This window comes from Ambystoma mexicanum, chromosome 3p (genome assembly GCF_040938575.1).
Source record: "Ambystoma mexicanum isolate Mex_15411 chromosome 3p, UKY_AmexF1_1, whole genome shotgun sequence".
NCBI lineage: Eukaryota > Metazoa > Chordata > Amphibia > Caudata > Ambystomatidae > Ambystoma > Ambystoma mexicanum.
This window is the reverse complement of record NC_090925.1, coordinates 87,539,531-87,611,619: the sequence shown is the minus strand read 5'-3', so window position 1 is coordinate 87,611,619 and position 72,089 is coordinate 87,539,531.

The following is a 72,089-nucleotide window of genomic DNA, read 5'->3' as shown; positions in this document are numbered from 1 at the left end:
GTCCACCCAAGCACCTTTACCCAAAGTATGAGCCCGGCACCTCTGGCGCCGGGACCAGTGATTCTTATGAGCCTGGCGCCAACGGCGCCAGGACATGGTCCAGAGGGCCCCGATAGGGGTCGGTTGGGACCAGGGGCGGGGGTTGTGAGCCTGCTTCCGGGGATGTTGGGCTTGTCCTGACTCCTTGGAAACAGTGCTCATGACACCAACTCTCTACAGCCTCTTCACCAGGCCACTGTTCCAACTTCTCAACACCATGGGCATCTCATATACTAACTATGCAGATGACACCCAGGTGCTCATCCCACTGACAGGTGACTACCCTACATATATGAATACTCATCTACTCCACAATTCAGTCCTGGATGGCTGAAAACTGGCTGTGTCTATACAGTGAGAAAACAGAAATCCTGCAAATTGGATCCACAGCTACACTGGGTAAACTGGGCATGCAATACAGCTCATTTACAATAGACAACATTCCCATTACTGTGTCCCAAGCTATCAAGACACTGGGTGTGTACCTTGAACCTAGCATGACTATGGACAGGCAGGTTAATGCCATCGCATCCTCAGCTGCCTATCAATCCAAACTGATCAATGCAGTTAGGCCATTCCTGTCACAAGAAAACTGCATCACCATTGCGAGGGCCATTATCGGGTCTAGGCTGGACTACTGCAACACCCTCTTTGCCGGTACGTCCCAAAAGAACTTGGCTAAAATTCAAGTAGCTCAGAATAATGCCTTGAGGGCCATGACTGGTATAGCTCGTAGGGATCACATCTCTGGTGTTAGAAGGCAGGTTCATTGGCTGCCCATCAAAGAAAGGATCCTTTTCAAAACACTGGCCATTGCACACAAATGCATACATGGATTAGCGCCCACCTACTTAGCTCAGAGGATCATCAAAAAAACACCCTCTAGACCCTCCAGATCTGCATACGCCAATCGCCTCATTTTTCCTCATACACGAAGAGTGTGAGCCCATGGCTCCAGTTTCCCTACCTTGGCTGCAACCTACTGGAACACCCTCCCTGCCCAACTCAGAATGAACGAATCCCACACAACCTTCCGTAAAGCCTTAAAGACAAGGCTTTTTGTTTGATTCGCCTCCCACCTATCGCCATCATCTGAATATTGTACTTTTACTGTACCTTGACAAGCAACCTATTGTAAACTATGTAACTGTATAAATCCACTGTACTGGGATGCTATCCTGTAACCATAAAACAAGCCTGCATACATATTCTTTTCAGCGCCTCTATGCCCGTGGGCTGTAGCGCGCTATATAAATACTAAAATAAAAAAAATTAAAAAAACATATGCAGTCACCCACTAGTCTTCCAATGTGCTGTGTTTAAGGTTCACAGAATGGTTTTGGCCTGCTTTCCCCCCCATTAAGAGAGTGTGATGGAAAGTCTGGGTGGCCTTCTGTAGAAAGTGTTTGTTGTTGTTTCACATAAGCTGGGGTTAATGGGTATGATATGTACAACATGTTTGTGGTCACCAACAAGTCAATAGAGCACTATGAATTTGAGTGCAACACTTTGTACACCTTAGAAGGTTGTTTACATGTAACGTAAAAATTATGCCTCCGTTCAAGTCTGGATGCATCAACTTGTCCAAGTTGACCCACCTTTCCATTGGTAATGTGGCAGGTCAGAAGAAGGACAGATACTGATATCTTTCATTATCAAGTATTTTATTGATAAAATGAAAAGGTGTAAAAGCTTAACTTCCAAAACTATGGGTTTTCCATGCCTTGCACTAAACTAACTAAGATGCTTCATCAGTCGTCTGTCATTCCAAAAGGAAGGTCTGTCCTGCATCCAAAACAAATCTATTCACTCCCTACCGCTATCATTGAGCTTGCATTCAGGGTGGGAAGCTTTGCTCGCATCGTTGGTTGGCTTTGGGCTTCTCTGCTTCTCTTTCTCTCACTTTGTGTCAGCTCAATAATGCGAGCAGGTCTGAGGTCTCAGCGTCATTTCTGGACTTAACAGTCACTGATATTCGGTCACACCACCACCTAAGGTTTGGTATCTTCACTGGAGATCCCTTCCCCCAGCTTCTCTTGCTTCCAGATTCACTTGTGTCACATTCACACGCCAGCTTTCTTCAAGGTTTGAATGCTGCACATCCCTTCTCTGTCGGCTCTCGATGCAGAGCTGACTCGAAAACTCCCAGGCTTCTTTCTCCAATGGGACTCCTTCTTCTGTTTTTTATGACCTTTTGGATGGTCTTCCCCAGCTGAGCCTTGTAGTCTTTTGTCTCTGTTTCCTGAGTGTTTTCAATTACTCTGGCACTCTACTTCTTATCGTTATCACATGAATACATCTCCTTATGTTGAAACAATGGTTTTTTACCACAGTAACAAACAGTAGGTAGTTCTTCTTGTATTCTTTGGATTGTAGATGTTAATGGTGGGTCATAGAGGGGAGTCTGTCTCAGTGAGGTCCTGCTTGCCTTTACCCCAGGAGAAAAGTTATTTTAAGGGGTGTGCCTAAAACCACACAATTTCACGCAATGGCGTATACATGCCTTCTAGCTTCAGTCTCCAGTTATTTTTAATAGACCCGATTCCTTGTGTTTACGTATATGTTTTAATTAGGAGGCAGATGTTAAATGGCTACTCATGAATTTTGATGGCTCTCCTAGTTTCATGAAATAGTCACTGGCATATACAAGAGGTTGAAGTGAAAGCATTCTCCCAGCCTGAAGGCTGCTTCCCCACCCCACCATCTCACACCCACGCTCCCAGTTTAGCAAGACATGGTGTATTTCCTGTTTCGGATTCATATGCCTGTCAGTTAAGTTTGTTCCAGTATTGAGGGAATCGTATTCCAGGGGTCTAGGGGTAGGCGTTTGTGGTGTGAGAAAGTGTGTGCTCTTTCGAGGTGGTGTTCTTAAATTGTAGGGGTTGGTGCTCTAGTTGTCGTTGTTCCCAGTGTGGTCATTACGGTTCTAGTATTGAGGGAATCATACCCTAGCGGTTAGGTGTAGGTGTTGTAGTGTGAGCAAGGTTGTGATCTTTCAAGTTGGTGTTCTCGAATTGTTGGGGTTGGTCACCTAGTAGTTGTTGTTCCCAGTGTGGGTAATTTTGTTCCCTTGTGTTTTCCCTGTGCTGGGCTTTCTGTACATTGTCGGACGGTGTGGGTAGAAGGTCTGGTGCATGTATGCGTGTGCAACAGAGTGTGAGTTGTTCTCTTTCTGTTCTTAGTGATGTGTTATTCCAGGGGAGGGAGAAGTGTAGTAATGGGTTTAGTGTGGAGTGTGGTGACGTCATGGCTCTCAGGTGGAATGTGGTGCTCTGTGTGTTCTGTGAGTGACCATTGGGGCTTTTCATTGGGTGTTGCTGGTGGATGGGTGTGGGAAGCCCATTGCTGCTCTTCTAATGAAGTGTCTTTGTGTCCCCTACCATCCTATGTGTATTCCCTGAAGGCGTGCAGACCAGGGAAATTAAAAGAACCATTAACTTACTTGAGGTGGACGTTCCTGCTTTCCTACACTGTTGTTTCAATTCTGGGTGCATTTTTCCACTCCTCTGCATTTAAAATCTGAGTGCATGTTTCCACTGCTATGTGTTTCTAATCTAGGTGAATTCTCCCACTGCTGTGTTTTCAAATGTAGGTGCATTTCCACTTCTGTGTTTTCCAAATCGTAGTGCTCTTCCCACTGCTGTGTATCTATGGTTATTTTTATTTTGCCCGACTAGCGAGTTGGCCTAATATTGCATTTCGACAGATTGTGCTAGTTAGCCTATTATTGCGTTTCACCTGATCGTGGTAGGGGGCCTAGAACTGAATTTCACCTGATTGAATAGGGTAGCCTAATATTTAATTTCACCTGACTGTGGACGTTAGCCTAAAACTGCATGTCACCTGAGTGAGTGGGTTGCAGATAGAGCTGAGATCATACTGGACTTAGAGGTTCCTGACGCACCAGGCGCCTATAAAGGGGAGCATAGTTAATTTGGCAGGCACAGGAAGGCAATCAGGGAGAGGTAGGCCTCCTCCAACCCCACAAATCCTGGCACCTACCTCCCACTACCCTGACTCTCCGCCTAGCACCTACAACACTAGAATGCAACTACACCCCACAATCAATTCGGTCTAGCTACACACATAAGTATATATCACCTTGCACACTGCAGCAAGCTTTAGAATGCAGCTATCCCCCACAGTAGATCCAGCCCAGCTGCATACATAATATCACATATGAGCACCACCTCCACTAGAATGCAGCTATCCCCCACATTCAATACGGTCTAGCTGCACACATACTACCTGTCTCACATGCACTGCACACTACTTCTGGCATTAGAATGCAGCTAACCACCACAAAAGATTTGGTTCAGCTGCCCACATACAGAGTGCACACAAAGACTACTGCCCTGACTTTCTCCACTGACCTGGACTCCAGTCCAGACCCCAAGGTCTCTCAACCTACTGCGTGCTTGGAGACATTACCAATGGCACTAAACAATTACCATTACCATAACACTGGACTATCCTCTGCTACCCCAAACTGATATCATTCTAAGAAACTGCTTGCATGTACGGTTGTGATCTGCAAGCTTTTCTTATTATCAGGGATGATGTCTTAAATAGTCTGCCATCCTCACTGATACTTGTGCCCCAATGTTACTTTCTGTTTTGCTCTTACCAACTGTCGTATTTATACCCACCACCTCACCAATTCATTCGAGCATGTAGCCTGCCAGAGCTTGAGAAATGTAGCTTAGTAGTTCTGAATTGGGCCTCACTGGGGCAACAAATAGCCTAGCAGATCCACAGACACTAACCATTTTGGTTATCACATCACTCTTTTTGTATCTCTCATTCATCTATATCTCCTTTAGTTTTAACGTTTGGAAGTTTATAGACCAGTTAATCAATACATCATACAAGGAAATGCATATAACTCTTATTATGCATATAAGAGGGTGGATGGAGAAATATCTTGAGACGCAAAAGCACTCTTTCATCTGTAGCAATTTCCTTCTACTAACGGTGGAGAACATTCATAACAACAGCACCTGTGTCTTTTGCTTCAACTTCCAAAACTTTCTACTGGAGGTAGAACTTTCACAACTTTTAATGACCAACTAACTTTCAGATGCCAAACTCCGGCAGGTGTGCGGATGCAACTGCCATGCCCATCTTTGGGGATCATGTCCCGGGAGAACCCGGCTGATGAAGGACTGGCTATATGAAGGTGCCCTGACAGAAGTTTCTTGAATGGGCTGTTGTAAAGGCTGCTCCAGAGCTGATTCCTTGATTGTTCTCCCCTTTCACTATCTCTAGGCTACCATGTTGATTTCACAGACTTCTTCCTGTCCAGAGCTGTATGGCATTGTGTTCGTAGAGGACAGTCAACAAAGCCTGCTCACAGCACCTGTTCTAGAAGGTTCTGCTGCCAGCGATTGTTTGCTGGGACTGGCTTCAATATTAACTCATGGTTTTCTTTATTCAAAGGTGAGTTTAAACTCTATTAAAATCTATAAGGGGCATTGCAACGATCAGGCGATGAGACAGCATTGGCAATGAGTAGTGAAGAGACTATGGGGATCTGTTACTTTTCCTCAAAATGTGTGTATAAGGCAGGGAGTTAATGGTGCAAAGGAGTGATCTAAGTGTCCTCCTTGACGTCCGAGGCAGCAGGGAGTATCAGAAAGAAGTGGGCATACATTATCACAACTAAAAGGTACCAGTATAACCCTTAGGATATAACACCTAAGATCTCAGTTTAAGATATGACTGAAACTGCATTGACTAACCAAGCAAACTGTTTAATTAAAGCAATTGCGAAGCCCAAGGACGTTGCTAGGGTGTACCTGAGGGGGGTATAGCCCCGGTTCTTTTGGTTGTAGCCGCGGATAGAAGCTCAGGTGCCACAACCAAAATGCTAGCTAGCCCCATGTCCCGCCAGTCCCAACATTAGCTTAACTCCTGATCTTTTCAAGACCTAGCAACGACCCTGGCTAAGCTATATATATGCTTCATTGTATATATATTTGAGAGCTAGCAGGCATAATGTATATTGCTGAGGAATATGCAATACACCAATATTGTTTCTCAGCAGACCTGTGATATGCCAAGTAATATGCCCTGACCACAATCTGACTTGGAATGTCATCTGTGCTTCTCCTTGGGGGGGGGTTATGTTATTGGGAGAGTTACGTTAATGTCCTGGGCTGACATCTGGACTCCGCAGCGGGCCTACTATACATTCCATGGACCTGTCCAATCACTTCTCCGGGCAGCTATGATACTAAAGGCACGGCACCAGTACTTCTCAGTAGCCAGGTTTTACTTGTAACAGCACCCAGTAACAGCACTTCCTAGCAAGGCTATTAGCTGTTACATTTACAATGAGGAATTTCTCAGTAAGTAAGGATAATGTGTATGTTTGATGGCACATTAATAGTAAAGCAGTGTAGCTACACTCGTAACAGGGAAATAGAGAGCTTCTCTGAAATTGTGGTATACTTTTTCAGACAAGAGTAAGAAAAACATATGAAACTAAAAAAGAAAAAAAAGTTTGGTAACCTTTCCCTGCATTACATTACATAAAACATTCCCCGCACTTGGTAGTTGTACTGATATGATCATCACACTGATTTGTTAAAGCACCCAATCCTTCTAGGTCATACGTATAGCACAGTAGTCTTAATGAAGGTGCAAAAGAACAGGATAGAGTAGGGTTTGTATTGCAATGATACAGCCGCTCTCAAATTAATCACAATACACCAAATTGGACATGTGAGGGTCTTCTTTTAAAAATAAATATTTATTTGCATTTCTTACAAGAATACACATGTCAATAGTAAAATCTCAGTGAAGAACACACAATGAATCGACCTATCATCGTGCACAAAGCCATATACAAGCAGAGTAGAATATATATACATTACCAAAAGTGACCCTCCTCCCCAAAACATTCAAACAAAATGAATCATAATGAAACTAGTACAGATCTAAAAATCTCTCCCAAATGTTATCAAACAGATTCAGTTTCCTTTCCCTCCCGTAGATTGTCCTTTCCATTCCACAGGTTTATTCATTTCGTCAACCCAGTCGTCTGTAGATGGGGCAACCCTGGATTTCCACCCACGCAGGATCATTTTCTTACCATTTATAGCCCCTCTAAAAAGGCATTTCTTTTGAGAGATAGTCAAGTCATCCAAAAAATCATCCCCGCATTGGATCATCGTTTCGAAATCAAAGTCAATACTCTCACCTAGCACCTTCCCACAAATTGTACAAACTTCCAATCAAAAATCATGCACACGTATACAGTTCCACAGCAAATGCTCCAAAGTACTAATTTGATGTACACAGGCCCAACAATCATCAGACTCAGAAAGACCTCTCTTTTTCAAACGGTCCGTTCTCCAGTAAAACTTGTATTTGCCTGGATCTTTCACACAAGTTTATCGAGCACTTGTGTGAAACGTTTATCGACGTTTTTGCACATACTCTGCCAAGTTTCTGAAGTAATATCACATCCCATTCTTCTCGTAGTTTGTCATTCTCCTTGTATTTTGTGACAATAAGTTTGTAAACCTTGCTGGCCAAACCACCTGCTCCCTGGTTGGATTCGGTTCTTGCCTCGAAGTCTTCTCTTAAAGGGGCAGTATGGGTACTTCCCGACAGGCCTTCGCCACTCCTGGTGATACATTGGGCCTCTTTATGAGTTGCCTGGTAAAACCGGGTTCATTACCGGCATGCCGGGATGAGCGTGTCCATGCACGTATGAACCCGCTAATTGCGGGTCATCACGAGTGCGCGAGCACGCGCGTTCCCCCATGCCAGTAGTGGCAATACCGCCATGCCGGTGAAGGGCCTCCAAGCCCCCTATACCGGCATCGCGGGGCACGCCCATTGGGCTACCGCCTCACACTAACCCGTAAATACCGGCACGGTAATACCATCATGTTATTACCGTGTTCGCAAAAAACGGACCCGGAAATTACGTAATCGCGCAGGAACGGGAAATGGGCCGGCGGCCATCTTTAAAATCACAATCCATTGCCATCCTCCATTAATACCACTACACCCGTGTTGTTGAGTGCCAAAACACAAACAGGATGTCAAAGGCCACTGGAAAAAGCTCACAAAGGAAGAGGAAGCATCGCTTTTCAGATGCAGAATTGACAATGCTAGCGGACACCCTACAACAGCATGCTGACATAATCCGAAGCACGGACCTGAAGCATGCGGCCCAAATGCGTAAAAAACAGGTGTGGCAGGAGGTTGCGCAGAGGGTAACAACAGTGGGGTGCACCCCAAGGAGCGTCTGGGATTGCAGAAAGCGCAGGGACGACCTCCGCCTCCGTTTCTGGAAGATCCCTGCGGAGAACCGGAGGGCTGCAATGGCGACAGGCGGTGGCACACACTCCCCTGTTAAGCTCACCACATGGGAGGAGATTGCAAGTGGATTCATCGATCCATAGAGGGGATCGGAGAGCAGGAGTTCGGGGCAGCTACCACGACAGAGGAAGGTGAGTGAACCATCACATCCACCAATAACAAAACATGATGTGACACAAGTGAGGTGGGAGTCTGATTAGGCAAGGCAATTCCTTTACCCAAGGCAACATCAACTTACCAACAGAATACTGATTGCCACCCCCTGCACCACATGCATGCTGCGTGAAATTGGTAAACCCAACAGAGGTGCAACATGACCCATCCATGCCCATGTCCCCCCCCACCTAGACAATCCATTGCCACCAGCCATGCAATCATTGCCAACATGTCCCCTCAGTACACCAAATGCCACACAACAGAAATGAAATCATGCCTGAATATATCAAGATATTACACTGCAACAAATCACAGCTGCCATTTGGCAATCTCACTGATGACCTGCATCTCTTCTATCCCCCAGGCACCGATGAGGAAGGTGGAACCCAGGACAGGGGGGCAAGCACATCCAGTGCACGCAAGGGGACCAGGGCCACCGAAACCCCCTCCTCTGAAAAATTGCCTGCGACCACTCCCAGTGTGCCACACAAGGCATAATCTCTGCAGGGTGCACCTGCTGCGATAGTGCCAGCTGTAACACCGACCACCACGGACGTCGTGTCCACAAAGGTGGTCAAAGAGGCCGAAGAATCTTTGGGATTGCCCAGCCCAACACCCATTGGCACCCCCTCACCCCCTGTGGAGACAGAGAGCCTGGATGACCCATGTCTCCATGACTCCGACCTAGGATATTCGGACATCAGCATTTTCGCCGACGACAGTGCCCAGGACGAGGGCCCCACGCAGGTGCCTACCACCACCCAGCCTTCCACCACCCTGCCTTACACCACCGTGCCTTCCACCACCCTGCCTTCCACCACCCTGCCGTCATCCACCCTGCCTTCCACCACCTCTCCAGCCACTGGTACACCTGCGACAGAAACCACCTTTGAGGTCCGTCTTGCAAGGGTGGAGGCCCGCCAAGACGAGATGCTGCAGATTATGCGGCAACAGGTCGTTGCCGGTAATGAGGCGATGAAGGCCATAGCCACGGCCATTGCTGCAAATACAGCTGCCGTGGAGGCGTCCACGTCTGCATTCAGGCAGTGCATGGGGTCACTGACCGAGGCCCTACTAGCCAACATCAGGCAAGTGCAGCAGCCACACTATGGGTCTGCAAGGGGATTGACAACTGACACATCCACCACGTCAACACCATCCACCTCTGTTCAATCTAGCCCTGTGCGCTTAACGCGCAGGAGCACACGGCGCATGGCCATGGAACCCCCAGACCCTAAAGTCGCCAAAAAGTGGCTTTCCAAAAATTGGGAAAAATGTGAGGAGTAACATTGGTGAAGGCAACACTGTTTTTTGTGCACATGGGGACATTTGGGATCTGTGGGGTGGGTGAGGGAGTTTGTTTTGGGATTGTGGGAGGGGGAAGTGGGCACAGTTTTGCACTTTCATATAATACACAAGTTTTCTGGAGAACAATCCCTGGCTGGACATTGTAATTTTTGGTGTGCATCCATTTAATGTGTTGCAGTGTTCAGTGTCCAAATGACACCATTCCCTTTGTGCATGTTCACATTGGCCCAGTGTCTGACTGACAAAAGTCATTCATGGTCCCTGTGTCTTAAATGTATTCGTCAATTAGTGCTTGGCGTACAGCATGGCCGTCCCGTGCATCACGTACTGGCAGGGGGGCTCCTTTGCCTCCATCTCCATCCCCTTCATCCTCACCTGGGCCATGCATGTCAATGTCAGGTGTTGTGCAGAAGGACACAGGCCATGGTGATCTTTGCCACCTTCTCAGGCTTATACAGGAGTGCCCCACCAGACCTGCTTAGGCAGCGGAACCGCGCCTTCAACAGGCCAAAGGTCTGCTCAATCACAACACGGGTTCGAGTGTGCACACGATTGTACTCCTCTTCATGGCTGTTCTGCGGGTTCCGCACAGGGGTAAGTAGCCACGGCCTCAAGGGATATCCTCCATCACCTGCAAGCAGATACAAATAGGTGTGTGTCACTCTGAACTGACACCTTCAGGGAGCACGGTCATGGCAGCAGCTATTAGGTGTGAGCATGCACATGTCCCTGTATGTGTACCAAATAGTCACCTATATGGAATGTATACTGTAAAGAGGTGTGGAGCACTGGATGGGGTTGAATAGATGGTGCAGGGTGTAAGCATGCATGCTGAGGCAGATGTGCTGTGGCAGTGCAACAATGTTTAACCTCCAATTCATGCAGTATACTCTTTGCTATGCATGGTCACACTGGCCGCATTGGCACAGTTGCCATCCTATTCAGTCATGCATTGATTGCCATCACCATGGTGGCCTGGTTGTGCCTCTTACTTGTTGTCATCCATTTGCATCATGTGTTATATGTGGCTCAGTGATGTGTCATTTTCAGTTTGACTGTGTCAGGTGAGGAGTGTTTAGCTCTGCATTCATTATACACTCACTGGCTATTGCCACCCAGGTGTACTATCCCCCCTTTCCCATCCAGGTGTACTATCCCCCCCTTTACCATCCAGGTGTACTATCCCCCCTTTCCCATCCAGGTGTACTATCCCCCCCTTTCCCATCCAGATGTACTATCCCCCCTCCTTTCCCATCCAGGTGTACTATCCCCCCCTTTCCCACCCAGGTGTACTATCCCTCCCTTTCCCACCCAGGTGTACTATCCCCCCCTTTCCCATCCAGGTGTACTATCCCCCCCTTTCCCTCCCAGGTGTACTACCCCCCCCTTCCCACCCAGGTGTACTATCCCCCCCTTTCCCTCCCAGGTGTACTACCCCCCCCTTCCCACCCAGGTGTACTATCCCCCCTTCTGTATCCGCACACATGAGTACCCCACAGCATGGCCATGGGCCTGTTGTGCAACTCACTGAGCAGCCAGGCACGTGGTCCAGCATGTCGCTCCATGTGACGGGGTAGCATGGAGTTGCGCAGTACCATGGCATCATGTGTGGATCCAGGAAATCGGGCGCAGCAATGAGTGATGATCTTGCTGGAGTCACATACCATTTGCAAATTGATGGAGTGGTATTTCTTGCGATTGCGGTACATCGCCTCTGTGGCATGCGGGACTACCAATTCCACATGGGTGCAGTCGATGGCACCCACTCAATTGGGCATGCCTGCCAGTGCATGGAAGTCTACTTTTGTTTCGGCTATCTCCTGGGCAGTCCGTGGTAGGGACATCTGGGTGCTTGCGTGCTTCAGGAGGGAATCCAGCACTTGGTTCAGCATGTGTGAGAATAGTGGTTGTGAAATGCCATGCAGCTGGCCCACTGTGTGTTGGTAGGTGTCTGTGGCCAGGAAGTGTAGCACAGACACCACCTTCAGTAGTGGGGGGATGCCAGTGCGTATTTGTATGTGGCTGGCAATGTCATTCTGTATCATGTCCACTATGGTGGTGATGGTGTCACGGTCCAACCGGTACAGGGTGTGGATCTGCTCAGGGGTCAGGTTGAATGGGCTGGGTCTGGTGCGAGGGATTGGTGGCTGCCTACGAGGTGCTGGTGGTAATTGCTGGGCCTGTCTCACCCTCCTTCTCCTCCTGCGTCTCCTCTGTGCTGCCTGTTCTTGCTGCTGTTGTTGTTGTTGTTGTTGTTGTTGTTGTTGTTGTTGTTGCTGTAGTTGTAGCAGTATAGGCATGTCCTCCTGCGCCATGATTGCAAATGCTAGTGGTAGCATTTTGGTGTAGGAAGGGGTGTGGTGTGTGGGTGTGCTCCTTTTGTACTGGCCCACTCTGCATTGCCTACACCTGGGGGGGGGTTGTGGTGTGTGGGTGTGCTCCTTTTGTACTGGCCCACTCTGCATTGCCTACACCTGTGGTGGGGTTGTGGTGTGTGGGTGTGCTCAGTTCATACTGGCACAGCCTCCTTTGACTCCACCTGTGGGGATTGTGTGCACCTGTGGCAGCTGCCTTGTATCTTGGTTGCTGTTTGCGGGTGGTCCGCGATGTCTGTTTTTCCGGCATCATGCAGCCCGTTGTTACTGTGTTCGCGATGCTGGTATTTGCATGTTTGCGTGGGTTGTGATTACCCCCTATTACCGGCATGCCGGTATTTACTACCTGAAGAGGCGCGTGTACGCGCCTATGTCGCTATTAGCGGCACCGTAAATAACGGTGCCGTTCATACAGGGTTTGCGGGTCAGAATGCTACGGAACGTTAAATGATGCCGGTATTTACATACCGGCATAATTTTTCCCTTACCGGCATGACTCGTAATGAGGCCCATTGTGTTTACGTCCCGACAGGCCTTAATGGGGAAGTATGCTACTTCCCCAAAGGCATTTGCGAATCGTGATGGGACAGTGTGTTTACTTCCTGACCGGCCTTTTCCTCCAGTAATGCGACAGGCCTTTTCCTCCCGTAATGTGACAGTGTGGGTACTTCCCGACAGGCCTTCTTTTTCCTTAATGGGACAGTATAGGTACTTCCTTACAAGCCTTCTCGACTTGTGATGGGACAATGTGTTTACTTCACGACCGGCCTTCTCCTCCCTTAAGGGGACAGTATGGGTACTTCCCGACAGACCTTCCCGACTAGTGATGGGACAGTATGGGTACTTCCCGGCAGGCCTTCTCTGCCCTTAATGAGACAGCATGGGTTTTTCCTGACAGACCGTCTCTTCCCTTAATGAGACAGTATGGGTACTTCCCGACAGGCCTTCACGACTCGTAACGGGACAGTGTGGGTATGTCTCTGCAGGTCTGCTTTTATTTAAATAGGCAAACTCCAAAACATCTCCACAAAGCTGTTACACTTTAATGTTCTTTTCGGTTAAAGCTGTGTTCCGCGTTTGTCTTTTCCATCAGCGTGACATTTGGCCATTATTCCAGTGTCTAAAGGATGGATGGAGGCAGATTGATTTGGGAACAGATGTGTTGAGATGCATGTGGAATTTATAGCTCTAACTGTGCAAAACGTTTCTAATAGGGACAGATATGATTCTGGATGGAAACTTAACTGTGATATATCCAGCAAACAGTCAATGGGCATAACCTTATTGTAGCATGTTCTGTATGGCCAATGAGTCTTCATCCTTCAGCCTATGGGTGTAATGTACGCCCTCTGGCTCTTCCCATAGACTGTCCCAACCAATTACCTATAGTGTTTGGAGAATATGTCTGGCCAAGGCCCAAGATGACCCTTTGACAGCATTTGATAGCCCTAGCATGGTGCCTTTATACACAGATATCTCAGGTGAAGTCCATATGCGAAGCCAATGAAGCACATGCTTTAACACAGCAGTGTATACTCAGTCCCAATGTAGCCTAATTACACATAAATTAGGGGCACTAATAGCTGGTGCGCTCAACGTTTTCCCAAACATGTTTCTCCAGTAACAAGCAGTTTGATGTTAGTAAAGGCTCACATCTCTGCACCATATAGTATTGCTGTAGTTACCTATATAGGTCCTATAGAGGCCCAAGTTTGGGGCAGCAATGTGTCCCCATATCATTTTTAAAAGTACGGTGTGACCCCTGCCCTTATTTTCAGGATGACTGAGCTTTTATCAATTTGGCAAACCACATAACCCTACAACTTAACCGTACCCCCAGGTTCTCCAAGTATTCCACACGCTCTATTACGTTCCCCTTATCCTTGATGAGGATATTCCTTCGGTCCCCCTCATCTTTGATGATGCTTTTCCTTCGGTTGGTCCTGTTCCATGACATTGCTCTGGTTTTATTACAGGTGATGATAAGTCCTCACCACTTTTTGAGATTAAAAAAGTTTTCTTTAGGTAACATTCTCCAGATAGCGCCTGCATCATCTGCAAAGAGTAAAAAAGGGGGCTTCTCACCGTCAATGTTTGGGGCATTGAACGATGAGATGTTAGATTTTATCTCCAAGTCATTTTTTAAAAAAAAAACGATAATCACAAAGGGGCAAGTCCCCATCCTTGAAACACCCCTTGATTTACCTGAAAGGGTTTGGTGCATTCACCATTTGGGCCCCCTCAAACAGCTTCTGTGTTCCCTTCATAGAGTGAGATTTCTCTTAGTATTTTTATTTTATTTATTTAATGTGTTATAGTTTAACATAAACTTTACACATATAAAATTATATAATACAGAAATGATTATATTAAAATGCATTTCATTATGCTTATACTTCTCATAATAGTACATGCAGAATACTACATTCAATTGTACAACAATACGCAGTTGTACATGCAATGCCTCACATCCTGCAGTTATTTATGGTCTTGAGAGTTTGGTTAATGTTGACTTACAATTATGTAAAATTATGTATCGAAAGCTGATTTAAGATAAACGAAAAGGTTGCATATGGTTTCTCTATTCATAGTAACATAATACATGGTCAGTGATGACATCAATGATATTTGTGATGTCATTGTTGACGTCCTGGGTGTTAGTCTTAGCAGTGCACAGTGGTGTTGCGAGTTATGGTTGCTTAGCTTACCATAACTGGCGAAGTTCAGATGTTTTTCGATTAATGTAATGTAATAATATCCTTTTAACAATGTTTTTTTACTGAATTTCATAGGATTTTAGTAGTGCAACCCAACCATAACGTCCCTTTAACAAAGTTTTTTCATTGAATATATTTATATATACCTTCTGAGCACTGATGACATCAGGCAGGGTGAGTAGCACTCTTCACATCACCAAAAGTAGCGAAGTCCGGACACCAACGTTGAAGTCTTTATTAATGCCTTGCAAAGTGGCACAAAAGTTAAAAAGCCATCAAAGTTTGCCTCTCCCAAAGTGCAAAATATCTGTGCGCATTGGGAATGTTAACGCGTTTCACGGTTTGCCTCGCCGCTTGATCACAACAATGCGTCCCCATCTAACCTCAGAGTTTTAAAACATGGTGCAGAGCAAACAGCGACCATTTTTGCCGAAATAAAGGAGGGACTCCATTAGAAAACGCAACAACCCATTTGTAGCAAACCCATGGTGGACATTTTTGCCTATTAGTGCCGCAGTAGTGGCAAGGGTGCATATGTCAGTTATCCTTATTTGGGATGTGATACAGAGTTACCATGTGTGTTTATTGCACTATTTGTCCGCCACGCCCTGCCACAAATAATGAGCGCATGTCGATGGAGCCCCTTGGTGCTGAATACATGCTTAAATGCATTCCATACATTTTGGACATCCTGTTTTACTTAGATGACAGACACATTGAACATGCAATGAACATTGGCATAGTTCACAGATCGTAAAAATGAAGTTAATCACTTTTCCCAGTCCCAGATGTGATAGCATGAATGCTTAATCAGCCCTTTTTATGATACTAATGAATCAGAGTTCAACAATAGTTCGATGGAGAGGAGGTCCTCCATAAGCATAATGATTACATCACAGGTCACATTGTGAGGTACGTCAATCAACCTGGGGTGCATTCTATATACTAGCATCAACAGTAAACTTTGTATAATGCTTCTGGCATGAATGTTAACACAAGACCTATTTGTTGCTGATTAGCAAGGAGCTCCTAAATGTTAGCAAAATGCCAATATGATGGCTGCGCAACTGAAAACACACACCTTGTGTACCATCTCGGCGTACCTTTCATTGTCATGCCTCAAACCCAGCACACAATATACTGCTGGGTATAGGATCAGTCAATAAAGTGCAATGGTCATTTTAAAGTGCATGGTGCAGAAAGCATGATAAAGTGCAGCAATCTCTTTAAGGTGCATCAGTCACTGTAAAGTGCATAGTGCAGGGGAATTGTAATAAGGTGCATCGATTATTATAAAGTGCAAAGTGCACAGTTCAGCAGTCTGGGACTTTTCTCATTTGATCATAGTGCCTGCCCTGTCATTCTGACTCGGTAACTGTTTCAACAAGCTCTGCACTACATATTCAAAGTCAAACTCTGGTTAAAAAACAGAATCAAACATCACACATGTGTAAACATATTACTAAAGAGACAATCACCTAGTGAATTAAAAATTGTACTTACGAACAAATTAAAACCAGTATTAAAATGAGTGTTTACAAAAAAGGGGGGAGAGATAATTGCTATCCTCCTCTTCATCATATTTCATAGTTAAGAAATGAGCATCTTGCAATATTTTCAGACTAGACATTTACAGAATGATTCCCTTGTCTTGTTGTGAATATTATCTGAAACTTGCAGGAAGAGGAGAAACAGGGGAACAAAGAAGAAGAAAACGAGGAAGAAGAAGAAGAAGAAGAAGAAGAAGAAGAAGAAGAAGAAGAAGAAGAAGAAGAAGAAGAAGAAGAAGAAGAAGAAGAAGAAGAAGAAAGAAAGAGCAACGGTAGAAGAAAACAGGAGCAGAAAGAATTACTCAACTATCCATCACTGGCCTAAAAATGTGTAGAGTTCCTCGTCTATATTGTGTCCATTTGGGAATTTATTTTCAAAGTCCAATATGTAGCGGGTCTTTTTTTGTCTTAGGATTTTTTCTTTGTCGTCTCCTCTTGGTCCTGTCTCAATTTTATGAATACCAAAGAACCCAAAACTTTCCATATTCTTGTTGTGAAATTCTGCAAAATGTTTGCCCATCGGGTAGTTATCATCGTTGTTGACAATTGCCTGTACATGTTGTTGGATACGTGTCTTTAATTTACATTTGGTGCTTCCTATGTACCACTTGTCACATGCACATGTCAGACAACGCATTCCGTTTCGCAGGTGATTTTACCCGATATAGAAACAGTTTGGCCAGTGATGGGATGTTTAAAAGAGCCCTGAGTTTTAGCATATTTACAGATGTTACAACGGATACATTTAAAAAAGCCCTCTTTTCAGTTGTTCGATAACCAGCTTGTCTTGTTACTGTCCTCTTCTTGAGTCATATAGCTCTGAACCAAGACATCCCTCATGGATCAATTTCTTCTGAAGGTTGTCTGTGGGCTGCTTCAGAGGTTTCTGCTGAGATCCTGGTCCACCATGAGGATTCTCCAATGATTGGTTAAAATGCCCCTGATCTTTGGTGCCTGAGTGTCGAAAGTTAGAATTAGTTGAGTGCTGTCTTTCTCCATTTTCCTCTTCTCATTGTGTTTGGTTCCTGTTATGAGACTGGAACGTTCCTTAGCTCTGGCTTTGAGATATGCTCTCTCGACCACTCTCCTTGGGTATTGTTGTCTAGCGAACCCTTGAACAGTGATTCTGCTCTCCGTGTCATAGGATTTCAAGGTGCTATTATTTCTTCGCAACCGGATGAATTCTCCATAGGGGACGCTCCATATCAGGTTTTTCAGGTGTCCACTATGTGCGTGGAGTGGTGTATTTGTCCCTGTAATTGTTCTATGTAGTTCGCTGGTTAACTTGTTGTTTACAATCCTCACATTCATGTCCAGAAAAGTAATCAAAGTGCAACTGTGCGTTTCTGTAAACCGGATTTTTGTTGTCGTTGAGGTTGAGACGGTTGACGAACTCCATCCATCCTTGTTCGGTTCCTTTCCACACTATGAAGAGATCATCAATGTATGTGTATTCATGGTTTGTGTCCGTCCAGACCTCCCGTTCTTCCCATGCGGCCATTGTAAGATTTGCATAGAACGGCACAAAAGTGGTGCCCATAGCGGTTCCTTGCAACTGTTTAAAATACTCATTGTTAAAGAGGAAAGTATTGTTGGTCAAGCATAAGTCTATCATTGATAATACTATTTGTGTGTGTTCCCTATAATTGAGGGATCGAGTCTGTAAGAAGTGTTGACACACCTGCTTTCCATATTCGTGACCAATAGACGTGTACAACGAAACAACATCCATGCTGGCCAATAGATATTCTTTCTCCCAAGGAATATCTTCAATTCTTGATAGGAAGTCCGTCGTGTCTCTTAAGTAAGATGGTAATACCGAGACAAATGGAAACAGGACTTCATCTATGTATTTAGACATATTTTCCAATGCAGACCCTATCAAGCAAACAATAGGTCTTCCTGGGGGCTTCTTCATGTTTTATGTACCTTGGGGAGGAAAAAATAGTAGGTGTAATTGAGTTAGTGATCGTTAAGAATTTACGACTTTCTTCAGACAGAAGGCCTTTTGCTTCCCATTCTGTAAGTAGCGTACTGATTTGGCTTTCAAGTTCTTTGATTGGATTTTGAGCAATTTTCATGTAACATTTGTTGTCATTAAGCTGTTTGTAAGCTTCTCTTATATAGTCCTTTCTGTTCTGTAGGACTATGTTCCGCCCCTTATCAGAGGGTTTAATAATACAATTTTTAAGTTCATGCAGCTCTTGTAATGCCTGTCTGTCTATAAATGATAAATTGTCGTTCCAAATTCTTTTCTGTTCCTTTCTTCTGAGTTTTTTCAAATCTTCAATCACTAAACTTTGAAATGCCTCTATATTGTTACCAAGGTTTGCCACAGGATTGAACTTTGACTTTGGTTTCAGTTGGCTTTTAGTAGTCCAGTCTGTTCTAATGTCCAACTCTTTGAGGTCTATGGGTTCTCCTTTAACTCCTACAGCTGTGCCTTTTTCCAGGTCAACCAAATCTGTTAGAGTGGTTAACTCCTTAATTTGAACCTCAGTTTGGCCCGTCTCTTTGTCTCTTGGGCGCCTTTTGTACACATTCATTGCAAAGAATTTCTTTAGACGTATTTTACGTATGTATTGGTCAAAGTCAATTCTTGTCTGCACATAATCGTTCTTTGCTTTAGGGAAGACATTTAAACCTAGATTGAGTACTTTTGTCTGGTTGGGGGCTAGGACGTGGTCTGATAGATTGATTATTCTCAGCTTTGTATCATCCTCGACATTTTGCTCTGCTACTTTCCAGGGTGCAGCGATCTGGCTGGGGTAGTGCTTGTTGCGTTGCTTGCTCCTCTTCCCCCTCCTCGTGGTTTTCGGCCGCCTCTGCCTTTCCCCCGACTTTGATTTCCACCTCTTTGTGGCTTGTTTTTTCTGCCGTCTTGGCGTAGTAAACGCATTTCATCTAAAAAATGTATTCAAACGTTGGGTTAATCAGTCTCGCTACTTGTTAGATCTGATTCTGAGGTTGATGCATTGTCACTCAATTGCTCTTCATTTTCTTCAGTTGATCTGGCTGGCCTGGATAGGGATGTTTGTCTCATCTGGTCGAATCTTTTGGCAAACGTGTAGACTCTTCCTCTCTCATAATCCTCTTTGTCTCTTAGAAACTTTCTCTGTTTCCTTTGCTTTATTTCCTCCTCATATTCAACCAAGTTCTTCTCCATATTGCTCCTTAGCTTCTTACCCTCTTCGGCTTCAGGTGTCTTTTTCAGTTGCTTTTCTATTTCATTAATTTTTTCCAATGTCTTGATACGGTCCGCACCAGCATACTTCACCAACAGCTGCAAAAAAGTTTTCGAACATCCGTTCATGGCAACGCTCCATTCCTGTAACATCGTTGGATCTAATTCTTCGAAGGAAGGGATGGTTAGAATTCTCAAGCCTCATGGAATTCTACCTACTTCAATATAATTTTGGAGTAAGTGTTCCTCCCACTACTTACTCAATTCCCTGCATTGTAATTTTTCCAGTTCTTTAAGTAGACTCAGTTCGCTATCACTTTTGGGTGCCGTTGCAGTGAGTCTGCTGATGTTGATGACTTGTAGAGTCTCATTAAACAATGTTGCGGCTTGTGCCTTTCTGATTGCCTCTCTATTGCTTTGGGAGTTGGCCATGTTACAAGGTTAACAGAAAGGTTGTGTCTGTAATTCGGCGCTTTCAGTGTAACTGTTTAGGAGAATAAATCCAATTGGGCAGCACACTGCATAAGATGTGAAACTATCAGGTACAGTATTTATATATCTGTGTAAGTTGTGGGCTGGTGAAAAGGTTGTGGTTGGGTGTGGTAACGTTTACACCCAGTACCTCTCTGGCAGTGAGATGCAGTTTCTGCCCGACACCAGTACTCACCCTGCTTCGTTCTGCTGTCCATCCTCCGACGTGCAGCTTCACTCCACTATGGGTTTTCGTTGATGCCACGCTGCTTCTGCCTCTCGAGTCTGTCTATGTGCGTACGAACTGAGCAGCAACGGGACAATGAAGTCTTCCAGACGTGCTGTAGCCGTGCGCTCAATCCCAGGAACAATCCCACTGGTGCTATACTCCGCGCTCACACGTTGCAGCGTGTAAATCTCTTCTGAGCACTGATGACATCAGGCAGGGTGAGTAGCACTCTTCACATCATCAAAAGTAGCGAAGTCCGGACACCAAAGTTGAAGTATAATAAAAGTCTTTATTAATGCCTTGCAAAGTGGCATAAAAGTTAAAAAGCCATCAAAGTTGGGAACGATAATATATACAAAAGGAAAGACTGGGATCCAATTTAGGGTGCAGCGGCACTCTGGCTATGCTTGTGATGAAAAACTAAATATTTCTTACAAATCCACATACAATCAGTGTTTGCTGTGCAGCCAAAGAGTCCTTTATTAATTAAAAGTACATGGACAAGGAAGGCAGCAGCAGTTTAGCACAAAAAGGAACAACACGTTTCACCCTACTCGGGCTTCGTCTGGTGTGTGACAAGGAGAGAGGACAGCAATATTATAGACATAGTGTGCAAGTCCATCTTCAGTGTGTGTTAGCTAGTGACAAACAAACAAAACGGCCATATTGGAACATTGTGAATGTTACTTCCATTCTCTTTCAATGCCCATGTTTGAATAATGCTAATGAAAGTTCAATGTTGTAACCTATCCCGAAATTATCCCAGAACTAAATTATCCCAAGTGGGTTATATATATTTTTATTATTGTATTGTATTTTGTTATGACAACAACCTTTTACAAAATCAACATATAAACATATACTCAGATTAAACCAATAATTATACTTTATCAATCTAAAAGAGCATTTTGAAAGATCAGGAGCAGCAAAACAAAACAAAAAAAGAAAAAAGAGAGAGAGAGACTGTTAAAACCATCAATTTAAAAAGGAAGACCATCACCAAAATCGAGAAAGTTATAGAAAATAGGGCCTATTGGCTTAAATCATTCACAACACAAAGGGAAGGCATCCTTCCAGGGTCAGCAACGTCGGGCTATAATTGGCTGGCAGATTATATAATATTTCATTACACAGCCGGATGGGGACAGCCAAAGTTGGCCAAAGTCTAAGGCCCCACCTTACAGATTAGACTTTTTTGAAAGAGGATGTTATATCTTTCCAGCACTTGCACTGTTGCCAAGGTGCTATTATGTCCAGAAATTAGCCAGTCCCAAAACATCTAGGGCAAAACGTCTGCTTCAACCATTCCAAACCTAGCGAACAATAGAAGTCTAGTGGGCCATGTCCCTTCACATTCCATCAGCAGGTGTTTTAAGGATTGGTTGACTGGGTCTCTACAACCATTACATAACGTGGTAGTAAGCTCTCCTAAGCCCCTTCGCCAAAACCTCCCCAGTATGGGCTATATTTAGTCAAATTCTGAGGAAGTTGTTTCTAATCCTCCAATCACGAAACTGTATAAGATATTTAGCGATAAACCCCTGTTTTTGTCGACTACCATAAACTGATTTTCTGGCGATATGGAGTGCATCCTGTCGATTGTAGTGATCCAGTCCGTCCTATCCAAGGCCATTTTAGCCCTACCTGGATTACGGATTAAGGTCTCTAAATCAGTATCCACTTTCACTAGCCACCCTCTTACCTTTGCTTCCAGATCTAGCAACACTTTTGATTTTTCACCGTCTAGTGAAGCTTTAATGTCAACATATAGTAACATATTTACTAAGCAAGATTGCAAGCCTAAACGCCGGGTCAATAGTCGCTACGCCTTTTCTAAAACCTGCTTGGGTGTGGTTAATTAAAATGTCAATCTAGGCGATGAAGCATTCGGAGAGAACCTTGCTATATACTTTGCACAGTGTGTCTAAGAGGGAGATTGATCTATACGTTGCAGGGTCATTAGGATCCACTTTTTAAAAAAAACACTGGAGTCATGTTACTAAGAGTGGCAAAAAAGCTCTGATGTCAGTTCGGCTATGCAAAATTCCAGCAGATTTTCCTTTCTTCAGACTGTCAGAAAGATTGGAATACAGGTTTAAAAGACAGTAGGAGCCAAGATGACCTACTGGTTTTTAAACATTCATAAGTTTCCCGTTGTCATCTCTAGGCAAGGGGACATGAACTAGCCCTGACACAGGCTTGCCATTTCCCCTTCCTGTGCAAGCATTAGAGACAATGCCATCCAGCTATATCCTTTCCCCCATCAACTTTGACTCAGAACCACTAAGGTGGGTGGTAGTAACATAGTACAAAATAGAGCTTTCTAGTGTGAGCTCTACAACTTCAATGGGAACCTACATTCTCTGCTTCTCCTTTTTCCTTCTCACTACTTCATCTATGTCTAGACAATCATAAATCTCTGTCACAGGAACATACATTTGTGCCTTCCTGTTTTCCTGTGCTCTAATAGTTTTAGAGCCCTTAACATCAGGCCCGACTGTGTGGTAGGTGACCGTTGCCTTTGCTGGACGCATTCAAATTTTGCTCTTCATCACTATGTGGGTTGGGCATCAGCTAACAAATTATAGAACAATCTTGTGCAGGATCTAACTCTTTGGAACAGAAGATATTTTACTTGTGGTGACCTTAGATGCCTGGTGGGGACATACAGTTTCCAAGTCTCAGTAAAAGCCAGAGTTAGGATGGTTACACTGTTAAAAGTGTAATTATTTAATGAATATTTTATTATGAACTAATTACCAGAGACGAACATCCATGGGCATGGCCGGGATTCGAACCTGCATCACCCTGCACTCTCTTGCTTACAAGACAGACGCATATTTCCTGAGCTATCCTCTCACCCCAGTAGTTTATTACTGCCACATCTCACAGTTCATATTAGCAGGTCCTTGGAAACTATCCCCATGTTGTGGAGTGAGGGGTCATAATGTAGAGGCTGCGAGAACCAATGAGCACATGGTTGTGGCCTTCCTTCCAAACATCATTTTCAACTCTCCAAGCACAGGGGTGACACTCTCTTAAAAGAGGTTGATTATATTTACATATAGAATGCCTCTGTTAATGTTCACGATTGAGGATAGGGAGCTGAGACCCATACCTAAACTGATGGCTTAAATTATCCTTCTTTGGTATAATCCCAGCAATCTAATCCTCTCACCTATTGTAATTTGTTTATCTAATTGTCGTGATTGGCATTACTGGCCTCTAGTGCATACATCATGCCTGATGCAATTTGTTGTTTCTTACCTTATATAACTAACTCCTAGTAGGCTATATCCAGATGTTTTCTGGCTCCTAGATTCATTTAGCCAGACCATTTCCGGCTAACTGCTTTGAACATTGCCGTTGCACACAGAGCTTTCATTTTCCTACACTCACCGAATTCGCTAATACCACCTTTAGTTATGACATCATAGCCTAGATGAACAAATTACTCATTGCTGGTAATATACTTTAGGCCAAATGTTCCTCCCATATCTTCATCTTTTGATAATCTCCTTTCATCGTCAGCTGCTTCGTAAAAACATTTCTCGATATAGGGCACCATGCATCATCAACTCAATGTCCCTTAATGGCCTCTGTCTGCTCTCAAGCATGACATCACTGACAGTATATTACTTCAGTTCTAGTTTTTCCCCCTGTGGTTTCTGAGCACAGGCATTGACAAGGTCAAAAGACCAGGCACTTAAGAGAAGAAGAGTTAATACATGGACATTCTACTGCGAGGTAGGCTGGGAGGGGCAATGAGAAATATTTCCAGTCGAAAGAACATTACCAGTGGTCAGTAAGTTGTTATTCAAATGGGTTGCGTCCTCCCACGTATTCCTCATCTCTTGATACACTCCCAAAGCAGCATTGTTTTGGAGGTGGGAGTAAGAATGTTACTTGTCAGTAATGCTGTGAAGCACCGCCTGCTTCCTGTCCCGAAACTGAGTACAGGGAGTCATGTTTTGTGAAGCTGTGTAAGGAGGACCAAGGGGTTGCTGCACAAATATAGTGTACTGGCACCCCTCTCTGTAAAGCTGATGAAGTGGCAAAACCCCTTGTAGAATGTGCTCGCAAGCCTACAGGAACATCCTTTCCCACTAAGTTATAGCATTCAGTGATGCAAAGAATGATACAGCAGGATAAAGTTTGTTTAGTCACTGCCAGTTGTAGTTTGTTCCCAGTATAACCAATGAACAACTGGTCGTCTTGCCTCTGATTTGCCATTCGAGGGATATAAAACATCAAAGCCCTTTTGAGGTCAGGACGATGAAGCCTTTTCTCCTCCTTACTATGATGAGGTGGAGGATAAAAAGTAGGTTGGGCTATTTTCTGAAAAGGTGAAATTCTGATACTACCTTTGGGAAAAAGGTTTGAACGAACCCCCAAGATGACTTTCTCATGAAGAAGATGGTGAACGGCAGTTTGCATGGAAGAGCCTGCAATTCGCTCACTCTTTGTGCCGATGTAATGGCCATGAGGAAAACTGTCCTTAAAGTTAACATACTTATAGAACATGAAAGAAGTGGCCCAAAAGGAGCATACATGAGGTATTTCAGTACCCAGTTCAAGTCCCAAACAGGAACAGTGACAGAGACTGGAGGGAACACATTAGTGAGCCCTTTCAGGAATAATACAACAATAGGGATTTTGAAATAAGATACCTGCTCTGGCGTGTGTTTAACAATGGATAGCGCTACACCCTGTAGATGGACCACAAGTGCTTCCTTGTAGAATGGGATGTAGTACTGAAGTTCCTCCAGTGGGATGCAAGTGGAGCATGGTGTCCGAGAAAATTGAAACTCTTGGGGGTGATTTGACCATTGGAACCAAGAGAGGCACGAGAGGCCCAGTTCTGCCAAGGACAGGAACATGGGTCAATGGCAGGATGCAAGCCCCAATAGAGGCCTGCAAGAGTGAAATGAGACAGGGGGGGAGGGTTGAGTTTGGTATGGGACAAGGGAGGGGTGAGGATAAAAGACGTCATCTGGACAAAGGGTGGGGGGATAGAGCTACGGACAGGAAATGGATCAGGGGCAGGGAGGGGTAGGGAGGGAGGCGAGGCAAAGTTTGTGCTGTTGAAAATGCTAATAAAAATTGATAGTGCCGCCAAGTATCCTTTCACATAGGTGTTTCACACAGAAAAGGATCTACATTCTTATTTCTGCACCAGCTGCAAAACGTATTACAATGGCAAAAGTAAAGTGACTTTGTTGCTGGTGTTCCAGCTGAAAGCAGCACCTCCATTACATCATGCGGGAGGTCCCAATCCTTACATCACAACCTCTCAGAAAAAAGGCATGACGGTTGAGAGTCTTGATTTATGGATGGAGAACCGGATCCCCCTCTCTTTGTGGAAGATGATTTGGAGGGCAGATGGACATGTCCAGAAGGTCCGGGTACCACATCTTCCTGCCCAAACATTCTCTACCTCCAAATGATGTATGGAATGACAGGGACAGGAAGAAATGCATACAGGAGTGAAAACTTCCAGTCCACTTCCTCCCTCTCTGAGGGAATTTCCTGGAGCAGAACAGTTTGCGCTTCCTATTGATACTGGACGACGCAAACAGATCTACCTGAGGAGTTCCCCAAAGGACTTCCTGAGCTAGTTCCCAATTTTGAAGGACTTTGCTGTGGCTGGTCAGATTATGCACCATTGTAATCTCCTCTCCATCTAGGTGAACTGCCAATAGGGAGATTCCTTCTTGTAGCTTTCAGAACCCGAGCTGCATTGCTTCTATGCACAGTGGTAGTAACCCTAATGTGCTGTGCGTCATTATCAGGACAAATTTTCCCCGTACAGAGGGCAGAAAAGTCATCAGTACCAGTCTGAGTGCCCTCAGCTCCAAATGGTTGATGTGTAGTTTGGACCTTCAATGGAGGGCAATAGCCGCTGATGTCACTGCCGTTATCCCTGGCCATGGCTGCCAAAAGGGTTCCCCCTTCAATACTTTCTCCTTGCAGGCTCACCACAGGAGATCCTGTGTGACCCTGCTCGGAGCCTGAAGTAGATCTGACATCCTGCCCAAAAACTGTGAACGTGGGAACCTGAGGACCCATTGGAAGGATGTCATTCTCAGGTAAGCCTCTGGTTCCAGAAAAATACAGGATTCCATGAGGCCGACCAACCTTAGAAATTCAAAGGCACGAAGACACTGGGCATTCTGGAACTAGACAACCATCTGCTGAATGTGTTGAGACCTCAGCTCGGGTGGCAAGGCTTTCCCAGAGGAAGCATCGAGAACTGCTCCAATTATTTGGAGCTTCTGAGAAGGTATCTTGTGAGACCTCTTTAAGTTAAGGGAGAAGCCCAGTCTGTGGTGAGAGTGCCAGGTGATGCTGAGCTGTTCCAGGACCTGTTCGTCAGAACAGGCCCCGATTAACCAATCGACCAGGTAGGGTTAGATGTGAATCCCCCCTCTCCTGAGACTTGCTGCCACTGCCGCTATCAACTTGGTGAAACACCTTGTGGCAGAGGTAAGCCAGAATGGCAGAACCTGAAACTGATAATGAGAACTGCTAATGGCGAACCTTAGGTACCTTCTGTGCTTGTGATGAATAGGCACATTAAAGTAAGCATCCTGAAGGTCCAATGATACCATCCAATCCTGAAGCTGGAGGGTCTGAAGGATCTGTGAAGGATTAACCATCTTGAACATATCCTTTCTGAGGAATTCCAAAATGGATCTCAATCCACTGTCCTTTTCAGGGATAAAAAAGTAAGGGGAGTACCACCCCCAGTTCATGTTTGTCACAGGTACCAGCTCTATGGCACAATTATCCACCAGAATGGTGATATCCTGGAAGAGGAACAGATCTGGAACTTTGAGGGAGTTGGTCCATGGTGGATGATCTGAAGGCCTTTTTAAGAAGGGGAGGCCGTAACCCTGGGCTATAGTTTTTCAAGGCCCAAGCATCGGAAGTAATGCCTTGCCATTCTTCCAAATGCTGACTGACCCCTCTCCTCACCCCCCGGGAAGTAATGTGGACTAAGGCCTCAAAGTGGTTTTGGGGCAGCTGTGCAGTGGCTGAACGCAAGGCAGATGCTGTTGGACGGACTTTGCAACTCGACCTTATCCACCTCAAGGAAACTTCCTGCGGCCTCTCTGATTGGTTTGACCCCTTGCCCTTCCAAAGGGAGTGTAGTAGTGAAAGGGCGGAAACCTCCATCCCTAAAACAATGGATGGGAAGTTTGTGGCCGCCTTATAGCGGCTCTCAATTACTTTTTCTAGACTTTCGTCACCCTTATTTCCAAAAAGGTTTGTGCCATCAAAGGGTATATTGAGAAGCCTGGATTGAACGCGATTTGCGTAACCATGCAAACCTGCGTTTTACCGTGCTAGCTGCTGTTGCTCTACTGATACTATCAGCCTGTAGGAACTAAAACATTGCTTCCTCGCCATCCTTAATTATATTAAGGAAGCCATCTCTTTCCTTTCCCTCTGGAATATGGTCTAGCTATAACATCCCACAATGTATTTGTATGTTGGCCAGAACGCATGTAGTATTTATAAACCTAAGGGCAATGTTGCTGGCAGAAAATAACCTTTTTGCCAGGGTGTCAGAACACTTATCATCCCTATCTACCCTTGATGTGGACATGGCAGCTTGTACAACTAAACTCTCATGAGTCAGCTGTTTTGAAAGAAAGTCTGAGTCCATACAAGGGCATACTAGAGAGTTTATATGTCTTTGTAAGGGTTTTATTGAAAGCTGGATTAGTATCTGGAGTCTAGTTTGCCATAACCCTCCTCTGGAAGGCAGAATGGAAAGGCAATAATGGATCCTTTTGTAGACCCTTGTCTAATATATCAGTCAGGTCATCCTGCTGGTACACCTCAGCAGGCCACCCCATCATAGGTATTCCATGACTGTATTCATCATCTGTATATGTCATGCCTCAGCATGCTCAGCTGGGTCAGGTGTAGCAAATTCTACGTAAGGAGAGGTCTCAAGACGACTTTCACTCTTTAAGTTGCCATAGAGGTTTTCCACTATGGATTCTTCAGACACGAGAGCCTTTGGAACATTTAGTGTCGCATATTCAAGGCCAAATGGTGGTCTAAAGCTCTTTTCAATTTCCTTCGAAGGCGTTGACAGCTTCAATGACTGTGACATTGTGGATTCACTTTCGACAGACTTGACCTCTGGTTTCGAGGGCTCTCGAGGGGTTGACAGTTTTTCGCTCAGGATTGAGGGCGCACCATCTTTAACCTCTTTAGATGCCTTATCGACTTTGGTAGGCGTGACAGGGTCATGTCATTACATTCGTTCTCTCGAAGTGGCTGGATCGGCTTTTCTCAAATATTTTCAACATTTGAAGATGAAACGCCATAGAGGCTGACCTACCTGAGCAGTAAACTTGCAGTCGGGAGAGGAATCGTAAGAGGATGAACTGGGACTGTGATCTAGTATGGGATGTCGAACAAAACGAGTGATGGGAGCTGCTTTGAGAACGAGAATTCTTTTTTGAACACTTTCTTGGTGGTGACTCTGCGCTTGAACATCGGTTGTCAGAAGATCTCTTTGACGACGTTGATGATGCTGATTTATGGAGGGGCCTACCCACAGCAAATTTCCCCTTCCTCTCATTCAGTGCCATTGCAGTCATCGACTGAAAGGAACCACAGTCTGCCGTCTTGCGTTCGAGCCCGAGACACCAAAGGCAAATGTGGTGTGGGTCCATGAACGACATCTTGTCCCCACAATCCATGCCTTTTTAAATCCTGTTTTAGGAGTTGACATTTTATCAAAGGATCATTTGAAGAACTACAAAAATCACACTGTATCTGATGTGAACTGCCAGCGGAAAAACAGAACTAAAAGTAACGGGCACAGTGCATACTATATATACTGTCGCTGACGTCAAGCTTGAAAGCGGACCAATGCCATTGAGGGACATTGAGTCAAGCCCAGCGCCCTCTATCGAGAAAATGTTTTCCAAAGCAGACAAAGCAAGTAGGAGATGATCAAAAGATGAGGAATACGTGGGAGGACGCAATCCATTCGAAATGTATATTTTGCCACCCTTTCTAAGACACCTTCTGTGGTCTGAATTAAAGCCAGGTTAGGTTTAGCAGTCTAAAAACACATACACTTTGTCTTGTTCATATTAGTTATAAGATAATTACTAATTGCATATCCTAAGATTGCCACAACGCTGCTCTTCATAATAGAAAATGTGTGGTCTAAAAATGATCACGTCATTGGCATAAACTAGCCAGACTGTGAAAATTCTCCACTTTGGTGAGGCAGTTATTAGTGTTCCGCAGGACATCAACCAGGTCTGCTAAATAAAGAATGAACAGCGTGGATGCCAGGGCACAATCCTGTTTCACCCCCCTCCTGGTCAGTATTTCTTTAGTGAAATCACCCATGCGGTTCAATCATACCTGCACCCTAGTTTTAGTGTGTAATTGCCTGATCACTGACAGCAAATGGATACATTTCTGTTCCATCACAGACCACAACCTACTGTGGTTCAGGGTATCAAAGGATGCTGTAAAATCTATGAATAGTGCATAGAGAGGAGAATTACCTTTAATTTTTGCTTGACTGATAAGTGTGTTTAACAGTACAATATTGCATGTGGTTCATAAACCAGGTCTGAAAACTGTTTGAAAAACACTCAGTAGGCTGCCTCTGCTAACCCATTGTTCTAATTCCCTAAGTACAGACGACGAGAAATCCTTGCTAGGCACATCCAATAATGACAATAGTCCTCAATTATCTGGATTGTTCTGGCTACATTTTTTAAATACTGGTATCAAATGAGCAGACATCCACAAATTCGGGATGGTTCCTTGTTGTTATGATGGAATTAATTAGAGAGAGCAGAATGTAAGCCCACTTCTCGGGTTCTTTTTTAAACAAAATATTAGCTAACCCGTCAGGGCCTGGTACCCTAGTTTGTTTCCGCTTTGATATTACTGGTAGTATATTTTTGTTGTATTCTAAATTAGTACCCAGCGAGGGGGTTTGCCACCTCCCAGCCAATGAGGAGGCTCAGAATGGGGTATTTACCATACAGTATAGGCCCTATTCCGAGTCTCCTCAAAGTGGGAGGTCACCATCATCCAAGTGTGCTCCCCTGCACTCCACTGAGCCATCACATCCCCATCCCCCAACTGCCTCCCCCATTCCACATATTTAGGCCCCACCTACCCCTCCCCATTTACCTATGTTTCCTTGTTCCTCACCGGCACAGGAAACATTAGCGTTCCGACTCCCAAATGGGCATCATGGAAAGGGGGAAGGGACTACCTGTAGTTGCCTTCTCCCCAATCCATGGCAGCAATCTTTTTTAGTAGATTTTTCTCGAGTTAACTGTTTATCAACTCAAGAAGAATACACTATTAGTACCACACTACAACATGCAGGGGTACTAATATATATCCCTTGGGGGGGAGAATTACCGGTGAGGTGATGTCCCAGAACTAACGTGAACCCTACACTTCGCCCTAGCTTCTAACTTCTGCCCGAGGGCATTACCTCATCGGTAATGCCCCCAATCCTTGCGTTATATTGCTTATTTGTATTTCTCATTGGAGGTAACCAGACATTCTTCTCCTTCAAATTGTAATGCTATGTAATGGCACCATTCTATTCCCCCCCGACACATTAATAAGATGGTCAATATCGTCCCCTTTTGCCTCTGTGTATTCCAGTCGCTACTATTCAAGATTGCATACATTTTTAAGAGAAAATCTATAGCACTTAACAGTTTTTAAAAAATATTCTTTGTTTTCTTAATGTACAGGCTATGAACAGCATAGGGAAAGTGAGCGTCCCCCAATAAGGCAGCTAACCCGCTTCAATGAGAGGCAATAATGGACACACCCCAACGGGGAATGAGACCAAGACCAAGTGCGGGTGTGATATAGAAGGTTTTATCTAAATCGATATAGGGCATGCAAAGGACTCTGCAAACTCCGAGAGCACTCTGTCTGACAATAGCATAGACAGTCATATTTATTACAAAAACACGTCATGCGCGAGATAAGCTATAGGGGGCACAAAGACGTGGGGATTGGATGGCGATGACTAGCTACTATGTATAAAGTAGGTGCGGTGCTCCATGATTGGCGGAGATCCACGTGGTAGCATCAAGGAGTGCTTGGGTCAGCTGGGCTCATCGGGTGGAGAGTCAGGGTGCGACCTGTCCATGTGGATAATTTCTTCAGTGCAAACAATTTGCCCTTGTGGCCATTCGGACACATTCATCACAAACTGCTATGTCAAGTTACCATATAAATTCTAAAACATGTCAATCTAATACCAGGGGGGGAACACAGAAAAACAGTATGTAATACGAGGCCTCCTTAATGTCTCATGAGTCCAGGTGTCTTATCAGGGGGCACTGGTTAGTCTACCTTTATTATTCTATTCTGTTAGATGTAGTGAGTGATAGTTTTACGGTATGTTAGCACATGGGTTTATAACTGTCTCCATGGCCCATTAGGCTTAGGGTGAACTGAAATACTACTGGGTCAGCGGGGGCACATAGCTGACACCTCAAAGGTGGCGGGATTCGGGACCGGGTGGCTCATAATTCTTCTTGGCCTGGTCATGGCGGTACACAGTGATTTTATGATGGCAGCTGGTGTTGGAGGCATGGGGGGAGTTAAATACTTGGTGCGGGCCCAGCAGGAATGCGGGGAGGTGTATCTGTAATGCTCCAGCAACAAAAAACTAGGGACCTTCAAGCCCTGCCAAGCCTTTGGGGGAGGAGGGGAGTAGGATGTGCACCTCTCTAGAAGGAGGGGGAGATGGCCTTGTGACTTTTCATGGGTCCCTGTTTACTGAACAGCATGAACACTATTATAGAGACGGGTTGCTTAGAGTTGGGGGCATTATGTACATTGCATATCTCTACGACTCGCGTGTGCTCATGTTTACAGGATCAATGGAGAAAAAGTTATCATTTACATCATACAACGTTTTTCATTCTGTTGCTTGGAGCCAATGAGGGAAATGAACATAAGACGTGAGATAGAACCAGGTTGGTGGGTGCACCGATCTCAGTGACAAATTACAACATTATGCTTCTGATCAGATGACGAGTTCAACTAACATTCCAGTCAACAGCAGGTGTGGCTCAATACTTTAAATGGTTCACATATGTCACTTACAATCATATCATACACAGGATTTGTATTCATTGTTTTTTTAACCATTTTACGATAGCAGCAGCCATGGGTCAGTAAATGGCAGATTCGAGTGTACATACGTTTGACACCTTTACACAGAGATGTCTTGGGGTGGGTAAGGGTCGTACCCTTTCATTATGGCAAGCAGCAATACGGGTTTTAAACCTTTTTCACAAATGGCTTAGCAGCATAGATAAGACTGGGAGACACAGGGATTTGACATGCAGGTTTTAACATTTCACCCGGGGGAACAGGGTTGGGGGGTCATGAACACTATATATCATGAACGGGGGTCTGTGAGGGGTCAGGGTATGTTTCACAGGGTCAAATTTGTTCTTTTCCAGACCCCAACTAAAAGTCAGGTCACCACCAGGGCAATGATGTACTAGTTGCTCGTGAGAACGGTACTTCAGCAGAGCTGCCATGGGGAGGAGGCTGGGGGGAAGTGCAGGCTCACTGTGCGCGATCAAGTTGGGGTGAGCTGCAGCTTCTGCAGGCGGCCTGTTCCGCAGAGGCCTCGGTTTAGTATACTCAAAATGGATTCTAAGTGCACTACAAAATGGAGTCTATGTTATGCTACAAGGTTCTGCCATTTGTGTCTGTATTCATCTCTATTTATTTTGGGCCTTTTCTACTGTATTCATCCACATTGATGTTTTGTCATATAAAAAGATAATTCACAAACAGTATTTTTCTGTATGTATTCTAATAAAAAATGCATTTATTAAAGCACGCATGCAGCCATATAGGAAGGAAATTCTAGCTCAATTATTTCCATAATAACAAGCGGTTACTCCTGTGACTTCTACTGACTTAAGATGTATGCTGTCAGCAGTTTGAAGAACTTGAATGATGTTTAGATATAACTTGTACACTCTCCATGCTGCCTAATTTGCAATGTGATTGGCCTGTGATGTATGAGCGACATCATAGAGAACCAGACAGTAAGACCTGTTTTCCATTTTTTTTCTTCATTTTTATGAATAAATACAGACAGAAAGCAGGTTGACTTCAGTCTGTATTCATGGGTAAAAATCAGTGAAAATGGAAAAATGGACGCCTTAATTATAATTGCAGTTTATTATGTCACAATTTTGTGAGTATAGTCCGTAAATATAGTATGTACAATGGGCATCCATGTGGAGGTTAATTGTTTAAACCAGACTACTATTTCATTAGGTAACCATTCTGGCAGTAAGTTAATGGTGTGCTCATCATAATAAAGTAGATGCCTACTCATACCACCAAGGTTACGCTCAGACCAGCCAAGTCTATTAGCCACATCATTCATTTTACCTCCCCTAGTTATTAATGCTTGCGGCTTTCAGCATCAACCATAATTCTAAGTAACAGAATAACATGGTTGCTGTAGTTATTGAAATTTGCTACCATAGCCACTGCCTCTGTATGAATCTATTTCTCTGGTTTAGAAGTAATCAAGTGTGGTCATCGTATTACCCATTCTACATGCGAATGAGCCAGGCCTATCACCATGCAGGCAGTCAACATGACCATAGCTACGTCTGAAAATAATTCTGCCCAGTTTTTTCCTTGCCTGTCACTTACAGGCTGTTTCATATTACTAGCCTAGAGGGCCACTTTATTTTGCTTCTCACCTGTGGGATCAATATAACAAGCGTTTAGGTCTCCCCCAATAGTAACTATCTCTTCTGAGTTAGTAAGCATTCTGGGTATGTGGGGTGAAAATGCAGCCCTAGAGTGACAGATATGGAGAGGCCATGTTAGGCCCTGTTGTGAGAGTGAAGCTGGTTGATGTTGAGACCCATAGGAAATTGCAGGCCAGTTCAAAACATTGTTTTCTGCTATGAGGCCTACTGAATGAATATAAATGGGCCTATTTCAAGTTTAGTAAAATACAAAGACACAGTTGAAGGGGTGTGTATCTTAGAACTGTAATATTGCAACTATATCCAATGGAGTCAAACAATAGGAAAAAGGTGTTGCTGCAGATGCTGATTTTCTGTACATTGAGAAAAGGCACCTTAGACAGATTTAAACCTGTAGCAGTGCACGTGAAAAGAAAAGATACATCTGAAATATGGCACATTTGGAAGATAAAAAGGGGGAATGATGCCTGACATTTAAGAAATAAAGTCAAGTCACAGATTCTGTTATCAGGAACAAACAAACTTAATTTTCATCAGATAAAATAACTGTGTACTATCCGAGTGCATACGATTAATAATTAATCTACCTCTGTTCTAATGTGGTAGAAAAGATCGATTGTATTTATGAACACCATGCCTATGTGTAATACAAACTGTTACATGTTAAACACATGTGTCAATGTAAAATGCTATTCTTTTAGAATTGTGTATGTACCTTGTTTTTCCCCATTGAACTGAAGGTATGGGCCTCTGAAACATTGACCTCAAGACCTTTGGCTGAGGACCTCTAGGAGCAGAAGGTCTGATTTTCAGTTGATATGCAAAAAAGCTACGAAGGAGTAGATCGAAATTTGGAGGTGGCAGATATTCCAGCCAGTAGAAGTTACCTTAAGGGCAGGTCCCCCAATTAACTGTGCATTAGCTTCGAACAAAAAAACCTTTGAACTCCAGGAGGAGAGAGCATGATCACATGGGCCAGCCAGATGTCCTAATCAGCTCACAGGAGAGAAATGAAACCTGAGAAATGGTAGGGGCTGGTATGAAACTGAGGGACACGTGTGGTGCCTTGCCATTCACTAGCATTGAATACATTTTCTTGAACAAAAATGGTGTGTTCTACTGAGCTCATCCCGGGTTCATAGAAAAAGGGATCAGAAGCCTGTCAGGGCCATGTAAAAACAAAATGTGGGTGATGGATACAAGCTGAGTTACAAAGGCAATTATGATTCCGGCTTTCTCATTATTCTGAGGGAATGGAAATTTGTTGTGGTGAAAGGTTATTGAAGTAAGGCTTGCATCATGACTGGTCAGAGTTGTGACTATCTCGGCTCAGTAATAAATCGATAAAAATGGTAGCTCCTTCCCACCGGAAGGGCGTGCCAAGATATGATTAGTATTTTCCGACTTGCCATAAAATGTAGAATTCAAAAATATATAAGTTCATGTAGTTATCTGAAAGATTAAGCTAGTTGCCATGTTGGCATATTTTCATAGCCCAAAAGTGTAAAACTACCTGTCATTTTGAAATGATGTATTTTCTCTCCTCCCTCAGCTTCTATAACCCATATCTCCAACCATCTGGTCCTATCAGCAGCCAGTGGGCATCTCAGCGGGAGTTGAAGGGAGAGAGCTAGCCAATCCGTATTAGGGTAAGAGAAGTAAGATATTGAGACTTACAAGTTGGTAAACAGGCCAGTTATTGGCTTGGTCCAGCCACTTTAGCCCCTATAAGACCGATGTGCACTCAGGGACAAGAGCCAATCCAACCTCTGTCACACATGCAAGTCACAGGTGAAGACCCTCACTGGATATCCCACCGCAGTAGAAGAGGGACCAGTTTATGAAAGTGCACAACCACAGTTGCTCATGTTGCTTTTTTGGAGAAGGTTATGGCAGCCAGTTTGATAGTATGATTGATTAGGAGTTGCCAGATTCAAGATGGGGACAGAAAAATGAGGCAGTGGGAGTTGTCAGCAGCTGAGGTCGTAAAGGCAGCTTTGATTTCTTAGTATCAGTGGAGAAGGAAATGGTTGCAGTGGAGGAGGTGGACAAGAGAAAGGAGGGGTGGAAACAGTTGAAATAGTGAAAGAATGGCTCACCCCTAGCCAGAAAGTGTAGACAGGTATTAGTAGGCTGGTATGTCTCAAGACAGGTTGAGGAACTAGGAGGAAGGAAAAGGAGGGCAGATAATGTGTCATGGTGGTGCTACAAGGGAGCCCAAGACTTGAGAGCTTAGTGACCCTCTAGAGGATAGCCGCAATTACACTTAGACTCCCTCACCTCGACAGAAACACTGCGGCTATAGCAACAGCTTGTTCATGAGAATATACAACTGATAGAGAATTGTTTCACACTTGATGAGCAATGTAAGGAGAAAGGGCTTGGTAACTCTGGGGAAATCTGCCTGTAACAGTGTGAGAGAATTGTGTTTTGGTTCTTCCTGCACCCCCATTGTTTGACTCTTATGTACATAGATGCTTATTCTGCTGTGTATCTGGTGTAGGCAGTATGGTAGTGATACAAGTATGTTCTAAAAATAATGAGTTGAATGTTCTTTGACTCATGATGATGTGCATGAGAAGGACAATGTGTTTTTTTCTGTGTACTCTTTATGACTTTGATCAAGTCATGCATTTTTGATATTCAAGGGAATCACAACTTGTGTGTCAGATCACGGCCCATTGTGAGGGCATCATACACAATGAGACTGTCCTCCCTGGCACGGGCCATACACCCAAGCAGTGTGATTATGCTTGCACGCCGAGGATCACCAAGTCAGCAGATGAATCCTTTTTGCTTAACAGGAAGAGACAATGCTGTTAAAAAGTTACAAAGAGGGATAGGATTTGGAAAGAGTTTAAGAAGGTACACATGCATGGGATGGCACATGTCATTCAGCGGCAGAGGCCCGGATTGATGTTTTCATATGGTTAGTTTTAAAGTCAAGACACATATATCCATTAGAAACATCCCTGTCAGGGTCAAGGGTGTGACACCAACATCTATGTTCCAGTGCTTTCTTTATGTGGAAACAACAGAGGAGTAAGTGATAGTGTCAGAGGTGGTCAGAGGTGGTCAGAGGTGGTAGTATCATTGGAGGAGGCAGTGATACTGTCGGAGGTGGAAGTATCATTGGAGGAAGCAGTGATATTATCAAAGGTGATAGTATCATTGGAGGAGACAGTGATACTATCCGAGGTAGTAGTATCATTTGAGGAGGCAGTGATAGTGTCAGAGGTGGTAATATTATTGGAGGAGGCAGTGATAGTGTCAGAGGTAGTAGTATCATTGGAGTAGGCAGTGATAGTGTCAGAGGTGATAGTATCATTGGAGGAGGCAGTGATACCTGCCACCAGCTCACTCTGTCACCATCCTGCACTGCCCCCTGTCCACCCCTTGCACTGGGCCTGTATCTATACTCATACAGGCCCCCCGTCCCCACTCTTTGTCTGCACTGATCAGATATTCCCTATCTGACTAACCTTGCACTTGGCCCTCACAGGCTGCACTACCACTGTTTTGGATCACCATATTTATTTATGTATTTACTTATTATTTATCTTATCATCTCTTATGCTCTGCACTTTTCAACTTCTCCCCTCCCATGCACTTCCCTCTTTTCCTTTCCCCATGCACTTGCGCATTCTCAATGTCACTGGGTCTAGTAAGATTGTTGTTTTTGTTTTCTCCCCTGTTCCCCTCCCATTGCCTGGTCGCACTCTGAAACACCTGTGTATGAGCACGATATAAATAAAATATCATATCATACTGTCAGAGGTGGTATTATCATTGGAGGAGGCAGTGATAGTGTCAGAGGTGGTAGTATCATTGGAGGAGGCAATACTAACAGCGGTAACTGTATCCTACCTCCTCCTTCCTCTGATTGCACTTCCTCCTCCTCATTCTATTCCTTAGACTTTGCTAATTATTTTATCAACAGTGTTTCACAACTTTAGTACCCCAGCCCAATGGGCGGAAGTACTAATAGCAATAAGCCCCTCGCTGGGGGCATTATCACTTCAGGTATGCCCCGGGGCCAGCGTGAAGGCCCTCTCTCCACTCAGGCCTGTGATTATGGGCCCCAATGCATTACCTGAAGCGGTAATGCCGCCCAATCTTAGGGTTTATTGATTAATTACTTTTGTTTTCATGTAATCATTCTCTAATTGAAATTCCTTAGTGTAACTGCTCATTGCCATTATCATCCTCTGCAAACCCTTGAAGGTTGGTGCAATCCACATATCTAGGTGCTCCATGTAACGTAGGCAATTTATTTACTTTGGGCTATTTTGTTGTAAGGGATTGATATCTAGCCATTTCCCAGGGAGGTCAGATAGATATTTATTTGAACGCATCAGCAATGACACATCCTATTTGTTGCAAAATCCCATGTCGTTCAACCAGTTTTGGAGGATCTGTGACCACGGTCAACCTAATATAATACAGTAATCAAGTTTGGTAGGCCTGGGGGATTGTCATTGCAATTAGTTTCAGACGGAGCAGGTTCTGAATGACCAGGTCAACAGCGCGAGAACAAATCCACAAAGGTAGTACATAGCCACGATTCTCACAAGTCACATTTTTTAGATACCAGAAATCACATCATCATTATATTTGCTAGTTTACCATGTCCTGTCGGGAAGTCAGATTGCCAAGGTGTTTTTTTTAACCTGAAAATTCTGTGATTTTTCATATTAATACCCTGACACCATGGTGTATTTTGTTCATGGTTATTCAAGAATTTCCAATATTTAGTACTTCAGAGGTTTATGCATTATTCTCAGCTTGGATGATTTTGGAGTATTGAGAAGATGCCAGATGGCTGAGTGGTGTGTGCAGGTAAACCATATTTTGCATTCAATGCGCAGTGACTCATGGGTAAACTGCATGGTTGCAAGAAAACACAAGCAAACATGATGTGGCAGAGTAATGACGGTAGTGACAAATAAGAATGCAAGGCATTGCCGTGGATGGTCAGTCAGTGTATGTCCTGTAAGTGGCTGGGAGTCAACCTGCACACAGGAACCAAAACACATAGCAATGCAACTGATGGCCATCCCTTGTGTGGCATAGTTAATGATGGTCAGGTTGTATGAAATACATTAACTGGTGCCATACAGTATGTGCTTATTAAAAGAAGGTCAGGCATTGTCTGCCACAATAATTGATAGATAGGCAGTCTGCGGCACAGTATTGCCTGGCACTGCCTGGTTGGCATACATATATGCCAACTAATTTTGGCAGAGACAATGGTGTGAAGAATGCTGAGGTAGACCCTTTAGTTGGCTTTCATTTAGTGTCGCTGAATTTTTTTATCCCTTCATAAATAATTGACAATGGCTGCAGTAACTCTAATGTACATAGAGATTCCAAGTGCATATGGTACAGGAATTCCGATGCGCATCATTTTCCAGATCAATGATTCTAGCTAATGCATACTATTTGAACTTGAATTGCAGAGTGACCCAATCTCTGGCTCTGTCTTTGCTCTTACCGCGGTAGGGATGATGGATGTTTTCTCTGGGCATATGAGTTAGGTTGAGTTAAATTCCTTCTATATTGTTTTCTTTTTGTTTTCACTTGGATATATCTTAATTTGCTTTTGCCTCTTGTTCTTCTCCAAAAGAATACACACACAAAAAAGATTGGTTGAGAGCCATCAGAGTTTGCATATAATGGGAACATAACAACATTTTCTCCTGCTGTGCAATGCCAGCGGTGGCAGATCTCAAACTATTTGATTTCTTAAAGAGCCAACTTCCAAGCCATCACTAACACTAACGCTTTTTTAATGTTTAAGTATTTTATTATTAAAATACACTGGCATACAAGGCTGATTTGGAACATACAGAAAATGTAAATATCTTAGAGTAGAAACAAACTTTCCAATTGAAATTGATAACGCATCAAAAGCCTAATATGCAGAACCAAACAAGATACTTCTTAATGCATAAATGTAACATGTATGCAACATTTCAAAATAGTCTAATAGGTGTATAGAATGTGTATTATGAAAATTAAAAATGAAAAGAACAAACAGGACGGACAGTAACAAAAGGAAGGGAAGGGGAAAATATATTACTTGCTGTTACAAATTAAGGGCTAGGTGATGCATTTTTTAAATACTCCCTGAACAACCTCCATTTCAATTCATGTTTGCTTTGTAGAAATGCAGATGAAGCATTACATGTTTCCATTCTATGAATGTTACAAATAGAGTTCCACCATATTTTACAGTGCAGTTGTTTAAGGTCTTTCCAATTCAAAGTTATGGTTTGGATAGCTATTGCGATAAAGAGATCAAACACAAAGCCTTTATTTTTACTAATGGTAGGTTGAATGGCTGAGCCTCCTAGATACAGAAAAGAAATGCAAAGTTATTGTCATAATTGACAAATTTATTTTAGCACACTCCATACAGTTTTCTAGAATAGTTTTACATGAATACAATCAAACAATAGCTGTCTAAATGATCCTTTTGTACATGAGCAGCTCCTGCAATTTTCATCTTGTTTAAAACCACCCTTGAATAGGATTGATGGAGTTATAAAAGCCCTATGATGAAAGAAGTATAGAGTCTGGAACAAACTCGCTGATACAATAACTTTAGAAATGCCTTTCCATATTATCAAAGGCCATGTCAGTTGAGAGTCTCTCAGTGAGTAATCCAGTTTCCATTCCAATTGGCTTTTCCATGGAGCTTTATTTTATGACACAGATATAAGTGTTTTGTAAAACATTGAAGCATTGAAATTCTGATTGAGTATATGTTGCATTTTATTATCTTGATGCATATTAGCACTATGTATTAGCAAATAATAATTAACCACAATCGCATCTATCAAATTTAAGTATTGGCACATATATGTCTTGGGAATATGGTATTTACTTACCATCTCATTGAAAGTAAGAGGCATCCCCTTCACAAAGAGTTGTCCCACTTAGTTAATGCCATGAGAGAGCCATGGTTTCCAGCATATTGTGTTTTTGGTTAATCTTGATTAGTGTATTCATCCAGATATATGGGGATATGAATTGGGATGATTTAGAGATATATGGTAGTAGATATGCTCTAATATAAGTAATGGTAGTATTGATACTATTACTGGTAATGGATCTATTGCTTCTTTTGATGTATGGGCAATCTGCTAGGATGTGTGGAAAACCATTGCTCTCTCATAAAGAAGCCAATTAGGTGGGCTCAACAACGTGGGGACAAAGCACAGCTGAGACTGATGTAGCACAAACGCTATGTGGTATTTTTTAAAATCAGGAAAACCAACTCCACCATCTGTCCTAGAGGTTTTAACTTTATTAGATGAAATTCTGTGTTTCTTCTTTCCCCAGAGGAACCTAAGAATGTGTGAGTCTAAAGAATGTAGCAATAAGAGAAATAGGGAGCATATATAACAAATAGAAAACAACTTGATCAATTGACATTTTTATAGATTCTAACGTTCCCCACCATGACAAAAACAGAGGGGACCATGAGCTAGTAAGATATTTGACTCTAGCAAGGATGTTCATGGTATTTTGTTTTATATTATCTTTAACAGAAGACGCTACTCTAATACCTAGATATTCGATTCCCGTGGGACACCATTTCATCCCTAGATTCGAGCAATGGTGTTTGGTACAATATATGTTCAGTGGTAGAACCTCTGATTGTGTGAAATTGGTGTGTAAATGATTGAGGCAAGAGTCTGTGACCTATAATTGGAGCAAATCATCATCTGCATAAACTGCAATTTTTACCTGGGTGTGATCATGTAGAATTCCCTCCATGTTTTCCTCTTGTCTGATTGCTTTTAAGAATGGTTCCATGGCCAGGATAAAAACAAGAGGAGAAACAAAAACAAGAGTAGAAGGGGGCAGCCTTGGCGGGTACTAAAGAGGAAGATATGTGTCCATACAATGCCACTCTACTCTGTCAAAAGCTGTCTCAGCATCCAGTGCTATAGATGCATAAGGATTGGTGGAAGTCTTAATAAGGTTGGTGACATTAGTGAAATGTCTAATATTTGCTAAAGACAATCTTCCCTTGACATATCCCACCTGATCACTTTTAATTAAGTTTGGAAGAAAGGGATTTAATCTATTGGCTAAGATTTTGGCTAGAACTTTGCAGTCGGTATTAATTGGGGACATAGGTCTATAATTAAGAAATAAAGGAGGAATAGAGATCATAGAGTCTAGGAACCAAGAGATCTTTGAAGTGTCCAAAAAAGTCTATCCGAAATCCATCGAGCCTGGGGCTTAGCTTGTATGGGTTCATTTAATGTTTGTAAATTAGTTGTGGTATATGAATTGTGATGTATATTTCTGAGAAAGTTAGATACTTAGAGTATTGTTGGGTGATGATTCTGAGGAGTATAATTTTTAATAAAATGTGGAAAATCCTTGTAGAATATCTTTTTTAAGTTTAAGGTATGAAGGTAATGATTTACTTTGTTGGAAAATGTATATATTTTCAATTTTCACGCAGGGATATTGCATAATCAAATTGGTATATTGAATTTTTAGCTTAGTTATCTGCATAAGGATCAAACTAGTATTAGTGTGAATATATTATACTTCTAAATGTTTCATTATTTTAAGAATGTCTTCTGATTCCTGTTTTTTTTAAGCTACATATATTATAATTTGGCCTCTTAATACAGCTTTGTGGCAGACCCAACGTGTTGTTGTTGAATAAATCCAGTGAATAGATTATCTTTTAGAAGGGTCGAGTGAAATCTCCACCTATTTTGTTGATGCATGTTGTGTGAGTTAGAGATTTGAACATGAACAGGAGCATGGTCAGACAGGATAATGGGTTCTATTGTAGCATCTAGCAGGTGATTGGTCATAGATTTAGACATAAAAATATAGTCGATTCTAGAAAAAGAGTTGTGTGGTGGAGAATAGAAGTATATTGCATGTCTGCAGGGTGAACTGAACACCAAGTATAAATAAGACCCAGTTCTGACACAAAGTTAGAGAATTGTACATGGGTGTTTTTCTTAAAGCGTACATTTGACTTTTTATCAAGAAGAGGGTCTATGATTTTGTTACAGTCTCCACATACTATAAGATTAGTTGGGCTAGATCTGAATATATAGGGCCTCATTACACGGTAGGCAGTAACCATGCTATTAGCGCCATGGTTGCCGCCGGTATTTTACCGCGTCCGCCTTGGTGGATGGCGGAATTACCGCCCTACTCCAAGGTGAGCGGGGGCAGTAATTCTCCATTCACCAAGGCACTTCCCCATTCCCATTTTTGCCCCCATAGGGCTCAATGGGAATGGGGAAGGAGGTAATTACGGTACCGCAAATTGCGGTACCGTAATTAGCACCAAGGTCCCTTTGCGGGCCCGTTCCTTAATGGCTGGTAAAACCAGCCGTTAAGGTCCGTTCCCTCAAAGGGACCTCGTAGTAAGGCGGTAAGGGTTTTCCGGTACTGGTGCCCTTACCGCCTATCATGTAATGAGGCCCATAGTCTCTTAATTGGGTCCAGAACGTGGGGTCAGCATTAGTAGGACCGTACACATTCAATAGAATGAATAAGGAGTTTGACTAAAACCCATCTTCCCACATCATCAGACTCTGCATTCGAGGTGTTTATTAACAAGGGTAATGACTCAATTTTTCATTCCACATGCTGCACTCTCAAAGACTTGCTCTCCCCATAAATGTTTCAGTTTCGCTGCTTCCAGTTGTGAAAGGTGGGATTCTTGTATGCATGCTATGGCTGGTTTAGTCCTATTAAAATGGGAAAACATTTTTGCTGCCTGATTGGATTATGAAGGCCTTTGACGCTCCATGAACATAGGTTAAGTGACATAAGAGGCATTCAGCAGCATAAAAGTACTTATAAAGCTTGAGTTAATAAATTAATGTACAGGTAGACTGACAAATGAAAGGCATAAGGGGAAGGGGAAGACCAACAAGATTGGCATGGAATTTTGAAACAAATATATAGATTCAATAATAACAAAAAATGGAGTGGCTAACTGGAAACAGCCACTCCAAACCATGTAAAGGTAAAACTGTAAGTAGCAGGGGTGGAGAGACAAATAAAGAAGGGCTCACCTAATGCTTCAGGAAAAGAGTGATGAGTTAGCAGTCCATTACTATGTCAGGTGATTTTCATGTAGGTTGTCTTGATGTGTCCATTTTCTCTTTTCTATGGTTTTGTATAAATTGTCTTACATCCACTGGATCCTGGAAGGTGAACATATGTCCATTGAGAGTAACCTTTAAAGAGGCAGGATTTATGATTCCTTACCTAGCGTTAAATTGTTTGAGAGCTGGTCTAAATGTTAACAATTCTTTTCTCCTCACTGCAGTGGCGTATGAGACGCCTTGAGAAATAAAAATCTTAGTGCCTTCCCATTGTAGTTGTTTTCTTTCCTTATACTTTTTCATAATGAGGAGAACATGGGTGTAGTACAGCAATGCAAATATCAATGTTCTAGGAGCATTTCTAGATTGAATTACACAGATGTTGAGATATCAAGCAGCCTTGGAAGCATTTGATATAAGAATTGGATGGGATTATCTTTCTTGATGTTTTCCGGAAGGCTTACAATGCGTGAATTATTCCTCCTATTCCTGTTTTCTAGATTTTTGGCTTGTTTCTGGAGCGAGGTAACAGAATTTTCCAGGGCGGCTACTCTTCCTGTGACATCTTCTGCATTGCTTACTCTTATTTCTACCTTGTGAATTCTATTTTCAAACGAAGACCATTTTTCATCCAGCATTTGAAGCTTCATAGATATAGCCGCCATAAAAGATTTGAGGGATTTTTTTTTTCATTCAGAATAGCTAGCATAACAGGGTTTTTGAGTCTTCTTTAGGTATAGGAGATTTGCACTTTTGTCTCTTAGGAGCATAATTGGATGAAGTCTGTATTCCCTCTTTGGGAAGGTTGTTTTTTGAAGATATAGTAGTTCTGTAGTTCTGCACAGGATAACATACATGTGGCTGAGCATTTCCATTTTCTTTTTCATTGCATCTTCTTGTTTCCCATTAAAAAGTTTGTGTTTTGCCAGTACTGGTGATTTAAATGTGTGGAAACTCCAAAACAGTACTTAAATGGGATAAGCTGCTTTAAATTGGCATAAAAGAAGACTATACAATGATTTAGTAAACATACCATCAATGTGCGTGTATTTAATAGGTGCTGTTGCTTTAATTCTGGTTATCTTCGCGTCACACTTGTTATGAAGAAAACAGTGTTCCTTCGTAAAGCGGAGCCTTCTTATTCCGAAAGCCGACCAGCTGACATGACGTGTCGGCTTTGTTTTGAACTACACGTCGCTGCTTGGAGCCGCAACCACCGGTTTCTCTGTGCAGGCAGCGTTTCACATCTTCCTGACGTCTGCTAGTGTCGGAGCTCCTCAATACCTCTGAGCATGAAGTTAGACCATAAGTAAGAGGGGGTAATTAATTAATTGAGCGATTTTGTGGCAGTAAGGACATATATAAAAATTTGCCCGAGCAATAGTCTGCCATTCCCGATCGGCGCAAGCCACGCACCCACATGCACTGTTGCACTATTGGCAAAATATTTTGAATGACATCCTGGAGGAGGCTGACAACCTGCCAGACCCCTGTGGCACCAATCATAACACGAATAATCCCACAATTGTACACAGTGCTTCGTGCTTGATTATTCTGATTTGTGATGTACTGTAATAGGTGTATGTATTACCCATCATTGTAGTGAGAAAGCATATTACAGGGGGCCATGTCCCCTCAAATGCAAACTCTAGGATAAGGACCTGTAGTAACTTGCTGAATACTGTCCTGGGCCGAATATATCAGATTTGTGTTTGATATTCGACTATGATATGATATGATATGATATATGATATATGATATGATATGATATGATAGTGTATTTATATGGAGCCTATACACAATGTGTTTCAAAGCGCTTCAAGGCAAGGGAGGGAACGAGAGAAAATACAATGACATTCTTACAGGCCATGAACACCAAGAATGTAAATGGACTTTACATCTCAGACCATGTGGGCCTCATTACGAGTTGCGTGTTCTAGCTGTAAATCTGCCAAAATACAGCCCAGTGCAATTACTGTTACCTCCACTTGGTCTAGCAGTATTACCCCCAGATTACAAGTAGCGGTGAAGGTCCCCATATTTGTAGCTGTCCGTTGAACTGAATGGGGCATTGTCAGTGGAGTTACTGTGGCAGTAAGTCTACCGAAAATGAGCAGAAACTCTGCAGATTTACCGCTAACTCATGGCTGGGCGGTGAGGTAATGTGGCCGTGACAGTATTAATGCTGCATATTTACCACACCGCCAAACTTGTGATGGGGCCCTTTGTGTTAATCCCCTATGTGCACCCTTATTGCCTATATTTATCTCTGCCCTGAGTTGGATACTCACCGTGCAGGCCATCATCAACCCCACGAGCCCCAAGAAATGTCTGCAGTAAACAGTGTCTTGAGAGAACTAGATCAGGACTTGGACCTTTGGACCTCTCGTTCTTGGCGTAGACCCGTTTTCACATATTATTTTGTCAATCCACTCTCCTTATACTCAGTTACAGGGCAACTAACATAAAAGTCAGACTAACTCTTGAAAGTGACTATCAAGGCACTGCACCTCATTAGCGCTTGAAAAAGAAGGGGGTTTAAGTGTTACTGTTCAAAGAAACACATATTATAATTAATTTATCACAAACTAACACTATCTTAAGTTGTTAAATGCAGCATTTCTTCTGTGCGAGATTGTGCAAGCTGTCCCTGCCAGCTATGAAAAAATACTACAAAAAACCAGGATCACTGCAGTTTCCAATGGGAACATAATCTTGAGAAAGGGGGACAGAGCACCAAATACCAGGACAGTACTGGCAACACCGGGACACCTGGTCACCCGAATGTAGTGGTAACCCATTATATGCCTTTCTGCTGCCCTGCCTGACATCACCGTAGGGTGCCACCTAAATGTATAGAATTGTTTGGCTCATATCACTTGTCCAAGAGGACATTTGGGATTGGACAGATCGTTTGCATTGGGGAAGCTTCAGGAAAATTTGAAGGCACTGGCCAAATAGGCTTGAGAAAAATGGAAATCATATTTTTTTGATGGCCGTAAAGGTTCTTCTTAATAATAGCTGAATATTTGACAACACATATTGCTGTACTTTTTTCTGACAAATGGTGTAACATTCTGTTCATTTTGTTTTCCAGTTGGTCTTTTAGCAGCATATTTGGGCAAATGAAGCAAACCAATTTGAGCTCAGTGGAAAAGTTACTCCTTTTGGGATTTTCAGATATTCTGCATCTGCAAATTCCTCTTTTTATTGTCTTTTTTCTGATTTACCTGATAACTTTGGTGGGAAACATTCTTATTATGGCAACAGTCTACACATGCTCCCATCTGCACACACCTATGTACTTCTTCCTCACAAATCTGGCCTTTGTGGATATCAGCTACTCCTCTGTCATTTTTCCACACATGCTAGTCCACTTCTTTCAGGGGGGTACCTACATTTCTCTTCTTGATTGTCTTCTGCAGATGTATTTTTTTCTGTTCATGATGGCCACAGAATTTGTGTTTCTTACGGTCATGGCTTACGATCGCTACGTGGCCATCTGCAATCCCTTGCGTTACACGACGATCATGAATAATGTGGTGTGCATGCGACTGGCTGCCGGAAGCTGGGGATTTTGCTTCACTGTTCCATTGGCGCACACAATATTAATATCTAAGCTCTCCTTCTGTGCTCCTTATGAATTGAATCACTTCTTCTGTGACATGCCGGCACTGTTGAAACATTCTTGCAGCAACACCAGTAGAATTGAGATCATGACCTATTTCTTGGCTTCCACGCTGATGCTGATATCATTTTTTACAATCATCGTCTCGTACATCAACATCGTCTCCTCCATTCTGAAAATCACATCGAAAGGAGGGAGACGCAAGGCATTCTCCACATGCGCCTCTCACCTCACTGTGGTTATTTTATACTACGGGTCTCTCTGTTTCACATATGTACGACCGGCATCAACATATTCATCGAAAGACAAGATCATGTCATTGTCGTACATTGTTATTACTCCGCTGTTTAATCCCTTCATATATACTCTAAAGAATTCAGAGTTTAAACATGCCTTGATGAAGAACAGAGTGCAACTTAGATTATAGAAAAAAACATATTTGGCTAGTGGCATGTAAGCAAAACAAGTGAATTTTCTGCAAACACTGAATGAATTATATCAAACTACGTTGATTGCATATATTGTACTCTGCAATATCATCATCAACATTTTACCCCCTTTGTAGGAGCATTTGATTTGATTTTTCAATAAATAACACCCTGTACTTGTTGAAAACTGCTGGCTCTATCATTGAAGTTTGAACTTTGTTTACGATTGTTCAGTTTCACGTCCCTTCTTTTATTTAAATGATCAATGCCTCACTCATTGCTAATTCAATTGCTTCTGTTTCATATGCAATCCCTGCTCTCCCCTTTCAGTCTTGCTTGGTTTAGTTTACTATATGAAGAACGATCGTCTCTGTGCACATAATTACCTACCATGCATATTGTATGTATTTGTTTATCTGGATATAGCTGTTACCTTAGACCTAATCCACTATGTATTGTTCCTGGCATTACTTTGTCCCATTTGAGTTTTTAGTCTGTTCTACAAAGGTTAGTTTATTCCCATATAAGCAGATTTGTCGACATTTGATTGGCAGACACATCATCACCCTCCATCCGTCCATGTATAATCCTCTTGGACCACTTTCATTTCAACATTTATTTTCAAATTAACAATGTCAAATTCCACTGTGTGTGTCCTCGATTATCTGATGATATGTACTCTGACATTGTGATAAGGTTGCAATTGGATGTACTTGAATTCCCATTCAATAACCCCCCCCTTAAGACCATGATGCTGTAGAACAGGGGTCTACAATGCACATGGTCTCTCACTATTGACTAACTGGGTATGGCTGTAGAGAGCTGTAGCTCATAACATCTGGAGAGCAATAGGTTGCTGACCCCTTTTCTGGGACCACAACATTAAGATGCATATACCTGATGATTCTACTGTGTGCAGAATTCCTGCATATTTGTAGTAGGTCTGGGCATCCTTGGTGCTACCCAAGACCTGCCTTCATGGCGAGTTGGTTCAGTGGGGAATCGCCCTGGATAAGGATAACAAAGGGGCACAGAAGCATCCAGACTATTCCCAGCATCTTCTCAGCTTCATGTGGAAAATTCCAAATTTTGCTGCAATCCAGAAAGGCAGATAACTAAAAAATCAAAGCAACAGTTCATCGAACGAGTGGCCCAACCAACAGGAGATGCAACAGACACAAAGTTAGGGACCAAAGAACGTTTCTGGCCCATGATTTTTTCAATTAACACATCAAATACACAGCATTATTCAAAGGAAATGGTAATTTTGAAAGATCCTATGGTATCTCTGTAGCCCATTTCCTTATTGATTAAAGGTGGATTGATGTACCTGCACATTTCAGCTGCAGCTGACCAATTCGCACTGCACTCTCAAGGTTTGAATGCATTCAATGTCTGGATGTGTAAAAAAATGCTTGAAGCCCTATGTCCAGACTGAAATCTTGGTGCTAAGCCAAGCTAAGCATCAGGAACATGTAAAAAGAAATCATCTGCGCTCCAGCAACTTTCTTTGCAGAAAGTAATCTACTGAAAATAAATACTACTTTTACTGCAAGTAAAAACCGAAGGTTCATGTGGGACCACAACAAGAGCCTTTTTTTTTCTTTCAGTGGTCGTTGATGCCACAATCTATCCTGTTTAGAGGATTGCAATGCACTCTGCATTGGACTTCCTGACCCGACTACCCAATGCTGAAAACCCAGGAATATCGGTATTCTGCTAAGTCTTCTCAACAAAGACACCTGTGCTGCGCTCTCTGCACTCCAGGATTCAAGTTCTTTGTATCATTTTTTGAATGTGTCAACAGAACAGCTCATAAATACAGCTCAGAATTGGCTACCACTGCCCGACACTCCTTTTGAGAGCTGAAGAATGTACATTTCCATGTCAACCCTGCCCCTGCAACAACCAGTTCTCAGCCCTAGACTCAAACTCACTCTCTCTCTCACTTCAGAACCACTCAGAAATTTGACCTGTGCTATGCTTTTCCCCTGTGACTCTACTAATACTCAATGTTATGTCCTATGTCCTATCACCTAATACTTTCCTTCTTGTATCTCCTTCTCATTGTACTGTTGGTGTATGGCTGTGGACCCTGGAGTGTGCGCTATTGCTACTAAGTAATTAGTGTGTGGCCGGCTGTGTTGCCAAAGTCAAATGGATGCACCCAATAGCACCTACAAAAAATACAGTTTTAATAATGTATGACTGGCATTACTCATAGTGCCAAACTTATAAATCTGTACAGTTTGCAAGTATTAATGTATTATCAAGAATTCAGATACAACTAATGGTCAAGTGCTGCAGTGTCAAGTATCTTTAATGAACCAAGATGTCAGCTGAAACGTGTTTCAACAAGCATCCTTTTCAAGGCTAGCATTATCATCAAATAATTAGCAACATTAGCACCATTATGGTTTGTGAGTGGTGAAGCATACAGTACATGTAGCAATAGCATGTTTTTTGTGTCAATGATTCCAAGAAATGCATGTAAATTATTAGCACGTATAAAGGTACTGTTAGTATAATAAGATGTGTACATACCCCAGAAGTTGTTACAATCATGTTTTGGAACATTGAAAGTTGTTGGAAGAACAAAACAACAAAAGCACATGCCCTAGTAAGTTTCTCCTTGTTTGTAAAACATACAATAAGATGAGCATTGTGATATGACAGCACAAAGTGATGCAACAAGCAAAGTGACCCATTGCATCCCATTTAAGTGAGTGATATATACCAAAGGGTGAAGTGTAAGCCAATGATTAGAGCCTGGTTTATTCCAATGAATGATCCTTAAATTAAATTTTCATTTTTATTTTTAGAAGCCTTGAAGCCTCTAATAAGTGAGGTTAAGAATAAGTATTGTGAGGGTGGTGCCGCGAGGATTAATGAATGCCCTGAACCCTCTGATAAGTGTGGTTACGGGAAAATGTCATACGTATTTACGGCGTATAGCTCACCACTCATCCAAAGTTGAAGACTCGACTAGTTAAGCAAATAATGAAAAGAGTAATCCAAGCACCACACAGTCTGTGCATGGCTTTCCATGCTGTGTTACATCCATTATCTCCTGAAGCCCAAGACTACATCTGGCGTCAAGATGTCCCACCACTGCTTCTAATTCTCCCTTCTAATAGTCAATTTGTAAATTACTACTGTATTCACTGCTGGAAGACAGTTCAGTGCTATGAGGAAGACGAGCTAATCCGGAAGACTCATTCAGCATCCTAAGACCTTTTTACATGCATTCATCAACCAGGTAATTCAGTCCTCACATCATGGCTGTGAGTCAGGTCAGTGTTACTATGCGCACTTAGGGAAGACCAACACTACTCTCAGCTTTTACCTCACGCGTGGGGGTGTTTGTGTGCGTGTGTGTGTGTGTGTGTTTGTGTGTGTATGTGTGTGTGGGAATGTATAAGCGTGTGCGTGCAAGTTCTTGGACCGGCTCCTAATCAATCAAATTCTAACAGCTTCCCTTAGAACTGAGTTCCATAGTAGCCATCCAGTTACCCCTCCTGTCACTCAGCAGGCCTGTTGCAACTCCCACCTCCACACTCTCTGCAACATAAAATAACATGCACCATGTAAGACTGTGACCATAGAGGTGGAACAGTTTTCTATGGTCTGCCACCATTTCATCTGTAAGTGCCACAAACACTTGGACCAAAATGGGAATGGTTGTTTTGGCGATTCAAAATTTAACTAAGAACTTCTCTGCGAACTTTAATCAAACACATCAATTATTTAACACTATATGCCAACTGCAAGGGGACTTCACTGATGTGTTTGAAACTGAGCTAGAGCAGAATCTCATCCTGCACACATGGAGCACACACGATCATACAAAGAAGAGCTGATATAGCAAATGTTGCATGTGTTTTCCACTAAAAGGGATTGGAGGCATATTGGGGCTCAGAAGAAAGCATATGTGATCCTCAGCATTGCAGCACTACTATTGATACCCCAAAAGTGGAAATCTAGATCAGTCCTGGGTGAGCATGACCAAGCATGTGACTTACTCTGTGTAAGGAGACCTGCAACAAACGTGTTTGTGTTTAAGAATGCCAATAAAAACACTTTAGAGAAAGAGAATCCTCTAAGAACCAAAGCCAGCCAAACAGAGCCTGTCACAGATGCCAGCGTGTGTTCCCACACGAAGACACATGTTGGCAATGGTCAGATATGCAGTGACTGCAATAAAGAAAGTATGCTTGTGAACGTTTGGCAATCTGCCACCAGGATACACAGAAACAGAATGTGAGGATCTCAACAAGTTATTACCTGGTAATTGACAGCAACAACCATATTCCATTCCACTCATCATCTGCCTGCTTGTCAGATGAACATGTTTACATGATGGCCCATGATACCGCGAGAAAGATGAAGACATAGAACTAATCAGGAGTGATCTTCCTGCAAAATGTTTCATTGATATGGGTGTTCTAGGGGTATTTTGTGAGCCCCTAAGACACAAGACTACCAAGTGTTATTCATATATCGGGATTGTGAGCGGCAAGCCAAAAAACAGATCTGGTGTGCACTAGGGTACAATTTCCTCACCTTAGTGGTATTGCATTGGTGGTTTTATAGGTGGTATTTCATTGGTGGTAGAGGCTCAGAATATAATTACTAGGTCACCTGGAAGCTGCAATATGGGGAATCAGCTTCTTATTATTTGACTCAGTTCACAGTATTTATAGTAACTTCCTTTTTTTTCAAATTATCTTTATTGTTTTTTTAACATTTTAACATACAAATATGGAACATATAACAAGACATAACAATTCATTCTCCTTCATAATGCAACCCCTGTCTATTCCACAATAACTTTCCAAATTGATAAACTGATCAAATATTCCTAAAACTCATTATTTTATGAAAATTAGCAGAGGGAGGATTAATCCACAGGCAGAAACATAGAGGAGAGGGAGTGTAACTAGGAAAAAAAAGAAAAAAAATGGGGCAAACATAACACAAGGGAAAGAGAGAAAAGAGAGAGGAAAGAGAAAAAAACAACAAAAAAAAACAAAAACAAAACACAAACGAATCAGGTCAGTGAACCAGCAATTCATAGAGTCGATAACAAGGATTCATAAAGTGCCTTATCAGTTGAGATTGAAAATACATATGTTCTCTGTCTGAAACATAGTCTAAGAATAGACTCTAGGTTCTTATAAATTTCGGGAGTTTCCCTTCAAGTATGGCTGTAAGTTTCTCCAGTCCCAACGATTCCCACACCTTTACCCACCAATATGCTATGTGTGGTCCTTCCACAGTTTTCCAAAATTGGGCTCTTGTAATTCGGACAGCGATAAGTAATTGTGAAATCAAAGCAGCCCTGTGTCCCGTCATCGGAAAAGACCCATCCTCTGGCGCATCTCCTAGTACCAACACTCTTGGGTCCATGGGAAGCAAAGAGCCCATAATCTCTTTAATTTTAGACCTCACCTCCAGTCATAATGTTTGGATATCTGAACAATGCCACCACATGTGAACAAGATCTCCCCGCTCTCCGCAGCCATACCAACACGTGTCTGGATGTTCTGGGTTCATTGCTTGAAGCCAGCTTGGAGGTAAGTGCCACCTGAAACAAACCTTAATGGCGTTCTCCTTCACTATGGTGCATCTCAAAGTCTTTTGGGCTCTGTGCCAAATCCGTTGCCATGACCCTTCTGAATTTTTCAGGCCCAATTACCTTTCTCAACCTGACATATATGGGAGTTTCTCCTCTAATGGAGAATTCTCTAAAAGTCTGTAGCATATGGCTAATTCATGAGATTGCTGTCCTTCTAGCATCTTAAATTCTATACCAGTCAGGGTTCTTAAAGCGGCTTGGCGGGTGCCCTTATTTGTCAACCACTGCCAAAGTTGTATGTACTTAAATCGTTCTGTTTCGGAGACCGGGAATTTTACCTTGCATTCTTGAAAGGTCAGGGGTTCCTGAGATGCATATAAATCCCTCGACCTCGGGGGTTTATCTGAGCTCCAGTTGTGGTAAGATTTGGTGCACAAGCCTGGGGAGAATGCGGGATTATGAGAGATGGGGGGCAATGGGCCAAACCCTGATACAATACCCATCTGCGTACATGCCCTATCCCAACTTCGAAGTGTGGCTAAGGTGGTGGGTAACAATTTGCCTTGATACCTCCGAGCCTCCTTGGGAAGAAATTGGAAATGAGCTAGGGGGAACAGAGTCATGGCTTGTTCAATATCCTGCCATCTGGGAGGTTCTGGGGTGTTCCTCCAAGAGTACCTTACGTTTTACCGTTGGTTGTATTAAAGAAACCTCCTTAGCTTTTTATCTGTCTATATGCCATCACGAGTTACTAGAACACATAATAAATAGACCAAAGTTGATCTAATTCTTTTCAGGGACTTTATAAGCAATTATGGTTTTTACAAAACGACATGTGCAATTCATTCAGTTAAACATGACCTTCACTGTAATTTCAGAATGAAAGCACACATCTCAATATCTAGTGTCCATTTGCTGTGATTACAGATTCTATTCCTCAGGCTAAAACATAACTACAAGCACATTTCATAGTAATGCTTCCCGGCAATAAAGAGTTTTTCTTCCATGATTAACTTCAGTCACCCTTTTAGTGATAGTTGGCCCAGACTCTGCTGTCCTTTGCTTTGAAACTTAGCATGGCAGCTTAAAGCCTTCAGTTATGTTTGAGTTCTGCTTCTTGGATGTTGAAGAAAAACACATGAAAATAGCTATCTACGCTTGTAATTGTCAAAAGTTACACACATCTCACTTTTACTTTATTCTCACCTAAAGAATGCTTGAAATATTCACACCAGCAGACTCAGCGAGGAATAGGCTCAGTGTGCCCCCGGTCTCAGCATGGATGTTTCCCCCTCAATGCACCCTCCTTCCTCTGCAGCAGGACAAACCCAGCAAGAAACCTGCCAGATCCTCAGTCAGCAAAGGCAGCAGATCATAAGAGAGACACCCCCCCACTCTCCCTGCACTTCCCCCTTTAAGGCCTCTCTCTGTGATCTGCCCATGATATATGTTTTCCCACAGAATGTGTAAGCATTTTCTGACCCTGACTGTGATGTCACATGCCAACAGACACCACCTGCCAATTGGCCATACCTCTAGAATCTTCCAGAGTGCACATGTTTTGCCTGTCACCTTTCCACTGAGATTCAGGGCAGCAAACGGATGACAAATAATTGCATTCTCTATGCCGGCTTCCCGCTGCAGAACATGAACAATGGAGGTACTTTGAGCAAAGTGACTTTTCACATTCCTCACTTCACATCTTAATTGTAGAAGCAGCTTTATTTCTTTTTCTATGCAACGCCGCACAGCCTGTGCTTGCAATGTCATGCAATGTTCCAATGTGCTCCAAAATCTGCACCAATGATTTGCACCAATGAGCTATGGACTGAGCAGCCTTCAATATTAGTAATGGATTGAAGATTCGTATTTTACAGTATTAGTGGTTAGTAACTGTTATTCCTACATTTCATTGCATCTCAATCCATGCTATACCATGGTGTGGTGCTCTTAGTTATAGTATTTGCTACCATGCAATGCTGAATCCAACACCCTCTTTTCCCTGTTTTATGTAAAAACACTCACACCAGATGAACATCAGAGTCTTACACCAGAGTCTCACACCTCTTGCTGTCAGAATCTGAGTTTTGATAACATTCTGCTGCAGCTGAAATTTGGAGCCCCATTTTCCCTACATACTTCCCCCATTGTTTCTGTTGATACCTGGCCTAGCTACGAGCTCCTACAGAAACACACAACAATCTCAGCAGCTGCAGTTTAATCAGCACGTGTGCTCTTGTGTAAATTGTAAGAAAATAAGGAATAATTATATTTTGACTTCAGAATATTGTATGCAAAATCATTCACACATTTTCATGTTATCAAATACCATGCAATTTGTACCCAAAATCGTCTACCATATGAACTTTTCTTGGAATTTGTTAATGCTTTATCTTCTGGTTTTCTCTTGCTATAAAGAAAATAAAAACATGTTTTTACAAAAAGTATGATGTTGTCCAGATTGTCCACAGTGCCTATTCTTTGACTGGACAGCTGCATCAGTCCAAACCTGGAAATGCATCCATTGAAATCAATGGTTCTTTTGAAAACAACATACTACCAAAATTAGTGTTCCACCTTCAATTGTTCGTGAAACACAGATTAATTGAAACAAAGAATAAGATATGATGCATAATATCAAGTGCAAGATAAGTTCTCTTAACTTGGTGGTGGCCATCACAAAGCCTAATGCTGAATTTTCATGCAGGCCTGTGTCCATACCACAGCTTCCCTTAACGTGAAACAAGCTTCCAACATCTGCAAGTGGGGCTTCCTTAAGGTCTGCTAGTTGTACACCTTTTCCCACTTCTTCAGTCCACAGGGTTTTCCATCCATCCAGGGGTCTCCTCAGGGTCCAAGGGTCCACGGGCCTCCTCATGATCCACGCGGTTCTGGAGGAGTAAGCGGTTAGTATCTAGATTGAAACAGAATTAGGCCTATTAAGAATCAAATGCATCAAACCAATGCATTTTTCTATTTCCTTTGAAGTTTTCATGAAATAAAACTGGATTAAGCAATATCAAATATACAATATATTCAATTAGTACTCGGCGTAGCAAAAACATCTGAATATGTTATCTGCGATTGGTTACTTTCAGAGTCCTACCGTACAGTAATCACAAGCACGCAATGACGTTCAGCTCACACCGGACTCGACACAACTTTTCTATTCCGGAGTGGCCGCCATGGAAAGGGTGAAGGGACTACCTTTCATTTAAAGAAAATATATATATTTACTTATTTATTCATGTTTTACTTACCTGTTACATTTGTAATAGAACATTGCTGTGTACTTAATTGTATGTAGCATAAGCAGAATGACCCTGATATGGCACTAAGCACTTTATTTGAAGCAACCAATCAATTGTAGGTGACATGTGCAACAGAATATTGCAGTGTACACATACACAGTATGTAACATAAGCATAATGCCATGGATACAGTTCGGACCTTAAAAAAGCAGCATTTCTAGAGTAAAAAACAGGCTTTATATTTCAACCCATTCGACAAAAATGCTAGCATTCTGGACACCATGAATCATTAGGTGCATGATTGGTGAAGATGTTTGGACCAAATACATGGCAAAAACTATTTCCATTCATGTCCATATTTTTAAACCCAAACCAAGATGGTGGTATGAGCTTCTGTGTTTTAAAATTCAGGTGGTTGTAATGGGTGAATTACTGTGAGCAAACAACACGTATGTGGCGAAACGCATCAGCCTGCCATTCCCTGTTGGCCACAGAATTTTCTATGGGAAGGTGAAATATGCATAGATGGTCTAGTGGCAAGTTTTAACAAGTTTTGGCACAATAAAGTTTAATATTTAAAAAAAAAACAGATGCTGTGATGCCTTTGATCTACAACTAGTCAAAACACGGGAGTGCTTCTCGCCACAAAAGCAGTTTCTTCGTCATTGTGTATATCTATATTTTTATAGAACCGTTGGATGGATTTACACCAAATTTGCAGCAGGAGTGGCAGCTTGTTCCCGAAAGTGTGCTTTTGTTAATTTGTTGTAAATCTTTCCAGTAGTTTTTTTTAAACAACCAAAACATAAGGCAAATAAATTTGTGATATCTATGTCAGCTCCGCGGACACACTTCCCTGTTCGCTTCGCAGACACAGGACACCAATTGGCTAATCGGCTTGCGTCATGTCAGTGGACACGCAATGTGTCCTCTGATTGGCCGGAATAAGGCATGAGGTGCGTCACATTGTTTTGATGCGCCCGCCATACTGGATCCGCGGACATCCGCAGACAGCACAGCATGGAAGTGAGCTTAAATCCAATTTTGGGGAATGTGTTGGTGTATATGAGTGCTTGGAGAGGGTGAGGTAGTAAGAGATGGGTCAAATGCTGTATTTCTTTAGGTGGGAGAAGGCTGTGATGTGTTTTCTGTGTCCGTGGACACTGTGGTTGTCCGCTGACATACCAAATACTGGGCACACTACTGGCTATTTTAGTTTAGTATGATGTTGGTTCTGGGTCATTAGAAGAGCGTTAGGTGAAGAGGGTATGTATTGAAGAGTTTGTGCGTTGGTTGTGATTATTTTTTAGAATGTTAATTGAAGTGGACAGTTTTTGAGGTGGATGCAATATATTTTTGGGTTGTGGTCATTTGGTTGGTGTTTGTTTCTATGGGTGTGTTATGCTGCGGTGGTTGTGGATAGGGCCTAGAGTCTTGGGTGCATGGCCGAAGTGCCGTAGGCACCCACGACTCTAGGCCCTGGCTAAAACCACCGCAGCATAGCACACCCATGTTATTAAAGATTTTGACTGTGGTATGTAGGCTGCTTAGGGGATATGTTTTCAAAAATGTGTGTACTGATTGGTAGTTGTGTAATAGTGTTTATAGGATACTGAGATGATGTGTGTTAATTTGTTTGTTGGATTGTGTTCAGAATGTTGGTATTGAAGACTCTAGGCATTTTGGGTTGCATTTATTGGTGAGGTGTTCGTTTGCATGGCTGTGTTATGTTGCAGTGTTTCTGAGTTTAATTATTATGTACTTTCTGTTTCTTTTGTTGAGGCTGTATGAAGAGTTTTGGCCAGGCCATGCAGTGAAGATGGTAGTGTTTGGCAACAAGCGCTGCAGCATAAGATACCCATGGAAGCAAATATTTGACATTGTGGTTTATGAGTCATGATGCCTACCCCCGGGCATCAGGACCAAGGCCCTCACCTCCGGGAGCAGGCATCCAGACATTTGTTTAAAACTCAGCAGCCCCGGCTAGGGGCTGTCTGGGTTCAGTCCTGGCGCCTTAGGCGCCAGGCTCATCATAGAAATCAGTCCTGGCGCCATAGGCGCCAGGCTCATAGACTTTACTTACCTGATGCAGACCATGCTGCAAAAGAGTCCAAGCCTACTTGAGGCCTGGATGGGACTATTTTGTTACAGGGACTATTTTTTATTCGGACGTGGCTCTAGGGAACTTCTTACCTGCAACTACTTTGGAGACTATTTAAACCACACCCGAACAGCAGCACATGCTTCGCGTTATTCTGCATCTAGCAGCGTGACGCTCACCGTGCCTGCAGCCAGCATCCAGTCTTCTGCCACGCCCGCCTCGAATCCGGAGCTCCTAGAATAAAGAAGAGGAAAAGGACAAGGTTAGAAAACAAACTTATTTCAAATTCCTCACCTAATTCCGGAACCATTTCATCTCCGGACCTGGAAAGTACATCAGTCCTGCACGCGTCGCTTCGCCAGCTCCAGCACTGCGCCATACTCACCAGTTCTCACTGCATCTTTCGATCCGGCACTGTCTCCATCATTTCTTCGCTGTAATCCGGCACCTAGGGGACACAAGAAAAAACAAGGTGAGCCAAGGGAATCAACAAATACAACCTCTTACCACCATAGACTTACCTGATTTACCACCAGCGGTATTATTCCATAACTCTCCACATTTTCATATGCCGCATCTGTAAAGAGGGAGAAAAACAACACGTTAACGCATGCAATAGTTACCGGACAGCGTTGGGTAACACAGACTCTTACCTGAATGCCAGCAGCAGCTACGAGACCTTCTTCTCACAAACTCAGTTGCAATTTAAGGAAGGAAAGGAAGGGGACAAGAGTGAACATCGGGCACATTGAACTCTTTGAACTTGATACTTACCAATCCCGCCAGGGACTTCAGAGTCAATACTTACCAGAACTCTCCCAACGCCTTCAAACCAGTGAAGTAACTGGTATCTACGCGCCCCTGCAAGACACGCAGGATGGAGAGCTCATCTTTTACGAACATAAGGTGAGGTTACTAAGGGGATATTGGAGGTGATTAGTGGGGGAGAGCGAGAACAGTTGGGAGGCCATCACTAAAACCCACAGGTGGTTAATCCCTGTCTCCACTTGCAGGAAAATACTTCTTCGGGTCCAGCAGACAAGACTAGGCGGGCCAGTCCAGACAGTCATCTCTGCACTACGCATCACGTTGAAGAAGACCACAGCTGTCCGGTTCCGATCGACACCCCTGTGGGGTCCAGGTGAGAGTAACATTATGGTCAGGTGTTTTGCTTGAATGGGTGTGTTATGCTGTGGTGTTTGTGAGTTCAATCATTATATACTTACTCTTTGACTTTTCGTGGTTGTATGCAGTTTTTTCATGACATGGGTAGTTGGAGCAGACATTTTTTTTCAATCACTGTGATAAAGAAAAAATCCCATGTTAGTGTAGGTAGTTTATAATGAGTATTACATTGCATAGTAGACATTTCTGTATTTTGTCAACCCTCATAGTTAGTACTTTAGAAGTACTATAGTTCAAACCAGTGTACTGTGCAATTTGCTCAGTTCCTGTATTTGTTGATTAAATTATTGGGTCTGTGGGAATAAAATCCATGCTGGATTAAAAAAAAAAAATCTATGTTGTGGTACAATATATTTCTTTCATTGAGTTCAGTAGGAGAAATGTGTATCGTTTTTGATTTGAAAGTGGTGGTAGTATTGATGCAATTAGATCGCAGTTGGTGTATTCTATTTGTTTATTTATTTTTCCATGTTAGTGGTATTCATCTATCTGTTGCTATGCGTAGGAAATCATGTAAATCTTCCCATGCATATTCTGCACAACTTAATGTCACAAACCAAGTGGGTGGGCCAAGGTTTCTTATCGTACAGCGTACATCTCTGTGACCTTGGAACCAGTACTCTTTTGGACCACGCATGTTTGCTAAACGATTTGTAATGCTTGACTGTAAAACCTCATCTTTTTCTTGCACTTTTTGTAGTAATTGCATAGCTGACATATTTTGACAATGGGTACCTGATTTCAATGTGTGTGAAACTCCATAGCATAGAGTTGCCAGTTCACTTTCAAAGAGAAGGTGGAATATGTATTTCGCATTTTGTCTGATTCTGGGGTCTTCAGAATACATTCATAAAGTGCGGTATTCTGATGCTGTTATTTTTGTGGGTCTATCATCATACCTTCCTCCTTTCCCAGTAGGATAGAATAGAGGAAAGGCACGTGCTTCTATACTTTTTCCCCATATGGTGATTGGAGATCCTTCGGCTTGTCGCATTTGGTACGTTTCAAGTGCATCATCTATGGTGTCTTTAGAGTGTAATGTATGAATTGCATAATGGTCTAAAATATTGGATTCTGTAGCAGTATCTAGAAGTTGAAATTGATCAGTTTCTGATGACTTGAATGAATTTTTTCAGTGGTTTCCCTCAGGTTTTTTTCAATATTAATTTCTCTGTAGTATTCATTGTTGTCTTTTAGAAATTGCAGGGCTTGTTTAACTTTATGTAAGTCCACGCATTGTTGCCAAATTATTTTGTCTTTTGTAGGTATGCCATTTACTAAGATAATTAAAGATTCATCTATTGGACGTTGCACTCCCAGAGTGTGTACGTTTTCTTTCTGATCTAATAGCAAATAAACTACTTTGCCACAAATGCCTTTCACTAATTCAGAGGGAGGTAGTTTTGCTGCTTTTGTTTGAAGGCGTATTATTGCTTGAAATGGATGCACTGTTTGAATTATGATGTTACAAAAAGAAGTATCTATCAGAGCACACCTAATTACTCAAAAACTAAATAACTATTTAGAGAGATTTTATTACAATTCTGGGTGCTGGGGAGGAATACACGCCCTGACACTGGAGCATGTGTTAAACATAAAACAAAAAGTGTCTAAACTTAAAGACACTCCCGTCCCCTGCACACCTTACAAGCTGAAATAAATCAGTCAAATTTCATAACATTTGCACTTTTATATATAGAAAGAATTGTCAATTTAGAACATAGGTAACAAAATATCTTCATAAAAGTACAGAAAAAAGCTATCAACTGACTTCCAATATGGCCAGCATGAAAAACAAATCAAACCAGACAAAGAAATAAGCTCCCAATTTTGAACTGCAGCTTCAAGCTCTACGCGTTTCGGGGACTATCCCCTTCTTCAGGAGCAAAAATATCTCACAGTGGGAATGTTGTCAAAGAAAATAGAGTCTCTGTCTGTGCATCTGTCTGTGCACGACGTACACATAACCAGGATCCCTGCGAATACTCCTGCCGTCCTCAACAAGTGAAATGTGATTGCCGAACTCTAAGGCAAATCAATAGCCAATCCAATCCAAATTCAGGACTTCCAGTACTCCGCATCCAATGTAAAGCATCCTGCTGATTATAGATATTTTTAATGCAATTCCAGAAGCGCACCTCTTCACCTCAGATTCAACGGCTCCTCTCCAATTTACACGTAACAGATCCCAGAATTATGATGTTCTCATAAATGTTGAGTTGTTGAAGCGGTTTTGGTAATGTGACTACTTCCAAGTTATTTGTGATAGCATGTGAAGGTGTTTGGCTGTTGTCAAGTTTTGCAGTGCAGTAACTGCAAAGTATTAAGGGGTCAGTAATCTCGTATTTGTTTTCTGCTATAAGATAGAGAACTAATTGGAACCATTTGGAATCCTCATTGTCTTCTATTTTGTACGTTATGTCTACAGTTTTTGTGCTATTTTCACAAAAAGTCTTGTGGCAACACACACACACAAATGGTTTGGTACTTCAGCAGATGTACTTTTAAACTTTAGTATTTCTTTTTTTTATGTGTGCAATAGAAGGTTGCCATCTGTACAGTTGTTGCGAGTCTGTTGTAAACCTATTGCATTCTGTAAGTGGCTTTCAGTTTGAAAATATTTTTACTGGATATACTCTATTTCTTCAAGTAGTTGTTTGGCTGTACCACGTAGAAGATTGTTATTTTAATTGGCTAGTGCTAAAGCAGGACTTTTGGCATAGTACAGTTTATGGACCAGATTTCTTACAGTTGAATGTGTTGATATCATTTTGATATGATGGAAGGTGCTTTTTCAAATTGGTCCAAAAATGCAGGCTAATGAATGTCCTTGTAGTCCTGTGTAGTTGCACACTGGGCAGGAGTCCATATTTTGTTGTAGTTTCATTTTAAATTTGTCTTTGCCTTTTACATACTGATTGAGGAAGTGGCGTAAAGATTTGAAAGATTTTTTTTCCAATGTCACACATTGATTTGCATGGCCATTTGTAGACTGTATGTATTGGTTCAGTGGGATGGACAGTTGATACTGAGTTTTCTGGAGATATTTTTGTGAGCAGCGTTTCTTGTTCCATAATGGTATTATTACGTTTTTCATACCCTCGCCCACTGCTATGTATGGCAATTGGGTTTATTTGCTTTTGTTTGTATGTTTCTTCATTGAAATATGGTTCTATGCTCGTGGTGTGACTCCATTCACCTCCACAAATGTTTGTGAAGCTATCTTTGTTCATATTCCTTTCATTGACAAGTGTTTTTTTGTAGTTTAGTACTTAGTTTTGTTAGTGGTTTCATTCTGTTTAAAAGTAAAATAGATAATTTTCTTTTGAGAAGGATTGCACTGTCTATGAGAGCTTGTAGGATTAATTTTCTACGGTAGGTTTTAAGGGTTGTGTGTGATTTCTCTCCTGTTTTTATAAGGTTCTGAAGGACTCTGTGGCAAATTTCTTTTGTAAAATCAGATCAGTCGCCTGCTATACGCAGATGACCTGATCCTTTTAGACCACACTCCAATAGGTCTACAACGTCAATTTAACAACTTAAAACAATATATGGCGGAAATCAATTGGGATATCAATGAAGAGTGCCCGCTTGAGTGTCTGTCAGCCCCCCTGCCCCCGTGAGTGTCTGTGTGCCCCTATGCCCCCCATGAGTGGCTGTGAGCCCCCCTGCCCCCCATGAGTGTCTGTGTGCCCCCCTGCCCCCGTGAGTGTCTGTGTGCCCCCCTGCCCCCCGTGAGTGTCTGTGTGCCCCCCCCTCCCCCTCCGTGAGTGTCTGTGAGTCCCCCTGGCCCCCGTGAGTGTCTGTGAGCCCCCCTGCCCCCTGTGAGTGTCTGTGTGCCCCCTGCCCCTCCGTGAGTGTCTGTGAGCCCCCCTTCCCCCCGTGAGTGTCTGTGTGCCCCCCTGCCCCCCGTGAGTGTCTGTGTGCCCCCCTCCCCCTCCGTGAGTGTCTGTGAGCCCCCCTGCCCCCTGTGAGTGTCTGTGTGCCCCCCTTCCCCCATGAGTGTCTGTGTGCCCCCCTGCCCCCGTGAGTGTCTGTGTGCCTCCCTCCCCCTCCGTGAGTGTCTGTGAGCCCCCCTGCCCCCCGTGAGTGTCTGTGTGCCCCCCTGTGAGTGTCTGTGTACCCCCTGCCCCTCCGTGAGTGTCTGTGCCCCCCTGCCCCCTGTGATTGTCTGTGTGCCCCCTCCCCCTCCGTGAATGTCTGTGAGCCCCCCTCCCCCCGTGAGTGTCTGTGAGCCCCCTGCCCCCTGTGAGTGTCTGTGTGCCCCCCTGCCCCCCGTGAGTGTCTGTGTGACCCCCCTGCCCCTCTGTGAGTGTCTCTTTGCCCCCTACCCTTGCTTCTCCCCCCCTCTTTTGCTCTGCCCTTCACCCCCCCTTCCTGCCTCCTTCCCTTCCCCCTCCTCACTTCCATCCTCTTCCATCACCTTCCTACTCCCCCCTCTTATTCTTCCTCCTCTCTGACTTCCCCCCCTAGCACTTACTCCTATCATCTGTTCCGTGACTCTTGATAGCAGCTTGTCTGTCCCCCCTCCTCCCCCTTGTTCTCTCCCTCCTCCCCCTCCCTTGCTTTCCAATTTTGTCACCGACATTTTTGCTCAGTAGCGTGCCTTGTTCTCCTTCCCCCCTACGTGCCCTTGCCCCCCTCCCACCCCGCCTCTTGTTACCACCTGCACTGCGTAAATTGTCGTCAGACATAGTAATGTTACTGCTTGCTTTGTTCTCCTTCCTTTCCATTACCTCTTGCCTTACTTGTCTACGCACTTGCACTATCAGAAATGTCGACAGGCCTATTATGATAGTTATTTTCACATTCTGTATTGTTTCAAGGACTCTTGCTGAATGTAACTGTATTTTACTATGTCCCCTCCCTCCTTCAAGCGCTTTGAAACACATTGTGTATAGGCGCTATATAAATAAACTATCATATCATATCATAAGAGAAAACAAAAATGATGGTAATTGAAAAATCAACCAAGAAGAACAAAAAGATTTTCCTTCGCTTCGGTCTAGTCACTGTTGAAAGAGTTACCAACTTTAAGTACCTAGGTGTCACATTGGATAGCTCGATAAAGGAAAAATCTATGCAAGAGGTACTTTATGAGAAAACAAAAAAAGTGGCTGTCCAAAGGAAAGTCATTGACACCAAATTTGGACGCTACTCATCGATCCCGGTCAGAGACTTCTATAAAAAGAAGGTTATACCATCCTTAGCCTACGGCGCTGACGATATGCCCAATCTCCCTTCGGAGTTATGGTGCAAACTAGAAGCAATCTTCTGGAGAACAATCTTTGGCCTACCAAAATCAACTTCTGTTGCATTGATTAGACGTCAACTCAGTCTCTCATCATTGGAAACAGCAGTAGACTTGAATAGCATCATGCTATATAGGAAATGCATCCTGAAAGATACTCCATACGTCTACCGCCTGATAAACCAAGAAATTCGGCTTGGATCTTGTAAAATGCTGTCTAAATGGGAAACCAAGAACGTGGCCCTCCTACATTCAGTGGAAAGTAGAGAAGATGAATTTGTAAACAATCCAGTTAAAGTCATAAAAAAGATCCGAGAACTAGACTGGATAAAGACCTTAGAAACAGCAAGCAAAAACAAACTCACAACTCATCTTCCCCCGTTCTTTAAGAAATTGGATACTTTACAATCTTATATTAAATTATTCCCGAGTAGGTCAGCGCACAACTTTTTTCTGAAAATTTGCCTGAACTTACTGGAAACTAATGAAGTTCTGGCAATCAGAGGCTTAGCCTTAGCACATTTCTGTCATCTCTGCAAATCCACAACGGAAAAGGAAACTATTCATCACCTCCTCTTGAATTGCCCTGCAAGACCAGATGTCTGCTTTTTATATTTGGAAAATACCATCTCTAACTTTTCCCTTCAGGACGAGGAAATCTGCTGGTATAAACTGATTGGAGGAGACAAACCGACCTGGTTACTGGCAACAGTGAACATTATGCAACACATTATAAAAGTGATGCTCCCACTTCAAGACTTGAATACCGTTTCAACTGCACCATGGAATTAACTTTAAAATTGAAGACTTTTTTTTTCTTTTCCCTACTGTGTCCCTACCTCAAAAACACTGTTATTCCGAAGTATGTTCTCTTCATCTACCTTTTGTTAAAAAAATCTGATTGGATTAAATACAAATAAAAGAAAATTAAAAAAAATTAAAATAATGTTTTGATATGCTTACTTGCCGCTACATCAAGATGTATAGGTGCAGTGTTAGCACTAGTGGTAGCTGCAGTCTGGTTAATCACTTTCTGTTTCATTTTACATTGTGAAAGAGGAGGCAAAGTTTCTGTAATGGAAGCTTGTTTTGTTTCACTTAATGACTGTATTAGCTATTTTGTTTGAACTTTTTGTACACATTCTGCTATAGGTGGATGCTTATTTTGGAGAGTTTTAGTTTGATTTTGTTTAGTTTTATGTTGCTTTCTACAGAGTTAGTTTTTGGTAGGCATCTTGTGCAGTGTATGCGTGCTTTGTGCATGAGTGTCTGAGTATGATGGTAAGGATGTATATAGAGGTGTGTGATTGTGTATTGAGCTGTTACATCAGGTGGGAAGGCTATTTTTGTATTTGTGTGTTACTATACTGCTGTTCAGATTACAAGAAAAAGTATGGAGCTGGTGAGGGGAAGCACTAATACTGAATCTAATGTTGCAGGGTTAATACAATTGTTTGTTCTAAAATACTAGAATTCAACAGTGTTAGAACATTATGTTAGACCATTATGGCAGTATTGCACTTACTTGGAAATAGTAGGTTTGTTCTAAGTTCTCCTTTGTACTTCAGATGCTGCTGCTTTTCAGGAGAGTGGTCTTCACTGCAATTGTGAAAGAAAGAAGTTAGTAAATATGTGTGTTAATAGCACTGTTGTTAATGTAAACATGGATTTCTTTGTTTTTGCAGAAGTAGTGCATTGTAATAACTGTGCATAGAATGTAATGCACTTTCCTTTGCCTATGTGCATTCTGTATATTTAATTTAGAATCTGTTAGTTGAATGTGCCTTAGAAATTAGTACAATAGTACGCGTACAGAGCACAGGCGGTGTTATTGGATGTTAGGAGATAGAAGAAAGAATCGTATGCTTTGCTATTTTTACAGGATAAATGGCAGGAACTATACGGAAAAGTATGCAATGTATGCATTTGTGAAGGTGTGGGAAATAAAGCAGAATGATTTGATGGGGTCAGCAGCTTATTACTCAGTACGTCATTACCAAAGTACTGGGTGATTCTGTGGTGAATGGAGATGGGAGAGTCTGAAATAAAGTAAGGGTTGCAAGGAAGGATCTGGTGCTTGTGTTGCAGACTGAAGGGAAGGGGGATATGGTGTATGTCTTGCTTTACAACACTACATAGTTGTAGATGATGTCATAGACATGACTGCACTTGTGCATATTTGAATGCTTTTGTAGAACAGAATGGGCAACCAGCTGGAATGAAAGAGCTGGCTAGATTGGAAGAACAGTTATAGAGGCAGTGGTATTGTTTCAGCTGAGAGCCTTTCAAATGATACTGGCTATCTGTGTGCATAAACAAAGATGCATGTACTCATCCTGGCTGCGTGTCATTTTATAACACACTAGAAAGCTTTTTTCCATAATTATACTGTTATTTCTCTCAACTTTTAACATGAAATGACACTTTGGTAGATAGCTGTGTGTGTTGTGTCTGATTACTATTATAACCATTTGTAAAGGAAGTGGAAATGATAGCATGTATGTTAAATATGCAGAATGCATAGAAAGGAAAGTGTATGTACATCTTATGCACTATACTCCATTGTGCGCTATTATGGTTGAAATGTGGATAAAAAGATGGCAGTGGTTACACAAATGATAGAATGAATGAAGAAAATTTGCACATTGCAGTTAATAATATGGGTACATAGAAATCTGGAAAGCAGACAACTTTGCAAGTGACACTTGATCATAGCAGATGGGAGAAATGACAGTAAGCTTGTTTTACAGGTTATACAGGGTAAGTGGCAGTTACTCTGTTTATATGCATTTATACAAGAGATGCACATGTACTGTGCAGAAAATATTCATACATGTAGTTTGAGTTCATGCATGTGGATATGCATGAATCTGCAAGTAGAAATGGAGAGTGTACTAGTCGTTTCTGTAGGTGCTTTGCAGTCACAGCCCAATTGTACTCAGATTGATCAACAGTACATCTAAAGTGCTGAATTGTGATGATGTAGTTAGATGTAGAGTTCTTGGATGTGATTGGTGGATGGTTGTGTGATTGATTAATAGTAGCCAATGAGGGAATGGTGCAGAGAGTGAAGTGAAAAGGGTAGAAGGGCTGCCCCAGTGTTACACGCTGCGTGGACACTGTGGCTGTACACAGAGATGTGTGCCACATCCATGGTTTCTCAGCAAATCCAGCATGTAAAGGGGACTATAGGGATTAGCCAATCAGGTGTTGAGGTCCTGCTTTGTATTGAGAGAGGATGTGTGTAGTGAAGATGGCAGAGGTGGAGAAAGTCAGGGTGTTGGTGTTTGGAAATATGTTTGGAGCAGTATGGATCAATATGCAAAATAATGTGGGAAACAATTTTGATGTACATGGAGTGGAGGTGGTCTCGAGCACTGTGCCTGGTTTCAATTTGCAAGCGATGGTAGAAGTTTGTCAAGATATAGCTAGGGTTAACAGTCCACATGTGGTTGTCCTGCACTGTGGTGCTTTGCATTTGGGTTATGTAAGTGTACCTACTTTGTTGGAAGATCTGCAAAACTTGGTTCAGGCAGTAATGAAACTACTTCCAAATGGCAAGATATTTTTTTCTCGTTTGATAGCTAGGGCAATATGGGACAATAGTTCTGCTGTTTTTTGTCCTCAAAATTTTGCTAGGTGGTTAATCAACTGAGGCATGTTTGCTTTTATGACTAGAGCTGGCATGTTTTTTTGCAACAGTACAACATTGACTCTGGTAATGCACTTTTGGAACATAAGGGTTGCTTTGGAGAAGCTAATGTGAGGATTTTTGGAGGAAAATAAGAAAAAGAAATTATACAAAATAAAAGATGTTTCTGAAGTATCTGCAAACAAGTTCATGCAAGAGATTCTTACTGTAATGTTGATAAAAAAAATGTCAAGGATCATTGGAATAAATATCATGAGGAACGTGGTGCATTAAGCAATGCTTTAATCCAAATAACATTCTATTATGAAGTTTTTTTTCCAGTATACTAAGGTGCATATGTAGAAACATAGGTATAGTGTGCAGCAGGCATGATGGAGGTGCAATATTAATAATCTTGCTATGTTTAATACTAACATTATAAATGCGTTCTTAGAGTTCTGCATACTGTAAACATTTAATAAGTACCTAATGAAGCGCACCTACTACATAACTGCATTATTGCAAACCAAAAACAAACTGACAACAACACATACAAATATGAGCATATGCAGGGAAAATGAAGTAAACCAAAAAATAGCAGTATTACCAAACAATCTTCATACCCTAACTGATTATATGCATGCACAGAAATGATTGCTCTGCTTCAAAGCTACTACTTCCCTATGTATAACTATCACATATTGTGACTAAGCCCTAAGGAAAGTAGTGTAAGTGCAATGTGTACAAATATGTGCATATCCAGGGAAATTACAGTAATGAAAAAAACAGCAGACCTATAAAAAAGTGTTGATAACCTTACTAATCATCTTCATACATAGAAAGCATTGCATTCTTCCTTCCAAGTCTGTGTTTTCCCCTATGTATATGCTTCATATGCTGAGAGTGAACCCCAAGTGAATTACTGTAAGAACATATTTGAAGTATAGTACAGTACTTTTGAATTTTTAGTTCCGGACTGTTACTGGCCTACATATGTCAGTAAAAGAAAACATAGGGAGCCAGACGTGTGATGTCATCAGTGATGTCATCAATGACATTTGTGATGTCATCTTTGATGTCCTGGGTGTTAGTCTTAGCAGTGCCCGATGGTGGCACGAGTTATGGTTGCTTAGCTTACCATAACTGGCGAATTTCAGGGGGGTTTCGGTTTTACCTGTAACCATAACGTCCCTTTAACAAAGTGTTTTTCACTAAATTTCATAGGTTTTTAGAAGCGCAACTTAATCATAACGCCCCTTTAACAAAGTTCCTTTACTGGATATATATATATATATATTCTTTTGACACACCTTGTGCTCATATTTCCACTTACATAGTCACCATTTTCATCCCCACTGTTTACATAAATATTAAAATAGTACACAGATACTTAACTAATATGTCCCTTCTTTTACCCCCCTTTTCCCCTTAAATTAATAGTTACATTCATACTTACTTACCTGTTATGGTCGATCTCTTTGAGTTAAAAGTGCTTCATCTTCCTGAATACAGCAACACCTTTTACTTCCTTCTAGTTTCTCCAATTTGTTCGAGCCTTCTTACGTCATGCTTTGGGCGAAATTGCTTGATTTGGTTAACATGAACAACTTGTTCCACCGTCAACTCTCCTACCTATACAGCAATCCGGTAGACCCCAGGTGAAACCTTATCCACAATTTAAATGGCTCACGCCAGGATGCAAGGAATTTGGCATTTTTATGTTTACCTTTCCCAAAGTCAAACTTATAGACCTACATCATGCGACCTTCACAGGTGTTATCCTGAGATATTATGACTTTGCACTGTAAGCTGCTTTTTTCCAGATTTCGATGCACAAATGCAAATCCATGTTGCATGTACTTTCTCAGATGCTGCACATATTCGTGAATTGTGGCTGCATTTACCAGAACCTGTTCATTGGTCGGTTGAGTAAATGTTGTGGCAACACCACCGTCCTGTCTGTTTGAATCTCATGTGGGCTGAGTTTTGTTGATCTGGACAGTGTTGACCTAATAGCCATTAGCACCAGAGGGTGTCGCAAATCCCAACTGGACCCTGCTTCAGCTACAAACTTCTTTATAATATAAACAATTGACCTGTTCCAATGCTCCAGCCCCACAGAAGAAGAGGGCCAGTATGAAATGTGCAGTTTCCTTTTTACACCCAAGATTCGCCACATCTTTGTCATCACTGCACCGGTGAAATGACTCCCATAGTCTGATCCTGTTTTTTTGAGGTAAACCAAACCTAGAGAAAACATGAATGACTAACCAAGTGGCTGCCTTTTGCGCACTGCAATCAAGTGCCAGAATGGCAGCCACTTGGATATTAAACAAGTGACTGTCAACAAATAGAACAAATACATGTTTCCCTCTGCTGATCTTTGCACATGGAAATGTCAGACTCATTTTCATTAATGGTGCTGTTTGTTTTGGGGAAGTAGGTTGAAATTCTGCACACACTAAATATCCTCTTGTATATAGCTCTATGGACGTGTGCAGAAGTGTTTGGTAGTGTGCCTTTTACTTGCTGTGTCGATTCTTTCTTTGCTGCATGAGATCCTGCTATTGCTATTGGTGATCAAATACTTTCCTTGATGCTGTGTGAGCCCGGAGAAAAGACAGCCGGGTTCCTTTAATTATCTAAACCACTTCCACACATCAAAAACATCCTTCCTACGTGGAGCATAGCGGACGTGTGGCAGAAGTGTTTGGTAGTGTTCGGTGGTGGAGGTCAAGAGGATGAGGATGAGCAAAGTAAGTCTGCATAAATTGAAA